At 44.7% G+C, this 72,089-nt stretch overlaps 1 protein-coding gene across 4 annotated transcripts; it reads right to left on the bottom strand.

Moving 5' to 3' along the window:
- Positions 1–9,472: 9,472 nt before the first annotated feature.
- Positions 9,473–52,715, bottom strand: GGACT (gamma-glutamylamine cyclotransferase). 4 transcript variants are annotated; one of them, XM_078778070.1, is made up of 3 exons: positions 52,673–52,715; positions 22,397–22,686; positions 9,473–13,014 (listed from the first exon to the last, which is right to left on the bottom strand). In XM_078778070.1, the coding sequence occupies exons 1-3, from the start codon at positions 52,695–52,697 to the stop codon at positions 12,820–12,822; spliced, it is 510 nt and encodes a 169-aa protein (XP_078634196.1). In that variant the 5' UTR covers positions 52,698–52,715; the 3' UTR covers positions 9,473–12,819. The 4 variants fall into 4 exon arrangements, with proteins under 4 accessions (XP_078634196.1, XP_067973173.2, XP_067973174.2 ...); XM_068117072.2 differs by lacking the exon at positions 52,673–52,715 and adding an exon at positions 52,182–52,626; XM_068117073.2 differs by lacking the exon at positions 52,673–52,715 and adding an exon at positions 51,123–51,182.
- Positions 52,716–72,089: the final 19,374 nt, after the last annotated feature.

Genomic DNA, 72,089 nt, shown 5'->3' on the forward strand with positions numbered 1-72,089 from the left:
CAATTTACCTGCACCCTCTACCTAACACTTACACTACCCGCCCCGGGTACTCGTGAAAGGGGTCCACTCTTCCCCCATCCACACCTTCGCACCATGCACACCACTCCGTACCACTCACTCCAACTCTCTCCACACACCTGTACCTGCACACCTGTGCTCTCACACCTGGTGCCACCTGCACCCTTCTCTCCCCAAGCGCATTCGCGCTGATCCACAACACTCACTACTCATACACTGTTCCACACACCTGTCCAGTTGCACACCTGTGCAATCACACCTGTTCAACTCTCAACCACACGGCATCATCTCAGCTAACTACTCCCTTCTGAAACTTGCGCTTCCCAGTCGTCCCTTTAAACTATTGCGCTCCCACGTCATTATCATCCACACTAATCTACCTGCGTCCCCACTACAGGTATCAGTCACTAACTAAACTTAACGTTACCTAATGTCAATCTCTTCTAGATCCCTACACACAATATCCTAACCCACCCGGGCTAGTTTTCACTGCCATACACCCCATAAGCTATTGCTCCTTTGCCCCCCACCTGTGAGGGATGGTGGATTTGCCATCCCACCACATCGGGGGTCTCTCACTACCAATTTTGCACATCAAATTTCAACAAATCAAAAATTTGGCCAATCACTGCCCATCATCTGCCAATCACTACTGCCAATCCTTTGCCAATCATCAAATTTTGTTTTTCTCTAATTTTGGGTCCAAAACACTAACCTCATCACCCAGTCTACTCACTAATACCTCTCGGTGCGCCAATCCCTGTCCAAAGCCCGGTTTCGTAAAGCCAAGCAATGGATGCTGGTTGTTTTGTGCCAGCGGCTGGATGCGTCCAGCACTCGGTGCAGGGAAGGAGGTTTACCCGGGCCGAGATCCCACGCACCATCTCGGCACGGAGCCATCCAATGTCCCGATCTCGACCTGCCGGCACGTCTCAACAAAACGTGGTCGCCATAACGACCCTTCCTATCGGGCTGCCAGCTCCGCCTAGTGGAGCCTGGACGCGGCCGTTCAAAGCGAGGCCCGGCACGCACCGAGGGCCTGCTTCGGCTAAAAGTCGCTCTAACCTCTAACCCGTGTAACGTCGATGCTTCACCTGGACGCTTACACCCCGCAGCCCGTTCCTTGCTCACACATCCAGCTGTGCCCATGCTCCTCGTACCTTTCCTTACACACCCAGGTACACCCATTCCACTCACAGCCTTGGTCACACACCTGACCACCGAACACCTTGGCACACATTCGTTGCTCGCACACCTCACCAAAACACCTCTTCGCGCCCCCTCCTCAGTCACCTCCTCTGTGACAATCACAGGTGTGCTCTCATTCGCACACCCAACCACGTGCCTCACCACCAACTCCAGCGTGCATTCCCACTCACGCTCTACCATTCCAGGTGTGCATCCTTCCATCCCAGGTGTACATCCTCGCTCACCTGTCACAACTAACTCACGCTCCATGTCACTCTCACCACTCTGACCTCCATTCTTGACAGCGCACTCACCCTTACTCTTGACAGCGCACTCTTTCCTCATGCACCTGTCCGTCACACACCTTTCTCGCGCACACTCTCCCGTTACACCCTCTGTAACACTCACCACAGGTGGACACTCTTCCTTACTTCTGACAGCGCACTCTTTCCCCATGCACCTGTCCGTCACACACCTTTCTCGCGCACACTCCTGCGCACACTCTCCCGTCACACCCTCTGCAACACTCACCACACCGCGCTTCCACGTGCTCCCTCGCACACACGCTACGACCGACTCACTCTCGCCAGCACACTCACTCCTTGGCACGCACTTTTTCCTCACACACCCCAGAGTCGGACTTTCTTGCACACCTCCTTTTTCGCACACCAGACCTGTCGCACACCTCACCAACGGCCTCTCACGAACACCCGGGTCTATCTCGACCCCCAAGCTTCTTAAATCCCCTGGCGCATCATACGCACGACCATATTGGTCACCACTTACACCGGGTCCTCTTTCTCTTCGCTTCTCCTCCATCACCTGCGAATCCCTCATCCGGTTAATGAGCACTTCATCACGATCCAAACACAGACTTTGGACCAATTCTTTTACCTCCTCTTTTATCTCTTTCTTATCCTCTCTCCGTCGCTTTTTAATTTCGCTCACCCCTTCTTCCACTTCTTCTAATTTTTGCTTCACCTCTTTTATTCCCCGGTACGTCTCCTCAAGCTCGTCCTCCAAGGCTACCTTGACCGTTTCCATGTGCGTCCTCACCTGCCGGTCCTTCGTCTCCATTACCTCTATCACCTCGTCCAACCTCGTTGTCAGTCCCTCACGTACCATCTGACATTCCCTCTTCGTCGCTATTAAGTCGTTTTTTATGTCGTTTTGTGTCGCTTTCAACCCTCCTAATACCGCAGTGTTCCTTTGAACCTGCTCCGTTAGTCCTTTTTGTCCCTCCGTCAGCTGTTCCACCTCCTGCGTCAGGACCTCTATGCCCCCTTGTAACTTTACAGTCCCCTTTCTCACCTCCTTTTCCATGTGCTCCTCACAGTGCCTCACCTCCTCGCGCACTCCTCCGACCTCCTCACCCACTCCTCTTCTGATCTCCTCTCCCATCACTTGCATCTCCTGCCCAGATGCCACCCTCATCTGCTCCATTTCCTCCCTGTGAGCATCCAGTTTGGTTTCTACCCCCATTCTGACCCCCTCTATCTGCTGCCCCATTTGGTTAACTTCCCTTTCCGCTTGGTCCCTCATGTCCCTCAATTTGCCTTCCATGGTGTTTTCTAACCCCTCTAACCCTTTTTGCATCCCTTCCATTTGATTCTCTTGAGCGGCCATTCTGTTTTCTACCCCCGTTAACCCAGTTTTCACTCCCTCTATCTGATTCTCCTGGGCAGCCATTCTATTTTCTACCCCCTCTAACCCAGTTCTCACCTCTTTTATCCCATTGTCTAACCCCTCAAAATTTTTGTCTAACTTCCCAATTTTCTTGTCTAACTCCTCAAAATTATTGTCTAACTTCCCAATTTTCTTGTCTAACTCCTCAAAATTATTGTCTAACTTCTCACCGGTACCCCTTGCTTCGTCCCTCATTACCCCCAATTGCTCACTCCGAGCCCTCGCTTCGTCCCTCATTACCCCCAATTGCTCACTCCGAGCCCTCGCTTCGTCCCTCATTACCCCCATTTGGTTTTCCAATCGCTCACTATTCTTTTCCATAAGGGCCGTCATTTGTATAAAAAAAAGTTCCAATCTTCCCAGCGGCGCTACTTCGGTCGCGGGCACGGTGACCAGCGAGGCGCCTTTTTGCGCGCCTGAAGCATCGTGCGCGAGAGCGCCATTTTGTGCACCTGCTACCCCCGCTGTTTCGCTCTCCTCATGTCCCTCATGTGTCTCAATTTGGTCCTGGACCGACCCTGCCTCACTCTCCCCTACCGGACCCCAGCCGTCTTGATCCGCCATAGCGCGACTTGCAAAATTCGAGTTTCGTAAAACAAATACAAATTTTGCCGTTATAATTTCGCGCGGGAAACGCGCTCCGAATCGATTCTACTTGTTACCAATTTGGGCCTAATAAATTTAGTCCCGGGTTCGAATTTCACTCCTCGACACCAATTGTTACCGTACTAACACAATTGGTGTCCAAAATTTGGGCTAAATAAATTTAGTCCCAGGTTCGAATCCAACTCCTGACAACCAATTGTTACAGACGTGGCTTGGATGTTATTCACCGAGCGGTTTTGGGATGACCACGTCTGCACAAGATTATGCTCGATATTATACCCGAACGTTGACTAGTCGCGCGATGCTGGCTCAATAAGAAAAAGAAGACACCCGGCTGGATTACAATAACACAATACGACACCAAGGTTTCGATTCTCAAGACCTCCGGAGGAGATTATATTCGTACGGAAAGGTCAGATTACAGGGGCTAGAAGTATAATCACAGAAAGACAGGCACTTAGACACACTCTTATATTAACCCCGGACAGACGACAGGTAAACGGGACAAGGCTGACTCACACGGGGGTTGATGGCAAGGAAAGGCAGATAGCGATGGCTCAAGGTGCACTCTTGGCTCAAAGCAGGGTACAGTACGGTCCGGTCCGGTCCAAAGATGCGGGGAGGTATCGTCGCGCTGGGGGTGGCGGTGGCTTCTCTCTCCAAGCTGAGGCGCATCTGACATCACATCCGGCGCGGGGCCGCGTATATCCGGCGGGGAGTGACACGCCCTCGGCTCGTTAGCTCCGCCCCAGATGGAATCGGCACGTTGCTTCTCATTGGGTGCGTGGGGGGGTTACTGGCTCCGCCCCTGACGAGGAGCTGACAGCCAGCCCCTTCGGGGTAACGCCGTGGAGCGCATGGTCATGGCGGGTAACCGAGCCGGTGTGAGGACGCACACTCCCCGCCCCTCTGTTGTTGTAGTCGTAGTAGTAGTTGTAATTGTTGTTGTAGTTGTTGTTATTGTTGTTGTTTGGGGAAGAAGATGGGAGGAGGTATGGGAAAGGTCCTAAACTCACTACTGATGCCATATAATCACATTCTGGTGCAACGAAGAGTCATAATTAATGGAAACGAGGCCTTAACTGACATAGATTAAGAATAACTAGGAAGATGTCCGAAAGTTGTCTACGTGTGGTGCGGTGGACCTGGGCACGACATTTAATGGGGGAATAAGGGGAAGGTCGGCTCTACTGATTGTTATTTACATGCAATGGGACTAGGGAATGGGGGATTGGGGAAAGTTGGGGAGTATTGGAGAAAATAGGGGAATATTTACAAGCGGATATGGAGGCCAAATTCCATATTCGCAACAATATATATATATATATATACATACATACATACATACATATATATATATATATATATATATATATATACATATATATATATATATATATATATATATATATATATATATATATATACATATATATACAGGGTGGTCCAGAAACCCTGGGCACATTTTGAAGAACGATACCTGCAACAAACAGCTAAGATTATTATTGTTCGTTGGTGCAAAACATGATTATTCGTAAATGGATGTGACCGCTTCAACACGCACAGGCATTACATGATACGCAACAGCGTGAGGTGCATCATGTGATATGCAACAGGGTGAGATGCATCACGTGATACGCAACAGGGTGAGGTGCATCACGTGATACGCAACAGGGTGAGGTGCATCACGTGATACGCAACAGGGTGAGGTGCATCACGTGATATGCAACAGGGTGAGGTGCATCACGTGATACGCAACAGCATGAGGTGCATCACGTGATACGCAACAGGGTGAGGTGCATCACGTGATACGCAACAGCGTGAGGTGCATCACGTGATACGCAACAGGGTGAGGTGCATCACGTGATACGCAACAGGGTGAGGTGCATCACGTGATACGCAACAGGGTGAGGTGCATCACGTGATACGCAACAGGTTGAGGTGCATCACGTGATACGCAACAGCGTGAGGTGCATCACGTGATACGCAACAGGGTGAGGTGCATCACATGATACGCAACAGGGTGAGGTGCATCACGTGATATGGATCGGGGTGAGCTTTGCTCACTGTGCTGCACGCGTTTGTCTTTGCATTAGTTCAGTTCATTGTGAATTAGACGCCCTAATATGCTGGAGGATATCGTGAGACAGAAATTTCATGCTGCACGCTTGTATTCTGTATCTGGAAATTCGGCTGAAGTTCACAGACAACTTGTCAAAAATGTGGCGCCGACGCAATTGACAGAAGAACCATCGGCAGAATAAACAAGCAGTTTGATGAAACCGGCAGCATTCTTACAAAACAGTCACCAGGTAGGCCTCGTACTGTTCGAACTGAGGAAAGCATTCAACAACATTAGATGTTTCCATTTCCAACAATGAGGCCATTCAACAACAACTAGACAGTAACACATAATTCTCAACTCGTCGTTAATCAAACGTCACCAACATAAGCCGATCATCAATTCCAAGAATACTAAAAGACCTTACTGCGAAACCATGCATACACAGATTAATTCACTCACTATCTGAGGATGATTTTGACAGGCATGTTGAGACATGTGAGACATCGCTTGGGTTAATGGATATGGACAATGATTTGCAGAACAGGATCTTGTGTTCAGATGAATCCAAGTTTACTTTGTCTGGTTCAGTGAATCGTCATAACAGCGTGATATGGGCAGTAGACAACCCATGATTTACTGTTGAGCACAACGTCCAGTGTCAAGCTAAAGTGTCCATCTGGGCATTTCTTCTGGAGGCGTTGTTGGACCAATATTTTTCGAAGAATATGTGAATGCTGCAAATTACCTTCTAATGTTGGAGCAGCATGTATTTCCACTCAATGATGGCCAAATGTGGTTCATGCATGATGGTGCGCCTGCTCATTATGCTGCCAGATGCACCTCACGCTCATTATGCTGCCAGTATGCCAGGCCCTTGATTTAAACTTTACAGACAAATTGATTGGCCGTCGTGGTCCGGTTGAATGGCCGCCGCGGTCTTGTGATTTAACAACACCCTGTGATTTCTTCCTTTGGGGTTTGGGCTGTGCATAGACAATGAAGGAAAGCAGTTTGAACATTTGAACTGATCTGTTTCATTTATATTAGACCGATTAAACTGTTTAATGAGTAATCATGTTTTGTTTTGCACCTAATAACAATAATAAACTTAGTTGTTTGTTGCAGGTATCGTTCTTCAAAATGTGCCCAGGGTTTCTGGACCACCCTATATATATATGTAAATATATATGAATGAATGATTGTTTTAAGGCCATTTTTCCCCGCTGGGGGGGGGGGGGGGTGGTTAGCCTTGCGGGCCCCATGACAATCATGGTTCCCTGTTTGAGGCAATGTTTTTATGGCCGGATGCCCTTCCTGACAACAACCCTAAGTCGCCTCTTATGATGCACAGAGATACGGTGTACCTGTTTTACATCGGGGTAAACACCAGGATCATTCATCCCAGATGTACCTATTCTAAATCGGGGTAAACACCGGGATCATTCATCCCAGCAAGCTGGTACTCAATTTTCTATATGATCATCCAAGGACGCAGCGATGTGCTGATCCAGTGTACACTCCCATATGTATATATATATTGTTGCGGTTTTGAGTCTGTAAAGTGAGCCTAATAAAGGTTCAAATTTGCCCCCCCATAGTTAGTCACACAAGCAACATGTAGCCTCGTGATAGTATAGTTATGTCTTAGTATTTGTGAGCTTAGTTCCTTTCCATTGTTAGTCTGCGTTGAGTAGGAGACAGGAGATAGGCCCTACTGCCACCGATCATTCTACGTCTATAGCTTCACTCCCTTTTGCATTAACGTTGGTTCATTATTGGGCGAGTTAACACGAGGCAGGCTAGGAGGACCGAGGTGGAGTCGAGGGCGGCACAGCAGAAGCGCTGATGGTAAGCACGAGCCGCCAATCAGAGCTCCGAGGTGGTGACAGCGGCGTTGCGTCACAGGGCGTGGCGAGAAGGTTCGAGAGTGTTCCAGAAGGTTCGGGGGCCGTAGCTATAAGACCAGACCTCGAGAGGACTTGCGGCAAACAGGACTCGAACAAAGGACTCGCGTTGCACAAGGGTTGGTGAGAGGACTTGAAGCAGAGAACTTGCACGACAATGCGCGCTAACCAGCTCGGAGTGTATGGAAAGAGGAGTTGGCCGCGTGTGAGAACTGTACATATACGCGGGCGCAGCCAGACGCGCTTGAACCGAATACAGCGCATTTGAGACGCGCGAGTGAGAACGGCTGAGTAACCGCCAGCCGCGCTAAAGTCCACCCTTTGCCGTTCCGCCCCAACATCTGCCTTGTTCGAGAGACGCGCTACGAGTCCCTGCCTTCGCCTGCCACCATCTGCGCGGGACGTGCCGGGGCCGTGGAGAGCCGGACGGAGGCCGTCTCTGGACGACCACGTGGACGCGTTGGGGAACATCTACCCATCTGCAATTCTCTGTGTGAGTGTGAGCCGGGCCCATTGTCTGGGATTTAGTTAAGACTGTTTAAGGCTACTCTGTGTCTCTGCGTCCCTGAACATTGTATATACGTGTGGGAAATAATTAAACCCTTTGTTCTTCCGTTCTTCCTGATTCGCCGGTTCTGTGGTTTCTTCGATTGGCTAAGCATGTTATGGGTAGAACCGCTCTAATCGGGTTCCAACATCTAAGTAACTGCGCGGACCACGTGTACGCAATCCGCTCGGCATACTCAAAGCACACGTGGTTCGTGCGAGGCTTGTTTCCTTGCTCCCAGGGCAGCGCGGGGAATTTGGTACGAGCGAGAAGTGGTCCCGAAACCCTACTCCGCGTTTTTCCGGAAGGGACGTAATAAGCCTCGGTTCCGCCAAGCCCAGAAAGACAAGGGGATTAATCCCCCCTTGGTAAGGGGATTAAGGGCGGCGTAGAGAACCGTAACAATATATATATATATATGTATATATATATACACGATCCGGAAGTAAACATGATGATGAACATTCGCTGGTTTGATAATATCACAATACAATCATGATTTTGAGTTTCTATTTGCGTGAAGCGTTTCATATCTGCCCTTTCTCACCGGCAAATTCGTCTGTATTCGTTATCAGATCGGTCAATATTAGTTTACATCACGAGTGTTTTTAACATTGTATTTTGTTATACTATGGCATAGTATTAATTTTTGATTGGAATGATGCTGTTTGCAATGAAAATATGGAGAGATTGAGTTTAAAGCAGAATAAGGAAATGATGTGGGGGTTTCTCCAAGTGACATTCGCGGATACCGCATTTGCAGTTTTGCCATTGACTGCGTGTATAAACATTCACCTGCATTACGTTTTTTTGTGCAAGTCCTTCACGAAGCGGCTGTCAATGCCTGACGTTCCAATGAAGGTGGCATTGGAATGTGGAATTTATTGCTTCATTTATTAGTTCAGTTCCATGATTGTTTTGTTTTCTTGGAAAACTCATTTGAAGTGTTGAATCCTATACAATTAGGAACATATGGGCTCATCACATTCATATAGCGGTATTGTCTGATGCATAGACACCTTGAATTATAATGAATCTGAGCTAACTTAGTGTAGGAAAACAATTGCTTTAAATTCCCATATATATTGCAGAGTTTAAGTAATGTTACAAATTGCATTAGTCATTGCAAAAAATTTTGAGCACATATGATGGAGAAATGTCTGGGCTATATTTGTGTAACAAATTTGGTTTAATTGTGTATATTGGTTGAGAAATTACATAGCTATTTGTAAATTCATTTTCAGGCCTGGTTCACAGCATAGGAACCAAGTTGCAAGACCCGAGCATGAGCGCCTACAGTCCTTAATTCAAGCTGTCTATGGTCGTACCAAAGACTTTAAAAATGGTACGTGCTGCTCACTGAATTGATGCTCAGCATTTAAAAGGATAGAACATGCACAACGGACACTGGGAAGGCATCACTGATGCTCTGTAAAAGTATCAAAATCAAAAAACAAGTTTCTTTGTGTGTGCTTCATTTAATGTTCATGACATAAAACAGCTTTTTCTATATGATCGAAAAATCAGGAGCGGTCTCTCCGGAAACGGGAAACGATCGATAAACGTCTTCTCGGAAATGCCACTTATTAAATCAGGAAAAGAAAACTTGGATTCTTCATTCAGATACAGGACAAGTGGAACGCACACACACAAACACACACACACACACATACACACACCATACACACACACATACCATACACACACATACCATACACACACACAAACACACACACACAAACACACATACACACACATACACACACACACACACACTGCATTCAGAAAGTATTCAGACCCCTTCACTTTTTTCACATTTTGTTATGTTGCAGCCTTTTGCTTAAATCGTTTAAATTCATTTTTTCCCTCATCAATCTACACTCATTACCCCATAATGACAAAGAGAAAACAGGATTTTAGAAAGTTTTGCAAATTTATTAAAAAGAAAAAACTGAAATATCACATTGACATAAGTATTCATACCCTTTGCTATGACACTTGAAATTTAGCTCAGGTGCCTCCCATTTCTCTTGATCATCTTTGAGATGTTTCTACACCTTGATTGGAGTCCACCTGTGGTAAATTCGATTGATTGGACATGATTTGGAAAGGCACACACCTGTCTATATAAGGTCTCACAGCTGACAATGCATATCAGAGCAAAAACCAAGCCATGAGGTCGAAGGAACTGCCTGCAGAGCTCAGAGACAGGATTGTGTCGAGGCACAGATTTGGGGAAGCCTACAAAAAATCTCTGCTGCATTGAAGGTTCCCAAGAGCACAGTGGCCTCCATAATTCTTAAATGGAAGAAGTTTGGAACAACCAGGATATTTTTTTTTTTTTTTTTTTTTTTTTTTAATACAAGATCGAGGCTCGTGAAAGAGCGAACATTAATCACACAGAAAGACAAACAGACACATAAAACAAATAACATCGGGAGCGGTAGACAAGATGGGGAGAGAGGGGGAAGGACACAAACACAACATTTGAGAGCAGGGACCGAGAGACATGGAGACATCGAGAGATCTGTGGGAGGGAGAGGGCTTTGGGGGGGAGGCATGTGAAGGAGGGGAGGCATGAGAAGGGGGGTGGGGGGTGGGAGAGGTATAAACATATGGGCACTGCCAGGATTTCCAGGAAAGAAGTTGGAATTTCAAACAAGGTGGATCTGGGGTGAATTAGTGGGGGTAGAAAAGATCAAGGTTATGGATGGGGGAAGATAAGAGATGGTGGTGAACAGCTGTTTTAAAGACCTGGAGGGAGGAGAGGGATTGAAGGGAGTGTGGGAGTTTGTTCCACAGGCGGGAGAAAAGAGGAATGAAAGAGTGAAGGTGAGCAGAGAGCCGAGATTTCGGCAGTTTAACCATCAGAGGGTTGCTGGCAGATCTTGTGCGACCTGTAGGAATATTTGGGGGACAGAGCACAGAGAGAGCTGGGGGAGCAAGGCCGGAGAGGAGTCGGTAGAAGACAGAAAGGCCACCTACCTGCCTGCGGTGAGTGAGTGAAAGGCCCTCAGAGATAGCTTCATCGCGGGAGATTCCAATGATTTTGAAAGCTTTGGATTCAACAGCGTGAAGCCGAGCCAGGTGTGAGGCAGGAGCACCAGCCCATTGGGGAGAACAGTTTTCCATTGAGCTGCGGATGAAAGCCTTGTATGTGGTGAGGAGCTCAGGTGTGCCGAGGAAGGACTTCGCACGACTCTTCCTAGAGCTGGTCGCCCGGCCAAACTGAGCAATCGGGGGAGAAGGGCCTTGGTAAGAGAGGTGACCAAGAACCTCATGGTCACTCTGGCTGAGCTCCAGAGATCCAGGGTGGAGATGGGAGAAACTTCCAGAAGGACAACCATCACTGCAACACCCCACCGATCTGGGCTATATGTCAGAGTGGACAGACGGAAGCCAAACAGTTCAATCTTGGTTTCATCAGACCACAGAATCTTGTTTCTCACAGTCTGAGGGTCCTTTTGGTGCTTTTTTGCAAACTCCAAGCGGCTTTCATGTGTCTTTCACTGAGGAGAGGCTTCCATCTGGCCACTCTGCCATAAAGCCCAGATCGGTGGAGTGTTGCAGTGATGGTTGTCCTTCTGGAAGTTTCTCCCATTTCTTTTTAGTTTTAGTTTTATTTCAGTTTTTTCTTTTTAATAAACTTGCAAACTTTCTAAAATCCTGTTTTCTCTTTGTCATTATGGGGTATTGAGTGTAGATCGATGAGGGAAAAAATGAATTTAAACGATTTCAGCATAAGGCTGCAACATAACAAAATGTGAAAAAGTGAAGGGGTCTGAATACTTTCTGAATGCACTGTATACACACATATACACACACACATACACACAAACACACACAAACACATACACACACATACCATACACACACACATACCATACACACACACATACCATACACACACACATACCATACACACACACATACCATACACACACACATACCATACACACACACATACCATACACACACACACACACACACACACACACACACACACACACACACACACATATACACATACACACAAACACACACAAACACATACACACACATACCATACACACACATACCATACACACACATACCATACACGCCATACACACACTCATACCATACACACACACATACCATACACACACACATACACACACACACACACACACACACAAACACACACAAACATACACACACATACCATACACACACACATACCATACACACACACATACCATACACACACACATACCATACACACACACATACCATACACACACACACACACACACACACACACACACACACATATATAGACACACACATACACACAAACACACACAAACACATACACACACATACCATACACACACACATACCATACACACACACACATACCATACACACACACATACCATACACATACCACACACACACACACACACACACACATACACACACAAACACATACACACACATACCATACACACACACATACCATACACACACACACATACCATACACACACACACATACCATACACACACACATACCATACACACACACATACCATACACACACGCACACACACACACACATACAAACACATACACACACATACCATACACACACACATACCATACACACACACATACCATACACACACACACACACACACACACACACACACACACACACACACACACACACACACACATATACGAATGTAATTGCGTATATAATTTGTAGATTGCCCCTAATCATGTGACATTTTGGAATTTACATGAGTCATGGGAATGGCATCACTTTCCATCGGATTGTCTCTCGTGATGTCGGATGTAGCGCAGCCCACTGGTGGTGGAATTGGAGTCGTACTTGTCAATGAAGGGCAGTGCCAGATCTTCCTCGGAAAACGTATCTGTCATGTAGCTATAGCATTTACTCAGGTAGTGTGCACCTTGGTGCGTCGCTTCAACCAGCACAGGGCCATCGTCCATCTGCAAAACAAATGCAAGGCCACGAGTGACCATTGGAAATAAAATCTGATAATGTAGGTGCTGGGTTTCATTGTTTGGGTTCGGGATAATGAAACTAACTCGGTGTTCAGATTGATTTAAACTAACTAGACATTGGGGTTGATTAAAACTAACTCGGTGTTTGTGTCGATTTAAACTAACTAGACATTGGGGTTGATTGAAACTAACTAGGTGTTTGTGTTGATTTAAACTAACTAGATATTGGGGTTGATTGAAACTAACTAGGTGTTTGTGTTGATTTAAACTAACTAGACATTGGGGTTGATTGAAAGTAACGAGGCGTTCATTATGATTGAAAGTAACGAAGCGTTCATGATGATTGAAAGTAACGAGGTATTCATGATGATTGAAACTAACTAGGCACTCATGTTGATTGAAACTAACTAGGCGTTCATATTGATTGAAACTAACAAGGCGTTCATATTGATTCAAACTAACGAGGCATTCATGTTGATTTAATCTAACGAGGCATTCATGTTGATTGAAAGTAACTAGGCGTTCATATTGATTGAAACTAACAAGGCGTTCATATTGATTCAAACTAACGAGGCATTCATGTTGATTTAAACTAACGAAGCGTTCATGTTGATTGAAACTAACGAGGCATTCATGTTGATTGAAACTAACGAGGCATTCATATTGATTGAAACGAACTCGGCGTTTGTGTTGATTGAAACTAACTAGGCGTTCATGTTGATTGAAACTAACGAGGCATTCATGTTGATTGAAACTAACTAGGCATTCATATTGATTGAAACGAACTCGGCGTTTGTGTTGATTGAAACTAACTATGCGTTCATGTTAATTGAAACTAACGAAGCGTTCATGTTGATTGAAACCAACTAAGCGTTCATGTTGATTGAAACTAACTATGCGTTCATGTTGATTGAAACTAACTATGCGTTCATGTTGATTGAAACTAACGATGCGTTCATGTTGATTGAAACCAACTAAGCGTTCATGTTGATTGAAACTAACTATGCGTTCATGTTGATTGAAACCAACTAAGCATTCATGTTGATTGAAACTAACTAGGCGTTCATGTTGATTGAAACTAACGATGCGTTCATGTTGATTGAAACCAACTAAGCGTTCATGTTGATTGAAACTAACTATGCGTTCATGTTGATTGAAACTAACTAGGCGTTCATGTTGATTGAAACTAACGAAGCATTCATGTTCATTGAAACTAACGAAGCGTTCATGTTGATTGAAACTAACGAAGCATTCATATTGATTGAAACTAACTAGGCGTTCATGTTGATTGAAACCAACTAAGCATTCATGTTGATTGAAACTAACTAAGCGTTCATGTTGATTGAAACTAACTACGCGTTTGTGTTGATTGAAACTAACTAGGCGTTCATGTTGATTGAAACGAACTAGGCGTTCATGTTGATTGAAACTAACGAGGCGTTCATGTTGATTGACACTAACTGAGCGTTCATGTTGATTGAAACTTACTAGGCGTTTGTGTTGATTGAAACTAACTAGGTGTTCATGTTGAATGAAACTAACTACGCGTTTGTGTTGATTGAAACTAACTACGCGTTTGTGTTGATTGAAACTAACGAAGCGTTCATGTTGATTGAAACTAACGAAGCATTCATATTGATTGAAACTAACTAGGCGTTCATGTTGATTGAAACCAACTAAGCATTCATGTTGATTGAAACTAACTAAGCGTTCATGTTGATTGAAACTAACTACGCGTTTGTGTTGATTGAAACTAACTAGGCGTTCATGTTGATTGAAACGAACTAGGCGTTCATGTTGATTGAAACTAACGAGGCGTTCATGTTGATTGACACAAACTGAGCGTTCATGTTGATTGAAACTAACTGGGCGTTTGTGTTGATTGAAACTAACTAGGTGTTCATGTTGAATGAAACTAACAAGGCATTCTTGTTGATTGAAATTAACTAGGCGTTCATGTTAATTGAAACTAACTATGCGTTCATGTTGATTGAAACCAACCAGGCATTCATGTTAATTGAAACTAACTAAGCATTCATGTTGATTGAAACTAACTCGGCGTTCATGTTGATTGAAACTAACTAGGCGTTTGTGTTGATTGAAACTAACTAGGCGTTCATGTTAATTGAAACGAACTAAGCATTCATATTGATTGAAACTAACTCGGCGTTTGTGTTGATTGAAACTAACTAGGCGTTCATGTTAATTGAAACGAACTAAGCATTCATATTGATTGAAACTAACTCGGCGTTTGTGTTGATTGAAACTAACGAGGCATTCATGTTGATTGAAACGAACTAGACGTTCCTGTTGATTGAAATTAACTAGGCGTTCATGTTAATTGAAACTAACTATGCGTTCATGTTGATTGAAACCAACGAGGCATTCATGTTAATTGAAACTAACTAAGCATTCATGTTGATTGAAACTAACTCGGCGTTCATGTTGATTGAAACTAACTAGGCGTTTGTGTTGATTGAAACCAACCAGGCATTCATGTTAATTGAAACGAACTAAGCATTCATATTGATTGAAACTAACTCGGCGTTTGTGTTGATTGAAACTAACGAGGCATTCATGTTGATTGAAACGAACTAGACGTTCCTGTTGATTGAAATTAACTAGGCGTTCATGTTAATTGAAACTAACTATGCGTTCATGTTGATTGAAACCAACGAGGCATTCATGTTAATTGAAACTAACTAAGCATTCATGTTGATTGAAACTAACTCGGCGTTCATGTTGATTGAAACTAACTAGGCGTTCATATTGATTGAAACTAACTATGCGTTCATGTTGATTGAAACCAACCAGGCATTCATGTTAATTGAAACTAACTAAGCATTCATGTTGATTGAAACTAACTCGGCGTTCATGTTGATTGAAACTAACTAGGCGTTCATGTTGATTGAAACTAACTAGGCGTTCATGTTGATTGAAATTAATTAGGCATTCATATTGATTGAAACTAACTCGGCGTTTGTGTTGATTGAAACTAACGAGGCATTCATGTTGATTGAAACGAACTAGGCGTTCATGTTGATTGAAATTAACTACGCGTTCATGTTAATTGAAACTAACTAGACGTTCATGTTGATTCAAACCAACCAGGCATTCATGTAAATTGAAACTAACTAAGCATTCATGTTGATTGAAACCAACCAGGCATTCATGTAAATTGAAACTAACTAGGCGTTCATGTTGATTGAAACTAACAAGGCGTTTGTGTTGATTGAAACTAACTAGGCGTTCATGTTGATTGAAACTAACTAGGCATTCATATTGATTGAAACGAACTCGGCGTTTGTGTCGATTGAAACTAACTAGGCGTTCATGTTGATTGAAACCAACCAGGCATTCATATTAATTGAAACTAACTATGCGTTCATGTTAATTGAAACCAACCAGGCATTTATGTTAATTTAAACTAATAAGGCGTTCATGTTGATTGAAACCAACCAGGCATTCATGTTAATTGGAACTAACAAGGTGTTTGGGTTATTTAAACTAACTAGACATTGGGGTTGATTGAAACTAACTCGGTGTTTGTGTTGATTGAAACTAACTAGGTGTTTGTGTTGATTTAAACTAACTAGACATTGGGGTTGATTGAAACTAACCAGGTGTTTGTGTTGATTGAAACTAACTAGACATTGGGGTTGATTGAAAGTAACGAGGCGTTCATGATGATTGAAAGTAACGAAGCGTTCATGATGATTGAAAGTAACGAGGTATTCATGATGATTGAAACTAACTAGGCACTCATGTTGATTGAAACTAACTAGGCGTTCATATTGATTGAAACGAACAAGGCGTTCATATTGATTGAAACGATCTCGGCGTTTGTGTTGATTGAAACTAACTAGGCATTCGTATTGATTGAAACGATCTCGGCGTTTGTGTTGATTGAAACTAACTCGGCGTTCATGTTGATTGAAACTAACCAGGCATTCATGTTAATTGAAACCTACTGTGCGTTCATGTTAATTGAAACTAACGAAGCGTTCATGTTGATTGAAACCAACTAAGCGTTCATGTTGATTGAAACTAACTATGCGTTCATGTTGATTGAAACCAACTAAGTATTCATGTTGATTGAAACTAACGATGCGTTCATGTTGATTGAAACCAACTAAGCGTTCATGTTGATTGAAACTAACTATGCGTTCATGTTGATTGAAACTAACTAGGCGTTCATGTTGATTGAAACTAACGAAGCATTCATGTTGATTGAAACGAACTAGGCGTTCATGTTGATTGAAACTAACTAGGCGTTCATGTTGATTGAAACTAACGAGGCATTCATGTTGATTGAAACGAACTAGGCGTTCCTGTTGATTGAAATTAACTAGGCGTTCATGTTAATTGAAACTAACTATGCGTTCATGTTGATTGAAACCAACCAGGCATTCATGTTAATTGAAACTAACTAAGCATTCATGTTGATTGAAACTAACTCGGCGTTCATGTTGATTGAAACTAACTAGGCGTTCATATTGATTGAAACTAACTCGGCGTTTGTGTTGATTGAAACTAACTAGGCGTTCATGTTGATTGAAATTAACTAGGCATTCATATTGATTGAAACTAACTCGGCGTTTGTGTTGATTGAAACTAACGAGGCATTCATGTTGATTGAAACGAACGAGGCGTTCATGTTGATTGAAACTAACTAGGCATTCATATTGATTGAAACTAACTCGGCGTTTGTGTTGATTGAAACTAACGAGGCATTCATGTTGATTGAAACGAACTAGGCGTTCATGTTGATTGAAATTAACTCGGCATTCATATTGATTGAAACTAACTCGGCGTGCATGTTGATTGAAACTAACTAGGCATTCATGTTGATTGAAACTAACTCGGCATTCATATTGATTGAAACTAACTCGGCGTTTGTGTTGATTGAAACTAACGAGGCGTTCATGTTGATTGAAACTAACTAGGCGTTCATGTTGATTGAAACCAACCAGGCATTCATGTTAATTGAAACTAACTAGGCGTTCATGTTGATTGAAACTAACTCGGCGTTCATATTGATTGAAACTAACTCGGCGTTTGTGTTGATTGAAACTAACGAGGTGTTCATGTTGAATGAAACTAACAAGGCATTCATATTGATTGAAACGAACTAGGCATTCATATTGATTGAAACTAACTAGGCATTCATATTGATTGAAACTAACTCGGCGTTTGTGTTGATTGAAACTAACTAGGCGTTCATGTTGATTGAAACTAACTCGGCGTTCATGTTGATTGAAATTAACTAGGCATTCATATTGATTGAAACTAACTCGGCGTTTGTGTTGATTGAAACTAACTAGGCGTTCATGTTGATTGAAACTAACTAGGCGTTCATGTTGATTGAAATTAACTAGGCGTTCATGTTGATTGAAACTAACTCGGCGTTCACTAACTCGGCGTTTGTGTTGATTGAAACTAACGAGGTGTTCATGTTGATTGAAACTAACAAGGCATTCATGTTGATTGAAACTAACTCGGCATTCATATTGATTGAAACGAACTAGGCATTCATATTGATTGAAACTAACTAGGCATTCATATTGATTGAAACTAACTCGGCGTTTGTGTTGATTGAAACTAACTAGGCGTTCATGTTGATTGAAACTAACTCGGCGTTCATGTTGATTGAAATTAACTAGGCATTCATATTGATTGAAACTAACTCGGCGTTTGTGTTGATTGAAACTAACTAGGCGTTCATGTTGATTGAAACTAACTAGGCGTTCATGTTGATTGAAATTAACTAGGCATTCATATTGATTGAAACTAACTCGGCGTTTGTGTTGATTGAAACTAACGAGGCATTCATGTTGATTGAAACGAACTAGGCGTTCATGTTGATTGAAATTAACTCGGCGTTCATGTTGATTGAAACTAACTCGGCGTTCATGTTGATTGAAACTAACTCGGCGTTCATATTGATTGAAACTAACTCGGCGTTTGTGTTGATTGAAACTAACGAGGCGTTCATGTTGATTGAAACCAACCAGGCGTTTATGTTGATTGAAACTAACTAGGCATTCATATTGATTGAAACTAACTAGGCGTTCATGTTGATTGAAACGAACTCGGGATTTGTGTTGATTGAAACTAACTAGGCATTCATATTGATTGAAACTAACTAGGCGTTCATGTTGATTGAAACGAACTCGGCGTTTGTGTTGATTGAAACGAACTCGGCGTTCATGTTGATTGAAACGAACTCGGCGTTTGTGTTGATTGAAACTAACGAGGCGTTCATGTTGATTGAAACCAACCAGGCGTTCATGTTGATTGAAACTAACGAGGCGTTCATGTTGATTGAAACTAACGAGGCATTCATATTGATTGAAACTAACTAGGCGTTCATGTTGATTGAAACGAACTCGGCGTTTGTGTTGATTGAAACTAACGAGGCGTTCATGTTGATTGAAACCAACCAGGCGTTCATGTTGATTGAAACTAACGAGGCGTTCATGTTGATTGAAACTAACGAGGCATTCATATTGATTGAAACTAAGTAGGCGTTCATGTTGATTGAAACGAACTCGGCATTTGTGTTGATTGAACCTAACGAGGCGTTCATGTTGATTGAAACCAACCAGGCATTCATGTAAATTGAAACTAACTCGGCGTTCATGTTGATTGAAACCAACCAGGCATTCATGTAAATTGAAACTAACTAAGGATTCATGTTGATTGAAACCAACCAGGCATTCATGTAAATTGAAACTAACTAGGCGTTCATGTTGATTGAAACCAACTAAGCATTCATGTTGATTGAAACTAACTAGGTGTTCATGTTGATTGAAACTAACTACGTGTTTGTGTTGATTGAAACTAACTATGCGTTCATGTTGATTGAAACTAACGGGGCGTTCATGTTGATTGAAACTAACGAGGCGATCATGTTGATTGAAACTAACGGGGCGTTCATGTTGATTGAAACCAACTAAGCATTCATGTTGATTGAAACTAATGAGGCATTCATGTTGATTGAAACAAACTACGCGTTCATGTTGATTGAAACCAACCAGGCATTCATGTTAATTGGAACTAACTAGGTGTTCATGTTGATTGAAACTAACGAGGCGTTCATGTTGATTGAAACTAACGAGGCGTTCATGTTGATTGAAACTAACTAGGCATTCATATTGATTGAAACTAACTAGGCGTTCATGTTGATTGAAACGAACTCGGCATTTGTGTTGATTGAACCTAATGAGGCGTTCATGTTGATTGAAACTAACTCGGCGTTCATGTTGATTGAAACCAACCAGGCATTCATGTCAATTGAAACTAACTCGGCGTTCATGTTGATTGGAACCAACCAGGCATTCATGTAAATTGAAACTAACTAAGCATTCATGTTGATTGAAACCAACTAAGCATTCATGTTGATTGAAACTAACTAGGTGTTCATGTTGATTGAAACCAACCAGGCATTCATGTCAATTGAAACTAACTGTGCGTTCATGTTGATTGAAACTAACTACGCGTTCATGTTGATTGAAACCAACCAGGCATTCATGTTAATTGAAACTAACTATGCGTTCATGTTGATTGAAACCAACCAGGCATTCATGTTAATTGAAACTAACTGTGCGTTCATGTTGATTGAAACCAACTAAGCATTCATGTTGATTGAAACTAACTAGGTGTTCATGTTGATTGAAACCAACCAGGCATTCATGTCAATTGAAACTAACTCGGCGTTCATGTTGATTGAAACCAACCAGGCATTCATGTAAATTGAAACTAACTAAGCATTCATGTTGATTGAAACCAACCAGGCATTCATGTAAATTGAAACTAACTAGGCGTTCATGTTGATTGAAACCAACTAAGCATTCATGTTGATTGAAACTAACTACGTGTTTGTGTTGATTGAAACTAACTAGGCGTTCATGTTAATTGAAACCAACGGGGCGTTCATGTTGATTGAAACCAACCAGGCATTCATGTTAATTGAAACTAACCAGGCGTTTGTGTTGATTGAAACTAACTAAGCGTTCATGTTGATTGAAACTAACTAGGCGTTTGTGTTGATTGAAAATAACTAGGCGTTCATGTTGATTGAAACCAACCAGGCATTCATGTTACTTGAAACCAACCAGGCATTCATGTTAATTGTAACTAACTAGGCGTTCATGTTGATTGAAACTAACTACGCGTTCATGTTGATTGAAACCAACCAGGCATTCATGTTAATTGAAACTAACTATGCGTTCATGTTGATTGAAACCAACCAGGCATTCATGTTAATTGAAACTAACTGTGCGTTCATGTTGATTGAAACCAACTAAGTATTCATGTTGATTGAAACTAACGAGGCGTTCATGTTGATTGAAACTAAATCCGCGTTTGTGTTGATTGAAACTAACTCGGCGTTCATGTTGATTGAAACTAACTACGCATTTGTGTTGATTGAAACTAACTCAGCGTTCATGTTGATTGAAACTAACTAAGCGTTCATGTTGATTGAAACCAACTAAGCGTTCATGTTGATTGAAACTAACTAGGCGTTCCTGATGATTGAAACTAACAAGGCGTTTTTTGGAGCTGCGGGGCATTATCATCAGCCATGATCCAACCACTGCTGATTTCACATCAATCACGGCTAACAGAAAGATCATGGCTAACTCTAATAACTGAAGGCCAATCAGAGGACTAGCAAGACCAAGACGTGAACCAAGCCACAGCGTGCCCAAGAAAGTCCAATGCACGGATGGTGTTGGGAGCAAGTGCTGCAAGCCCCTTGGGGGTATCTTTCTATCACGACCCCAAGTCTCAGTATGCCACTTGATCTCGAAGTTGCCCCTTCCCAAGCCTCACTCCGACTCCCACAATCTGTCTCTCATGAGCTCCTTCTGGTCTTCAGGGTGACCTATGTTTATCGGCTTGGTCAAGTAGAACTCTCCGACTAGACAACACGAGTTCGGCATCATTGCCAAAAATGGCTCGTTTCCTAATGGAATCTCATAAACAGACTTGCGAATTAAATGGGGGATAGAAAAAAAAAAGTGGATAATAATTTATGAACTACGTATGCAAAAATAAAGAAATAAATAAACTGAAAATCTTTAGAAATCCAGTATTTGCATGAAACCAGCCTTAAACATTCCCATTTTATGTGATGGCGTTAAGGGTGGGAAAGAAAACCATGTTCGATTGAAACACAAACCAGGTTGAGGGGAAAATTGGAAATTGTCCAAATGGCAGAAGCCATGGAACGTCAGAAAAAATCTTACCAAAGTTCAATGACCTTCAGAATATCCTAGTGATAGTCCTAATGGGCCCCAGACCATGACATACCACATGCTTATCCATTTACACACAATTCTCCGACATCCCGGAAACTGACCTCAACAGTGATCGACCGTCGCTGATAATGCGTCGGTACGCCTTCAAAGTGATCGAGGGTTGTCAGCATGGCGTGGTCGACACGATAGACCTCTCCGAAGATTTGGTGTCCTCTTCCGGGACTGTTTAGCAAGTAAGGAATGTTGTATTTTCCTCGGATAACAAGCGGGAATTGTAAGACAGTGCGGGCGTTTCCCACAAACTCTGCTTTGCCGATTTCTTTCTCCAGTACATTATGGTTTGGCTGCGACGTCTTCAAGGTTCCATAAACAAAAACGAGATCCATGGTATCTACAAAGGAACACACAGCGAAACGATTGAACAGCAAAGAAGTGTTTTTATCATGGTGTACAATCGTATTCCACATGTAGGGATGGTACGTGAGAAAATGGCCGCCCATTCAAATGAGTACAAAATTGTACGCTTTACAACTAGCATAGAGTTTTCTCAGACCTTCTATTCTTGAAGGTTTTCTTCACTCACAAAGATGAAAAATACACAAGATTACATCATTAAAGTACCATATCAAGAGATATCAAAAAACGCCGAATTATTCATCCACAGAATTGTTGATAAATGTCATCGTGCCCAGCACAATAACGGCTGAAGCAATTACAATGACTCCAATGGAAGGAAGTGACATTCTCTCGTGGGAATTGCACCCGTACCATAACAAGAACGTTTTATCGGATTTCAAAAATAATAAACCACAAAAGAACACCGAAGCGACGACGTCATGTAGAACAACGCACGGCCTGGTTTTACACTCTCATGGAATATGGCCACCGTAGCTGTGCGAAAATAGTACAGTGTTTCATTCCAGATTGTAATCACCAATTGGAGAGTCATATCTGCAGCTTTTATCATTTTCCGAAGGAACCAAGTGTTAAGCAACGACGGATGGAACAAATATGGTGATTTGTCGTTTTTAGCGACATATGGTAAGGGATGAGGCAGACCGCTGGGGGTTTCCCTCAGCTACCCCTCTCCTGTTCCTTCCCGTTCCTGCTGTTGTTCCCCGAGACAAAGGCCCTCACCCCTCATTTTTGCCCCCCGCCCCTCATTTTTGTCCCCCATCCGCAAGCAGTTGAGGCTATGGGGATAAGCCAAGTGGACAAATGATTGGTTATGGTTTTACTTGCTTTACCTGAGATATCTTTACCTGAGATATTATTTGCTTTACCTGATTCTTGTTTATTGATTTTTGGTTTTCTTGTTTTTAATTCACTGGATTCTGATTTCTTCTCTCTGGTTTCTTGTTCTTTGATTTCTTAGTTTGATCCTTCGTTATTTTTGTATTGCAGCGGATTTCATGCCTCCGCTGACGAAGTCGCCAGAGGCAATATGTTTTCATGTTGTCCGTCCGTCCGTGATAGGTTCTCATTACTGTGATAACCTGATAACAGCTGAAGGGATCTTAGTCAAACTTGGTGCAGGTATGGACAATGAGGTAAAGATGAACTGATTAGATGTTGGGGTCACGAGGTCAAAGGCCAACGGTCAGAGGTCATATTAGGTAAAAATCCTGTTATCGCGATAACTTGTGAATCAGTGATGACATTCTGGCCAAAGTTGGTACAAGTATGTATAATGATGTAAAGATGAACTGATTTGATTTTGAGGTCAAGAAGTCAAAGGTCAAAGTTTGTAATAAGTTTATAACTTGAGAACGGTTAAAAGGATCTAATTCAAACTTGATACAGGTATGTATCATGATGAAAAGATGAACTGATGAGATTTTGCAGTCAAGATGTCAAAGGTTAGAGGTCATGTGAGGTAAAAATGTGAATAACTTGAGAATAGCTGAATGGATTTAAATCAAACTTGGTACAAGTATTATAATGATGTAATAATGTGGGAGGAAGTATTTCGGTCGACGTCGTGACGTCAAAGTGTCGTTCTAGTTTAACCCTTTTTATAATTACAAAAAAGGCCATGGCAATAAACCTCCAATATGCCCCCCATCCACAGAGCACGTGTGGTCGTCCAATGGTTTGATGAGCATGGCACTGATGTTATCCATATTTTATGGCCTTCTCAGTCACTAATCGGAACCCAATTGAGCATTTTTGGGATATTCTGAAACGACGCCTGATACAGCGTTTTCCACGTCCTTCAAACAGCTGTGAGTTGATTGACTTTCTTGAGGAAGAATGGTACCGCATCCCTCCTTTTTTTTTTTCTTTTTTCTTTTTTTTGTTTGTATACAAGATCGAGGCTCGTGAAAGAGCTAACATTAATCATACAAAAAGTCAAAAGACAGATAAAACACAAAATAAGGGGAGCAGAACACAAGATGGGGAGAGAGGGGGAAGGACACAAACCCAACATTTGAGAGCAAGACACCGAGAGAAATGTGGAAGGGAGAGGGCTTGGGGGGAGATGGTAGAGGTTTCAAACATATCAACACTGCAAGGACTTCCAGGATAGAAGTTGGAATTTCAAAAAAAAAAAGTGTATCTGGGGTGAAAATTAGCGGGGGTAGAAAAGATCAAGGTTTTGGATGGGGGAAGATAAGAGATGGTGGTGGACAGCTGTTTTAAATACCTGGAGGGAGGAGTGGGATTGAAGGGAGTGGGTGAGTTTGTTCCAGAGGTGGGAGAAAAGGGGAATGAAGGAGTGAAGGTGAGCAGAGAGCCTAGATTTTGGCAGTTTAACCATCAGAGGGTTGCAGGCAGATCTTGTGCGACCTCTAGGAATATTAGGGGCACAGAGCACAAACAGAGCTGGCGGAACAAGGCCAGAGAGGAGTCGGTAGAAGACAGAAAGACCACCAACCTGCCTGCGGTGAGTGAGTGAAAGACCCTCGGAGTTAGCTTCATCGCAGGAGATTCCAATGATTCTGACTCCTGCAGAATTCCAGACGCTGGTGGACCCTAAGCCATGGTACCTAATGGTCGCACATGGTGGTTCAACCCCTATTAAGTGATTTTAGATTGGTGTTTCCATTTTTTGTCCACTACCTGTGCCTGTAAATGTGGGGAGTCATCATTACTTTTATCAGGAAAAATAATTATACTTCAAATGCGTTTATCCATGAACTAATAAATAAAGTACTGAATCTAATTTACTATGAAATAATCCATGTGATATTATTAATCTGTATCATGAATGCTGAACGCTTCCCAGCACGACTTTCCAAAGAACACATAGAGGGAATATATGGGGCAACATGATGCGCATCCGCTTGTACAGGGTGCGATATGATAACGAACCCGAACCACAACTCTAACATTTCTCTTTCATGCTCACTTTGAAAAACTACCCCAGGTTCTCCTGGAAAATATAAAAGGGTTTCCACACGATCAGATTTTAAAAGATTCTCTCCTCTTTGCAAATATTTTGGTTTGTCACAAAAGTAAGTCATGAGTGAGGTAATCGACACGACCATCATATTTAGCAATGCTTCAACACGCAAAGCCTGTTTGATCGAAGTGAGTGTGCTTCTGGTTTCTTTTGTTTCAGTACACTCGAGCGTTGTCATGCCAACGTGACGGCACTTCAGAGCGGTACCAAGCAAATTGTGTGGTGTATGTATGTACAGTGCATTCAGAAAGTATTCAGACCCCTTCACTTTTTTCACATTTTGTTATGTTGCAGCCTTATGCTGAAATCGTTTAAATTCATTTTTCCCTCATCAATCTCCACTCAATACCCCACAAGGACAAAGAGAAAACAGGATTTTAGAAAGTTTTGCTAAATTCTTAAAAAGAAAAAACTGAAATATCACATTGACATAAGTATTCAGACCCTTTGCTATGACACTTCAAATTTAGCTCAGGTGCCTCCCATTTACCTTGATCATCTTTGAGATGTTTCTACACCTTGATTGGAGTCTACCTGTGGTAAATTCAATTGATTCGACATGATTTGGAAAGGCACACACCTGTCTATATAAGGTCTCACAGCTGACAATGCATGTCAGAGCAAAACCAAGCCATGAGGTCGAAGGAACTACCTGCAGAGCTCAGAGACAGGATTGTGTCGAGGCACAGATCTGGGGAAGCCTACAAAAAAAATGTCTGCTGCATTGAAGGTTCCCAAGAGCACAGTGGCCTCCATAATCCTTAAATGGAAGAGGTTTGGAACAACCAGGACTCTTCCTAGATCTGGCCGCCCGGCCAAACTGAGCAATCGGGGGAGAAGGGCCTTGGTAAGAGAGGTGACCAAGAACCCGATGGTCACTCTGGCTGAGCTCCAGAGATCCTGTGTGGAGATGGGAGAAACTTCCAGAAGGACAACCATCACTGCAACACTCCACCGATCTGGGCTTTGTGGCATATTGGCTAGACGGAAGCCTCTCCTCAGTGAAAGACACATGAAAGCCCACAGAATCTTGTTTCTCACAGTCTGAGAGTCCTTTAGGTGCTTTTTTTGCAAACTCCAAGCGACTCATTGGTTGCCAGCCACTCAATGTTTGTGCCCGATAAGCGTTGATTTCCTGCAGTCGGGAAATCTCTTGCGATGTTCTGTCACAACTTGAAGCAGATACTGGGTTTGCTGTTCATCCCTTGTCAGGAGACGATTGTACTCTTCAATGAGAGCAACTGCATACACCAGAGTTAGTCCTTGAGCCAACCGGCCATATTTTGAAGTGAATGCTCCGGCGGGGGGAGTAATTCTCATTATGATTTTCCATTAGACCAATGTCTCAAGTGTCAGAAAAGGTGTGATGGACATCTGAGAACGGTAGCTTAGTGCCCGGATGGACGCCATCTTTGAAACCACCCAGCTCGAAAATGCCCATTTGGTGGGGTACATTGTTGCACGTGTATCTGGACTTCTATACTAGCTATCGATGTGCGGTTGACGACTAAATATACGTCCGATGTGTACCGTCTAAATAAAAAATAATATGAAGCATTTTGTTTTAGATTAATTATTATAAAAATCAATTATCGAAAAAAAATCATATATTTTTCAATATTTTATTATTAGACTTGTACTTTTTTAGTGAAACAACACTGGTATGATTTACCAAATTATGCATTGTGCTACACCGTTTATCTGTCTATAAAAATAACTCAAAAACTAAAACATATCATCCACCACGAGTTTACACAAAAAATATATGAAAAGGCATGCACTTTCCACAAACCGAAACTATGTCAGTTGGAATTTCCCGCCGATAATCAACCCACAGAACCCGGTGCCGAAAGTGACGTCAGTCTATTCTATATCTATATTCTATATTCTATATCTCAGTCTGAGATTTGTTGCGGTGACCTGATTAATTTCTGAGGGGGGGAGGGGAGGTGGGTGGCTTAAGAACTAAAAGTGAACATGTTAGATGGCGCCACATACAACTCTATTATAGAGTTGTATTGTGGCGCCATCTAACATGTTCACTGACTTGGATGAGTATGTCTATGTAAGCTGGCGAGCTTTTCGGATATCGGAGTAATCTAACGTCAGTCTTTTTGTTCTTTCAGCTGAGATGGCCGGTGTCGAGGCGAAACGGGCGAAGATTGAACCTGAGTCTGGAACGTGCATCCTGTGCAGCAAGAAGTCGCCACTCTCTGAACTAAGCAAGGCAGCGGGCAACAGTTCTTGGAAGACATTGTGTGAGGCAGCCGCAGTTAGAAACTTTTATCCAATTCTAAAACTAGTCCAAGAAGGCGCAGTTGAACTTCCTAATATTCCAATATTATACCATAGGGCTTGTAGATCAGACTTCACTCACAAAAACCACCTAGCTACTTTGACCAATGCAGCTAGAAGTTCTTCAGTTGATACTGGCGATGCGGTGCGACGGCGATCATCACGGGAAGAGACAGGATCAACTTCAACGGTCTACGATGATAAATGCATTTTTTGCCAGCGTGCTTCAAAATTCATAAAAGGCAGTCGTACCCGTGAAACAGTTGTCTTGGCTGTTGAACTTCGAGCAGATAAGACAATAAGAGATGCTGCGACAGCTCGCAATGATGAGAGAGTTTTGGCATTGACTACACGAGATATGGTTGCAGCTGAGGCTCACTACCACTTCTCCTGCTATAGAAACTACACACGGCCCCAAAAACCTCAAGTAGAAACTGACATTGAAGATAATATCGAGAAAAAAGAAATGATACGATGTATATTCAATTTCATTCACACTGACTTGTTCTTGAACCCGAGGATTGTTCCAATAGTTGATGTTGCAACAGATATCCTGTCTTCAGATACATTTTCAGTTGATGTTCGTGACTCCATCAAGAAGAATCTGCAGCGCACATTACAAAGAGAGTTTGGAGAATCGCTCATCTTCTTCAATGTGAAACACCGTGTATACTTGATGCCCGATAATCTGACAAAGCGAGAGATTGCTGCAGAGTGCGTAAACCTGAAAGCAGAAGTGAAAGCATTTGAACGAACGGACGGTGAAAGTAACATTGTGCGTGCAGCTACTTCACTGCGACACCAGATCAAAGATGCTCATTACAATGAACGTTGGCCGCCTCAGCCAGCAGAACTCACTTCAGATTACGTGAAGATACCAGATTCTCTTCGTGTATTTCTGCATACTTTGATTTGCGGGAGTGGGGGTAGCTCTGCGCGTGCCGACACACTGGTATGGTCGATGGCTCAAGATATCATCAATGCTGTACACCGGGGTACCATCAGAACATCGAAGCATGTCCTACTTCCGTGGGTCATGAAAACGCTCACCGGTAATACAGAGGTCATCAGAATATTGAATCGACTCGGGCACGGATGTTCGCACACAGTTCTGGAAGAAATCGAGACAGCGCTATGCATAGACAAATTAGCAAGTGTGGAGAAAGATACAGTACCACTTCCGTCACATGTGCACCCTTCGGTCCCGACTGTATTAGCATTCGATAACATCGACAGGCAAGAGGAATCGCTGAGTGGTGGCGGAACATCGCATCACGTCAACGGTATCATCGTCCAACCGAAGTCGCAGTCGTGTTTGCCGCCCCAACCTCCATCGGCAGTATCCAAAGCAGATAAGAAGCGATCTATCCCGTCATCCAGCGATTTAGTTCCAATATACAGCGGTGGGAAACGAGAGGGCCCACCTGCAATCAAGCCTGCAGATCTTTCTGACACTCTTGCAGGCGCAACATCCCTTGCGCAGCGCCGAAATCACATATGGATTATGACTCGCATGCTGGAACCATGCGACCAGACAATCAGTTCGTGGACTGGTTTCAACATCATGACTAGAGATCGTGTTCAGGTGACGGAAGATGTAGTTGGCTACCTGCCGACTATAAACGCGCCTGCCACAGATATGGCAACAGTGCAAGAAATCCTCAGAGAAGCTCTGAACATCATGTCATCACTTCAGCTTGAGCGTATACCGGTGGTGCTAGACCAGGCACTATTTGCTAAGGCGACCGAAATAGCATGGAAAGATGGATCGATATGGAAGAATCGTGCTCATGATGGGGAACTTCCATACCATCTGTAACTTCATGTCGAGCATTGGGAAAATGTTTGGAGATGCAGGCCTTCGGGATGTAGCTGTTGAGTCAGGAGTAATCGCTGAAGGTTCCATCAACAGGGTTCTGGAAGGCAAGCAATACAACCGTGCTGTGCGACTCCACAAGTTGATGTATGAGGCACTAATGCGCATCATTTGGAAGGGCTTCCAGGTGTGGATAGAAAGCAATCATCCTGACAAGGAACCCCAGATTCGAAGCACTGACCTCAAAATTCGCAGCATCAAGGAGGATGTTTGCCACGAGACTCTCGCTGCTGCTCTCGATGATGATTCATGTGTACAGAGCTTTGACATGTTCGCGAAATACCTACATTTTCTGCGAACCAAACATGGAGACCTGGCTCGCTTCTGGATGATGTATATTGATATGGTAGAGACCCTGCTGGGGTTGATTCGTGCGGATAGAGAAGGCGACTGGATGCTTCACTTGGCTTGTGTCAGAAGAGTGATCCCTTGGTGTTTCGCAATGAACAAGGTGAACTATGCTAGATATCTACCAGTGTACTATGCACAGATGACGCAACTCCACGAAACATGCCCCGAGTTGTACAGGCATTTCAATTTCTGGCGGAGTCGTGGAAACATGAAACAAATCGCGAAAAGCTAGGCAACAGAACACTGTATGTCACCTGTGGTGAAAAATGTCTGGTACTGACCCGCGATAGGTGGAAGTTGGTGCAAGCACTCGAATGTAGCCACGAGGAAGCAGACACGCGTATGTTTCTCCACGCAAAGCACGCCGCTACCCACTACAAGACGATCATCTTAGTGGCAGATGACACCGACGTTCTGATCATCAGTCTTCATCTCAGCAGAACCATCGATAGTCAGCTCTTCATCAGACGAGGAACAAAGGTTCGAGTCAGAATGATCGACGTTGGAAAGTTGGCTGCGGTATTGGGGTCTGGAGTTTGCAGTGCATTGCCAGGGCTTCATGCATGGAGCGGGTGTGACACTGTGAGTGCTCTGGCTAGCCAAGGAAAGATAAAGGCTTTGAAGCTTGTGCAAGCGAATGAGCTGTATCTTCAAGCATTCACAGATCTGGGATCTTCGTGGAATGTACCAACAGACGTCTTCAATAGCATTCAGGCCTTCACGTGTCAGCTGTACGCCAAGAACACGAAGATCGTCGGTGTTAATTCGCTCCGTTATCACATGTTCTGTGCAAAGAAGGGCCAGATCGAATCTGGACAATTGCCGCCTTGTGAAGACTCCTTGATGCAGCATACGCTTAGGGCCAACTATCAGGCGGCTATCTGGCGACGCAGCCTTGAAAACCTACCAGACGTCCCAACACCATCAGCAGGACATGGTTGGGAACTCGATGATGGCGGTTCGCTCACAATCCGATGGATGGCGGGTCTACCAGCTCCAGATGTCGTCTTGAATCTCATCTCATGCACATGCAGAAGGACGTGTCGACCGTCAGATTGCTCCTGCATACTGAATGGGTTGAAGTGCACTGTTGTGTGTAAGCTGCAGGGATGCTCCAACATGGTGCAGGATGATGCTATCGTGGCTCAGGATGCCAATGACTCTGATGGCGACTCTGATGATTAACTTTGTGTGCACTGTATATTGTATAGCATATGTTGTTCTCTATTATAATGCAGGCCAAATTGCCTGAAAATCTTTATAGACAGATAAACGGTTTAGCAAAATGTATAATTTGGAAGATCATACCGGTGTTATTTGACTAAAACATGACATGTTCAATGATACCTACGCTTGCTTATTAGGAATATACATCGTATGGTGTTAAAATCAGCTCCATACGTCTTTCCAAACTCTAGTAATGAATAATTAATATAATTGGCGGCCATTTTGAAATCCAAGATGGCCACCAAAGTGCAGATTTCCTATGTAACAATTTCCGCCTGCTTATTAGATATCGTATGGTGTTAAAATCCTCTCCGTACGACATTCCTAACTTGCGTTATCGTCAGAATAGATAATGCCAGCGGCGGCCTAAGTCATTTTATGCCTCTTTACATTTATTTGTTGTAAACTCGTGGTGGATGATATGTTTTAGTTTTTGAGTTATTTTTATAGACAGATAAACGGTGTAGCACAATGCATAATTTGGAAAATCATACCAGTGTTGTTTCACTAAAAAAAGTACAAGTCTAATAATAAAATATTGAAAAATATATGATTTTTTTTCGATAATTGATTTTTATAATAATTAATCTAAAACAAAATGCTTCATATTATTTTTTATTTAGACGGTACACATCGGACGTATATTTAGTCGTCAACCGCACATCGATAGCTAGTATAGAAGTCCAGATACACGTACAACAATGTACCCCACCAAATGGGCATTTTCGAGCTGGGTGGTTTCAAAGATGGCGTCCATCCGGGCACTAAGCTACCGTTCTCAGATGTCCATCACACCTTTTCTGACACTTGAGACATTGGTCTAATGGAAAATCATAATGAGAATTACTCCCCCCGCCGGAGCATTACTTTTGGTCTGGCTCAAGGACTAAGTACAGCTGTACTGTATTCAATTAACTTAAAAACAACTTCAAAATGTGCGGTACATAGCAAGGTCATAGGTCAACTGTAATGGTCAAAATCACAAGTATAGCAGTGGAGAATAAATAATCAACTCCAAACATTTATGCGAGCCAAATATGTGCAATTACAAACTCTGTCTGCAACCCCTAAATTTAGTCCAAATGGCTTAAAATTTCACCACAAGAGTTTTTTCATACATAGAAGAAAAAATGTAAGTGTTAGGAGCATAACTTTTATTGTACACCGCTCCTTTCCTATGCCATCTCCAGGCATTGCAAATCGTCATTGCCGGGCACCGAAGGGGGCTCGGCAGTGACGCACGCTGAAAGAGAGTACTCAGTTTTCACTCTGGTTGTTTGTTTGTTTTCTTGGTTGCTTTCTTGTTTTCTTGTTTGTTTGTCCGGATGATATCTCAGCCATCCTTTGAGCTAGGAAGCTGAAATTTCGGCACAGTAGTGAGCAAGTCCTTTCTCAAAAACAGTATTTTTTTTTGATTAATCAATAAATTGAGGAGTTATTTAATTATTAGCGATTAATTAAGTACTTATTTAATTAATCAAATTTCCTTTCTCTTCTGACCATTAACTCAGGCACCTTTTGAGTTAGGAAGCTGATATTTGGACATGCCAATGACCAGGTGATTTGGCTGCAAAGGATATTTTTGATTTATTAATTAATCAATTAATCGATTAATTATTTAATTATTCGATTAATGACAAAAAAAATTTTTTTTTTTAACTTACAGATTCTGATGAAATAGTGGTAGTTTATGTGTTCTCTGACCAAATTGATTAATAATTTAATTTTTTTATGATTATTATTTATTTATTTTCATTATTAATCATTTATTTATTTTCTTTCTCATTTGGCCAATATCTCAGGCACCTTTTGAGCTGGGAAGCTAATATTTGGACATGAGTGACCAAGTGATGTGACTATCAAGGATATTTTTGATTTATTGATTAATCATTTCATCTATTAAGTATATATTGATTAATCGATTAATTATTTATTGAGTAATCAATTAATTATTTAATTTTTTATAAATGACTTATTTAATTAAATTTCTAAAAGATACATCTTCGGATGAAGCACTAGTGGTTTAGTTATGCGATTAGCCAATTGATTATGAAAATATTTTGTGATAATCTTTTATTGATTTTAATTATACAATTAATCAATCAATTAGTGCACACCTCTCCCTCCCAATGCAGCCTCAATGAGCTGCACTGCGGTATTGCCGGGTGCCGGAGGCGCCCCGGCAATGCCGCGCTGCAGCATATTTAATTATTTGGCATGGGGCGGTGTACTTTGAATGTATTTGTACTTGTTTTCTTGCTTTCTTGTTTGTTTTCTTGCTTTCTTGTTTGTTTGTCCGGGCGATATCTCAGCCATCCTTTGAGCTAGGAAGCTGAAATTTCGGCACAGTAGTGAGCAAGTCCTTTGTCAAAAACGGTATTTTTGTTTTTTGAATCATCAAGTAATTGAGAAGTTATTTAATTATTAGCGATTAATTCAGTACTTATTTAATTAATCAAATTTCCTTTCTCTTCTGACCATTAACTCAGGCACCTTTTGAGTTAGGAAGCTGATATTTGGACATGCCAATGACCAGGTGATTTGGCTGCAAAGGCTATTTTTGATTTATTAATTAATCAATTAATTAATTAATCGATTAATTATTTAATTATTCGATTAATGACTAAAATTTGTTTTTTTAATGTCACAGATTCTGATGAAATGGTGGTGGTTTATGTGTTCTGTGACCGAATTGATTAATAATTTAATTTTTTAATGATTATAATTTATTTATTTTCATTATTAATCATTTATTTATTTTCTTTCTCATTTGGCCAATATCTCAGGCACCTTTTGAGCTGGGAAGCTAATATTTGGACATGACAGTGACCAAGTGATGTGGCTATCAAGGATATTTTTTATTTATTGATTAATCATTTAATCGATGAATTATTTATTGATTAATCGATGAATTATTGATTTTTTTATAAATGACTTATTTAATTACATTTCTAAAAGATACATCTTCGGATGAAGCACGAGTGGTTTAGTTATGCTATTGGCCAATTGATTAAGAAAATATTTTGTGATAATCTTTTATTGATTTTAATTATACAATTAATCAATCAATTAGTGTACACCTCTCCCTCCCAATGCAGCCTCTATGAGCTGCTTACTGCGGTATTGCCGGGCGCCTGAGGCGCCCCGGCAATGCCGCGCTGTAGGATATTTAATTATTTGGCATGGGGGTGGTGTACTTTTAATGTATCTGTACTTGTTTGTTTTCTTGTTTGTTTGTCCGGACGATATCTCAGCCATCCTTTGAGCTAGGAAGCTGAAATTTCGGCACAATAGTGAGCAAGTGCTTTGTCAAAAACAGTATTTTTTGTTTTTTGATTAATCAATAAATTGAGGAGTTATTTAATTATTAGCGATTAATTAAGTACTTATTTAATTAATTAATTTTCCTTTCTCTTCTGACCATTAACTCAGGCACCTTTTAAGTTAGGAAGCTGATATTTGGACATGCCAATGACCAGGTGATTTGGCTGCAAAGGCTATTTTTGATTTATTAATTAATCAATTAATCAATTAATCGATTAATTATTTAATTATTCGATTAATGACGAAAAAAAAATTTTTTTTAAGTTAAAGATTCTGATGAAATGGTGGTGGTTTATGTGTTCTCTGACCGAATTGATTAATAATTTAATTTTTTTATGATTATTATTTATTTATTTTCATTATTAATCATTTATTTATTTTCTTTCTCATTTGGCCAATATCTCAGGCACCTTTTGAGCTCGGAAGCTAATATTTGGACATGAGTGACCAGGTGATTTGGCTATCAAGGATATTTTTGATTTATTGATTAATGAATTAATCGATTAATTATTTAATTATTCGATTAATTCCAAAAAAAAAAAAATCAGTTACAGATTCTGATGAAATGGTGGTGGTTTATATGTTCTGTGACCGAATTGATTAATAATTTAATTTTTTAATGATGATTATTATTATTTTTTCATTATTAATCATTTATTTATTTTCTTTCTCATTTGGCCAATATCTCAGGCACCTTTTGAGCTGGGAAGCTAATATTTGGACATGACAGTGACCAAGTGATGTGGCTATCAAGGATATTTTTGATTTATTGATTAATCATTTCATCGATTAATTATTTATTGATTAATCGATTAATTATTTATTGATTAATCAATTATTTATTTAATTTTTTATTAATGACCTATTTCATTAAATTTCTAAAAGATACATTTTCGGATGGTTTAGTTATGCTATTAGCCAATTGATTATGAAAATATTTTGTGATAATCTTTTATTGATTTTAATTATACAATTAATCAATCAATTAGTGTATACCTCTCCCTCCCAATAAAGCTTCAATGAGCTGCACTGCGGTATTGCCGGGCGCCAGGGGCGCCCCGGCAATGCCGCGCTGTCGGATATTTAATTATTTGGCATGGGGGCGGTGTACTTTGAATGTATGTGTACTTGTTGTGCACCGCTCCTTTCCTATGCCATCTCCAGGCATTGCAAATCGTCATTGCCGGGCACCGAAGGGGGCTCATCAGTGACGCACGCTGAAAGAGAGTACTCAGTTTTCACTCTGGTTGTTTGTTTGTTTGTTTGTTTTCTTGCTTTCTTGGTTGTCCGGGCGATATCTCAGCCATCCTTCAAGCTAAGAAGCTGAAATTTCGGCACAATAGTGAGCAAGTCCTTTGTCAAAAACAGTATTTTTTTTTTTTTGATTAATCAATAAATTGAGGAGTTATTTCATTACGAGCGATTAATGAAGTACTTATTTAATTAATCAAATTTCCTTTCTCTTCTGGCCATTAACTCAGGCACCTTTTGAGATAGGAAGCTGATATTTGGACATGCCAATGACCAGGTGATTTGGCTGCAAAGGCTATTTTTGATTTATTAATTAATCAATTAATCAGTTAATCGATTAATTATTTAATTATTCGATTAATGGCTAATTTTTAATTTTTTTTTAGTTACAGATTCTGATGAAATGGTGGTGGTTTATGTGTTCTCTGACCGAATTGATTAATAATTTAATTTTTAAAAGATTATTATTTATTTATTTTCATTATTAATCATTTATTTACTTTCTTTCTCATTTGGCCAATATCTCAGGCACCTTTTGAGATCGGAAGCTAATATTTGGATATGAGTGACCAAGTGATGTGGCTATCAAGGATATTTTTGATTCATTGATTAATCAATTAATCAATTAATCGATTAATTATTTAATTATTCGATTAATTACTGATTTTTTTTTCTTTTTTCAGTTACAGATTCTGATGAAATGGTGGTGGTTTATGTGTTCTCTGACCGAATTGATTAATAATTTAATTTTTTCATGATTATTATTTATTTATTTTCATTATTAATCATTTATTTATTTTCTTTCTCATTTGGCCAATATCTCAGGCACCTTTTGAGCTGGGCAGCTAATATTTGGACATGACAGTGACCAAGTGATGTGGCTATCAACAATATTTTTGATTTATTGATTAATCATTTAATCGATTAATTATTTATTGAGTAATCAATTAATTATTTAATTTTTTATAAATGAGTTATTTCATTAAATTTCTAAAAGATACATCTTCGGATGAAGCACGAGTGGTTTAGTTATGCTATTGGCCAATTGATTAAGAAAATATTTTGTGATAATCTTTTATTGATTTTAATTATACAATTAATCAATCAATTAGTGTACACCTCTCCCTCCCAATGCAGCCTCCATGAGCTGCACTGCGGTATTGTCGGGCGCCGGAGGCGCTCCGGCAATGCCGCGCTGTAGGATATTTAATTATTTGGCATGGGGGCAGTGTACTTTGAATGTATCTGTACTTGTTTTCTTGTTTGTTTTCTTTCTTGTTTGTTTGTTCGAACGATATCTCAGCCATCCTTTGAGCTAGGAAGCTGAAATTTCGGCACAGTAGTGAGCAAGTCCTTTGTCAAAAACAGTATTTTTTGTTTTTTGAATAATCAGTTAATTGAGGAGTTATTTAATTATTAGCGATTAATTAAGTACTTATTTAATTAATCAAATTTCCTTTCTCTTCTGGCCATTAACTCAGGCACCTTTTGAGTTAGGAAGCTGATATTTGGACATGCCAATGACCAGGTGATTTGGCTGCAAAGGCTATTTTTGATTTATTAATTAATCAATTAATCAATTAATCGATTATTTATTTAATTATTCGATTAATGACTAAAAATTTTTTTTTTTCAAGTTACAGATTCTGATGAAATGGGGGTGGTTTATGTGTTCTCTGACCGAATTGATTAATAATTTAATTTTTCATGATTATTATTTATTTATTTTCATTATTAATCAATTATTTATTTTCTTTCTCATTTGGCCAATATCTCAGGCACCTTTTGAGCTCGTAAGCTAATATTTGGACATGAGTGACCAAGTGATGTGGCTATCAAGGATATTTTTGATTTATTGATTAATCAATTAATCAATTAATCGATTAATTATTTAATTATTCGATTAATTACTAAAAGAAATTTAAAAAAATCAGTCACACATTCTGATGAAATGGTGGTGGTTTATGTGTCCTGTGACCGAATTGATTAATAATTTAATTTTTTGATGATTGTTATTATTTATTTATTTTCATTATTAATCATTTATTTATTTTCTTTCTCATTTCGCCAATATCTCAGGCACCTTTTGAGCTGGGAAGCTAATATTTGGACATGACAGTGACCAAGTGATGTGGCTATCAAGGATATTTTTTATTTATTGATGAATCATTTAATCGATTAATTATTTATTGATTAATCAATCAATTATTTAATTTTTTATTAATGAGTTATTTAATTAAATTTCTAAAAGATACATCTTCGGATGAAGCACGAGTGGTTTAGTTATGCTATTGGCCAATTGATTAAGAAAATATTTTGTGATAATCTTTTATTGATTTTAATTATACAATTAATCAATCAATTAGTGTACACCTCTCCCTCCCAATGCAGCCTCCATGAGCTGCACTGCGGTATTGTCGGGCGCCGGAGGCGCTCCGGCAATGCCGCGCTGTAGGATATTTAATTATTTGGCATGGGGGCAGTGTACTTTGAATGTATCTGTACTTGTTTTCTTGTTTGTTTTCTTTCTTGTTTGTTTGTTCGAACGATATCTCAGCCATCCTTTGAGCTAGGAAGCTGAAATTTCGGCACAGTAGTGAGCAAGTCCTTTGTCAAAAACAGTATTTTTTGTTTTTTGAATAATCAGTTAATTGAGGAGTTATTTAATTATTAGCGATTAATTAAGTACTTATTTAATTAATCAAATTTCCTTTCTCTTCTGGCCATTAACTCAGGCACCTTTTGAGTTAGGAAGCTGATATTTGGACATGCCAATGACCAGGTGATTTGGCTGCAAAGGCTATTTTTGATTTATTAATTAATCAATTAATCAATTAATCGATTATTTATTTAATTATTCGATTAATGACTAAAAATTTTTTTTTTTCAAGTTACAGATTCTGATGAAATGGGGGTGGTTTATGTGTTCTCTGACCGAATTGATTAATAATTTAATTTTTCATGATTATTATTTATTTATTTTCATTATTAATCAATTATTTATTTTCTTTCTCATTTGGCCAATATCTCAGGCACCTTTTGAGCTCGTAAGCTAATATTTGGACATGAGTGACCAAGTGATGTGGCTATCAAGGATATTTTTGATTTATTGATTAATCAATTAATCAATTAATCGATTAATTATTTAATTATTCGATTAATTACTAAAAGAAATTTAAAAAAATCAGTCACACATTCTGATGAAATGGTGGTGGTTTATGTGTCCTGTGACCGAATTGATTAATAATTTAATTTTTTGATGATTGTTATTATTTATTTATTTTCATTATTAATCATTTATTTATTTTCTTTCTCATTTCGCCAATATCTCAGGCACCTTTTGAGCTGGGAAGCTAATATTTGGACATGACAGTGACCAAGTGATGTGGCTATCAAGGATATTTTTTATTTATTGATGAATCATTTAATCGATTAATTATTTATTGATTAATCAATCAATTATTTAATTTTTTATTAATGAGTTATTTAATTAAATTTCTAAAAGATACATCTTCGGATGAAGCACGAGTGGTTTAGTTATGCTCTTAGCCAATTGATTAAGAAAATAATTTGTGATAATCTTTTATTGATTTTAATTATACTATTAATCAATGAATTAGCGTCCACCTCTCCCTCCCAAAGCAGCCTCTATGAGCTGCTTTGGTGCGGTATTGCTGCGGTATTGAGCTGCGGTATTGCCGGGCGCCAGAGGCGCCCCGGCAATGCTGCGCTGTAGGATATTTAATTATTTGGCAAGGGGGCGGTGTACTTTGAATGTATCTGTACTTGTTAATTAATCAATTAAGCGATTAATTATTTAATTCTTCGATTAATGACAATTTTTTTTTTTTTTAAGTTATAGATTCTGATGAAATGGTGGTGGTTTATGTGTTCCCTGACCGAATTGATTAATAATTTAATTTTTTGATGATTATTATTTAATTATTTCCATTATTAATCATTTATTTATTTTCTTTCTCATTTGGCCAATATCTCAGGCACCTTTTGAGCTCAGAAGCTAATATTTGGACATGAGTGACCAAGTGATGTGGCTTTCAAGGATATTTTTGATTTATTGATTAATCATTTAATCACTTAATTATTTATTGATTAATTGATTAATTATTTATTGATTAATCAATTACTTATTTAATTTTTTATTAATGACTTATTTAATTAAATTTCTAAAAGATAGGTCTTCGGATGAAGCACTAGTGGTTTACTTATGCTATTAGCCAATTGATTAAGAAAATATCTTGTGATAATCTTTTCTTGATTTTAATTATACAATTAATTGATCAATTAGCGTACACCTCTCCCTCCCAATGCAGCCTCTATGAGCTGCACTGCGGTATTGCCGGGCGCCGGAGGCGCCCCGGCAATGCCGCGCTGTAGGATATTTAATTATTTGGCAAGGGGGCGGTGTACTTTGAATGTATCTGTACTTGTAACTTTCATTTTTAGGAACCACCCTGATAACCAATCCACCCGACATAACCATCCCACCTGATATAACCATATCACCCGGCCCAACCAATCCACCCGGCATAACCATATAATCCAACATAACCAACCCATCTGACATAACCAACCCACCTGACATAACCATATCACCTGGCCCAACCAATCCACCCGACATAACCATATAATCCAACATAACCAACCCACCCTAATAACCAACCCACCTGACATAACCATATCACCCTGCATAACCATAGAGCCTGGCATAATCAACCCACCCGACATAACCATATCACCCTGCATAACCATAGAGCCTGGCATAACCAACCCACCCGACATAACCATATCACCCTGCATAACCATATCGCCTGGCATAACCAACCCACCCGACATAACCATATCACCCCTGCATAACCATAGAGCCTGGCATAACCAACCCACCCGACATAACCATATCACCCTGCATAACCATATCGCCTGGCATAACCAACCCACCCGACATAACCATATCACCCGCATCATCAACCTCTGGCACAACCAAAGCACCCGCCCGACCTGCATAATCAACAGCACCTCCACCCACGGCTCAACCACAGGGCTCTGCATAAATCAATCCAGCTACCCTAACCCTTGCCAAGAGACTGTTCGGCAGCATCAATGCTTTGCCACAAGTATGGAACATTCATCTATCGATGATAACAAAAGAATAGCTATTCAAGTTGTGAAAAATTACATTTAAAAACCACAAACCTTCAAAACCCACAAAAACCGTACACACAAATCATGACACATGAACCAGTGTGCATATGTTTGTGAGGAAGTGTAGAAATGGCGAAGCTCAAATGTGACAGCACTTGATCGCATTTATTGACATTTCACCACCAGGGAGTATTTACATTGTTGTGCTCGTATTTTATTTACTAATCAATGCGACATCACGTATGTTATACATGATGCAATGTCAGATCGAATTGATTTAGCGAGGACCGTTTGGCATAAATCAATATATTTATTAAAAAGTTCAAAATCTTTTACCTATGACGTCAGTATATTCAAGACGAAACGTAGTTGGCTCCAAACGAGCAGCGAGCGCACCGTTAGTGATGATAATCAAGAGCGAGCAGGAGGCACGCCATATCGAAAAACAACAGGTTGGCTGCCATCAAAACGGCCAGGCTAATTGCGAGGAAGTGTATCTGTGAGCTGCATCATTTATTCCTCCCATATGGCGTCTCGCGGGCACGCTTCGCGCACGACGACATTAGCGCGTTTTCCCAGTCGGGAAAGCAAGAGCATTACGTGAAAATTAGCAGCTCCGAGCGCACAAACCCCCATAAAAACAATATCGTTGGAAGGCGGATTAAGCGCGACCTGCCGTGCTGCCATCTGGCCGTTGGAGGCGACGAATGGAAACGCAGGCGGGGGGCACGGGATGGCATGGCGCACGCCTGTCACTGCGAACGGTGCGTGCACGATCCGGCTCCTCAAAGCGTCTTGGTCCATTATAATTGCTCCGTGTCATAAAGAATTGCCTTGACAAAGCCTGATGTTTGGAAGCGACGTCATGGCAAGGGCAAGGACACAGATCATGAAGGTTACACCATTGCATCCATCGCTCACTTTTCTGTATGTATATATATATATATATATGCTGTGTAGTGTGTGTGTGTGTGTGTGTGTGTGTGTGTGTGTGTGTGTGTGTGTGTGTGTGTGTGTGTGTGTGTGTGTGTGTGTGTACATACCCCACTAGTACATATACATACCCCACTAGTACATATACATATTATATATATATATATATATATATATATATATATATATATGTACGAGTAGGGCATGCTTACACATTGTAAGCAAAACCGTGCTTACAATAACAAAACTCATAATAATTGGAAGCTTTATGATTATAGGCAAGCATCACCAACCGGCTGCAAGATATCAATTTAGGTTATTTATTTATTTATTTATTTATTGTAAGGACACAAATATGGTTTTTACGTAAATTTTCATTTAGATTTTTATTTCACGGTTTACATTTATAGAAATTACAATTTTCAGACGACGGTAAATTGATATCTAGCAGGTCAGTGATGCTTGCCTATAATCATAAAACTTCCATTTATTATGTACCTATATATGAGGTTTGTTATTGCTTACACTACACAATGTGTAAGCATATTACCCCACTAGTATGTGTGTGTATATATGTATAATACGTGTGTGTGTGTGTGTGTGTGTGTGTGTGTGTGTGTGTGTGTGTGTGTGTGTGTGTGTGTGTGTGTATATATACATGTGTGTATATATATATATATATCGTTATGTTGGTGGGGTAGTGACATATATAGAGTTAGGTATATCTGCATAGGTATCATGCTCCGGTTGTCGTGGTAGGGAACCCCACATGTAATAAGTTCTGTTCAGGTGGTTTGTTCGTGTAAGTGTATCTTTGTGATCATACAAGGATGATCGTGGTGTTAGATAGAGTAGGGATTATGTTAATTCCCCTGTGTGTCAAACCTGTGATCATTCCATTGTCCCGTATGGCAAAGCACCTAGACACTAGTTAGGAATCCATCCCCATTAGCGCATACACTAATAACAAATTCCCCCCCCCCCCCCCCCCCCCCCACAAGGAAACTGACGGAAGAACAGACAGGAAGCGCCCACGCATTACCCTGACTTGAAGACAAACGTTGCTCAGGCAGGCTAAGGCCACACCCACCTTGCGATGGATTGGTCAAAAGGGTTTGATGGGCAGATCACACGACTGGTAGGGAGGGCCAGTGACGCCAGACAACGAGCGACAAAACCACTCGTGAGCTGGCATTTTACTCTTCTCGTTCTGGATCCTATAGCGAGTGGTTGCATTTTGGCTCTGTCAGCATCGACGTCCCCTTTTGTTCTCTCGGTTATTGGACTGCTCGCTTGCGCTTCGACCTTCTACCTGCCCTGGACTTCCCTTACGATCCCACTGGATTGTCTTGCCTTCGGACTTTGGTGGAGAGACGGTTGAGTGAGCACGAAGAGTTGGGTTCTCAATGCGAGCGACGGGCGTATCAGCGCAGCTTGCCACTGCAGCGTGGAGAAGCAAGGGCTAGGCTTGCTGCTCTGCAGCATACGTGAGCCTAGCAGCGCACGAACGAGGGTGTTAGAGGCCTTATCGAGGCCTAGTGAACGGGGGTGTGTCGGGGCCTTGTTCCCGCCAACCGGAGCCGCATCGGACGACTGCGCTCGGAGCCTGACGATCCCTGACACTGCAGCCAGACAGAGCTAAGCCAGCACAAGCACACACCCGCGCGTTTCTTTTATTATTCCCCATTTGTCCGTGTTCTAAGTTTGTGTGTAGGAGCGCTCATTCTGGGGTTTAGTAACCGTCGCGTTCATTGTTCTCGGGGTCCAGCAATAAAGCCGTGTTTATTTTGGTACATAAAATCGTGTTCGTTACGTTTATTCATTTGCAGGATTGAAAACTGCGTGCGGGACCGACAGGTAAAAGCTCCCGCTTCTTCTTCCTCTCCCCTCCCCCGCTTGCTTGCACAGTGAAATCCGCCATTGATTAACACCTCGTAAGCTCAACTGGTTATCCGTGGGTGCTCCGTCTTAATAGAGCATCCACAGGACAATATATATACATATATGACTGGAAAAAAAATCAAATGAGTTATGGTCTTAGCTTCAGGACGATCTTCATTCGTGACAAGCTTTCGGCCACATAAGCCTTCTTCTTGGTCTTCCTCAACGACATTGAGTGTGCAGTACTGCTTGGGCACGTGGTCCGTACTATTCCTACTACAATCTAGCTATTGTAAACTCACTGTACACTGACCCAAAACTTTGGGTACAATGCAAATACAGTACACCTTTATGAAAAAGGAAATCTTATTCAACCTATAACGGCACTCGGTAGAGTGCATACCTCCACCACGCTGAACGGGTTACGATTTGAATCCACCGATATTCCAGGTATGGATTCGGACCTGAACCAAAATCGAATCAGCTTGTTCTTGTCACCTATCCAACTCATCCACCAAGTTTTGTCCGAATCCGTCCACAACATTTTGAGATATTGTGCTCACAGACAGAGAGACAAATAGGGGCAAAAGCATAACCTCCATCCACCTAAGGTGGTGGAGGTAACTGGAGAGTTCATAGAACACCTTACTCCAAACAGATATGAGAAAAAATGGAGATGGAAAAAGTCTTTTAAATTCGTGCCTATTGTGTTGCAGAGCACGATCTTTATTTCATACGAGCCACCATTTTGTATGAATCTCTGTATTCCCAACGCTGAGAGCGCGAGCGGCAAATTTGACCCATCCATACTCAAGATACCTACAAGTCCTGCCAATGTCCCCATACACCTCTATCTTCCAGGTATACCTATCTAACTCCAATTTAAACATATCTGCTGTTTTTGCTGCCACTACCCTTCCACATAGACTATTCCATGCATCAACTACTCTCTGAGTGAAAGACCCCCTACCTGCTCATAATTTATATTCCATTTCCTCATTTTCAGAGAATCCCAGAAAACTTGACCTCACACCCCTTTGTTTTCAGCCACTTACCCAATATCCTAGATCTATTTTTCAAAACTTCAGAGTAAACCATCCCCACATCATTTACTCCTAGGTGTACCACAACCAACATCTTCCTCACGTGACCCGATATTACATCATTTAACCTTCCTTCAATGTCCCTAAATCCTGCTCATTCAAAACTGCACAAAACTCCATGTTTACATTAGTTCCTGAACAATGAAGAATCTACAGATTTCACAATCTCATCGCCCACAAAAAACTCCGTGGCCTCATTCCTACCAAATCTCTGTTGTTGCACCTTCATACCTGCCTGCCCCCGAAACCCCCTCATACGGTCTGACGAATTACCCAAATGTACCCAAATGTAAGTGAATTTACCCAAATGAAAGCACAATGTACCCAAATGTAAGTCGTACTACATAAAGGACTAAAATCTGATCTGTTCAGGCGTTTTGGAGAAAATTGGATTTTAGTGGTTTTCACTCAAAACAATATGGCGGCCGAACCACGTGACCTGTGACGTCATAATTACCATTAAAATATTCTGCAGACCGAGTCCCTCCTATGGTAAAAATATGCTCTCAATTGGTCTAATTATTGCAGAGAAAATGGTTTTTAATGGAAAACAGAAAACAAAATTCCCAAAAAAACTTCCTGGATCCGGAATAATTTCCTGAGCTTCACCAAAAACTAATCAATTCTTCCTTATCCCAAGGGCAATCATCCCACCAACTTTCATCCAAATCCGTTCAGAACTTTTCCAGATATCTTGTTCACAAACACACGAACGCACACACACACACACACACACACACACACACACACACACACACATGGACACGATCGAATGCATTACTCCCTGGCGGGAGTAATAACCTTCCTTTACGTGGTACGACTTACATTTGGGTACATTGTGCTTTCATTTGGGTAAATTCACTTACATTTGGGTACATTTGGGTAATTCGGCGGACCCCCTCATAAGGTATTCAAAAGTTGTACAAATGGAGAAGGAGCGCCAAAGACACCACTTGCCTGGGGCATAATTTGATCTCGGGCCAGCTTTCTGAGCTTTGTCTAGTCTGTAGACAGATAGACAGACACACAGACAGACAGAAACACAGACAGAAACAAATATACAGACAGATAGACAAGCAGAAGACACACAGACAGAACCAATTGCTTAACCAGATTTTTGGCTTCATTTCATCGTAAAAATACGACAGACCCTGTTTGGAAACTTTGCTTGAGGCAGAATGACCAGGGCTGTGTTCAGCTACCAAGCAGCTTGCTAGCGCTTGCCAAACCAGACGTTCCTTTTAAATGATTATTTCCACAGTAAACATGTAATTAAGGTTATATGAATGGAAATGTTCACCTTAAAAGAAATAGTTCGTTTTATAACATCCATGACGAATAAAAATGCGAAAAAATGACCAATACATACGAGCCCGCTAACTCTACTACCATGGCCATCAAGACGCGCATAAGTCACACCAGCCCACCTGCACCTACGCTCACACATTCATGCAAAACAAAATACATGACATTGTGGCGGACACGATGGCTCGCTGGCGCGGTGACATCATTCCGCGCACCAAGAGGGTGTCGGCCACACCCGAGGGGTAGGCGTGGCCTCGGGATATACACGGGGTGCGCAGCCCCGAGCACGTCAGTGCTAGAGTTGAGCTTTGGAATAAAGACTCTTTTTGGTTACCCGTGTTGTTGCTTATCTTCTTGGCAAACAAGTCGTGCGCATAGCACCGCACTTCACTGGTGACCTCGACGCTGGTTCAGCCGCCGCTGACCAACAGAATGCGCCATGTCAAACAACGCGGTCGCGGTGAAGCTCCCTGAGTTTTGGGAAGCTCAGGCCGAGGTATGGTTCGTGCAGGCCGAGGCACAGTACCAACTTCGAGGCGTAACGGCGGATGAGACGCGTTATTACCACGTCATCGCCGCCCTCGGGCCCGGCACAGCCGCCCGAGTCGTGTCCGTCCTGCGGAACCCACCGGCCGACCACAGGTACGAGGCGCTCAAGCGTCTCCTCATCGCCACGTTCGGCCTCACGGAGTGCAAACGGGCCGACCGTCTCCTGGACCTTCCCGAACTCGGCGACACACGACCATCGGTCCGGATGGACTACATGCTGTCGCTGCTGGGTGACAAAGCCCCGGATTTTTTATTCCGGGCGCTCTTTCTACGCCAGCTACCGGCACAGGTACGCCTCGCGTTGGCCGGTTCCAAAATAAAGGAACCCCGCGCTCTGGCCATCCAGGCCGACAAGTTTTTCGCGGCTTGTGACACGCGGGCGAGAGTCGGTGCGGCCGTCGCGGATCCCGAGGCTGATGCTGCTGCACACCTCGTGGATCCCGAGGCTGATGCCGATGCACACCTCGTGGCCGCCGCCATGCCCCGCCCACCACCACCGCGAAAGCCGCGGCCTCCGCCTCCGCCGCAAACCTGGTGCCGTTTCCACGCCAGGTTTGGCCACAAGGCTAGGAATTGTTGCCCGCCGTGCTCGTTTGGCAAGTCGGGAAACGCCCGGGCCTGCGCTCGGTAGCGGCTTTGAGCGTCGACCTTTCCGGCAGCCTCCTTTTTGTCACGGACACCTTGTCCGGGCGTCGCTTCCTCTGCGACACAGGCGCACAGGTGAGCATTATCCACGCCTCCACGTCCGACAAGCGAACCGCGGGCTAGGGCCCGCGTTGCTTGCAGCCAACGGTACACCCATATGCACATTCGGGAAGCGCTGCCTCTCCCTGCAGTTCGGAGGGCAACGCTTTCAATGGACGTTCGTAACCGCCAGCGTGCCCATGGCATTGCTCGGTGCGGACTTCCTATGTGCAAATGGGTTGTTGGTGGACGTGAAGCACAGACGCCTCGTCCAGGCCAAAACGTTCAGGTCGCTTGCTTGCGCGCTGAGCAGTTCGTTGGGCAGCTCCCTGAGCGGCTCACCGAGCGGCTCGCCAAGTGGCTTGCTGAGCGGTTCGGTCCCGGCGAGGTTGGTCTGTACGCTTCCGGCAGCGGACGAGTTCACCCGCCTCCTCGCCAGCTTCCCGGCCCTCACGCGGCCCACCTTCTCGGCGGTGGCCGTCAAGCACGGGGTGGAACATCACATCCCCACCGTCAGGCCACCGGTCTACGCCCGGGCACGCCGCCTCGAGCCGACGAAGCTCGCGGTGGCGAAGGCGGAGTTCGCTACGCTGGAGCGGCTGGGCATCGTACGGCGCTCCAAGAGCGCTTGGGCGTCGCCACTGCACATCGTGCCGTAGCCCGGTGGGGGATGGCGGCCGTGTGGAGACTACCGCCGCCTCAATGATGGCACCACCCCCGACCGCTACCCGGTCCCTCACATTCAGGACTTTTCCGCCCGGTTGGCGAAAATGTCCTTCTTTTCTAAGGTGGACCTCATCCGCGGATACCACCAGGTCCCCATCAGGCCGGAGGACATACCGAAGATGGCCGTCATTACACCATTTGGCCTCTTCGAGTTTCTTCGGATGCCCTTGAAGAATGCGGCTCAGGCGTTCCAACGGTTGATGGACAGCGTCTTGCGCGACTTGGATTGCGTTTACGTCTACCTGGACGACATCCTCGTCGCAAGCGCGTCCCGCGAAGAGCACCTCCGCCACCTCCGCACGCTCTTCGAACGCCTGGGCCAGCATGGCCTGATCGTAAACCCCGCCAAGTGCCAGTTCGGTGTCGCCGAAATCGACTTTTTGGGGCACCGCGTCACCAGGCACGGGGCCACCCCCTTACCGGCAAAGGTGGAGGTGGTCAAGGGGTTTCCGCACCCCCGCACGATCAGGGGGCTCCAGGAGTTCCTGGGCATGGTGAACTTTTACCACCGTTTCCTGCCCCGAGTCGCCCAGCTCCTGCGCCCCCTGCACGAGGCCCTCCGGGGGAAGCCAGGCAAAGGTGACGTTGTTTGGACCGAGCAGATGGACGCGGCGTTCGCGGGCGTGAAGCTCACCTTGGCTAACGCCACCATGCTCACGCACCCGGCGCTCAATGCACCGATCGCCCTCACCACCGACGCGTCGGACTACGCGGTGGGGGCGGTGCACGAGCAATGGGTGCGTGGTGCTTGGCAACCGCTGGCGTTTTTCAGCCGGCAGCTTCGCCCGCACGAACGCCGGTACAGCACCTTCGACCACGAGTTGCTCGGGCTCCACCTGGCGGTCCGGCACTTCCGCCATCTGCTCGAGGGCCGTTCGTTCACGGCCTTCGTCGACCACAAGCCCCTGGTCTTCGCGATGGCCAAGGTCGCCGAGCCATGGTCGGCCCGGCAGCAGCGTCACCTCTCGGCCGTGTCCGAGTACACGACGGACATCGGGCACGTCGTGGGAAAGGACAACCCGGTGGCGGATTGCCTTTCCCGGTCCGTCGCCCACGCAGTCCACCTCCGGATCGACTATGCCCGGATGGCGGCGGACCAGACCGCCGACCCCGACGTCCAGGCCTTGCGGACCGCCGTCACGGGCCTCCGCATCACCCAGGTGCCGTTCGACGGCGCGGGCACGGCCCTCTTGTGCGACGTCTCCCTCGGGCGGCCTCGCCCCATCGTGCCCGCGGGCTGGCAGCGCCGGGTTTTTGACGCCATCCACGGCCTGTCCCACCCGGGCACGAAGGCCTCCCAGAGGCTGGTCGCTGACAAGTTCGTCTGACATGGCCTCCGGAAGGCCGTCCGCGATTGGACCAGGACGTGCCTCACGTGCCAGTGCACAAAGGTGCACCGCCACACCCAGGCCCCGTTGGCCCCGTTCACGGTGCCCGAACGTCGGTTCGACCACGTTCACGTGGACTTGGTGGGACTTCTGCCCCCCTCGCGGGGTTTCACCCACGTCCTCACCATGGTGGACCGCACCACCCGGTGGCCGGAGGTCGTGCCTTTGGCGGCGACGACGGCGGCGGACGTCGCGCAGGCGTTCATCGCCACCTGGGTTGCCCGGTTTGGCGCCCCCTCGGACATCTCATCCGACCGTGGCCCCCAGTTCACCTCGGAGCTCTGGGGGGCAGTCGCGCGGGGGCTCGGCGTCCAGCTGCACCGCACCACGGCCTACCACCCCCAGGCCAACGGCCTGTGCGAGCGCTTCCACCGCTCCTTGAAGGCCGCGCTCCGGGCCATCCTCCACGACGATGGCTGGGTCGACAGGCTCCCCTGGGGGTCCTGCTGGGCCTCCGGATGGCGCCGAAGGACGACCTGCGCGCATCTGCGGCGGAGTTGGTCTTCGGACAACCGCTGCGGGTGCCGGGCGAGTTCCTCCCTGACTCCATGGCACCATGGTCCGCGGCACAGCAGCGCTCCGCACTGCAGGAGACCGCCCGGAGGTTCGCCCCGGTGCCGACGGCGCACCACGGGTGCCCGCCAACGCACGTCGCCCCGGAGCTTCGCACGGCGGAGTACGTGTTCGTCCGCCACGACGCCCACCGGACACCGCTGCGGCCCCCGTACGACGGGCCCTTCCGCGTGCTGGAGACCGGGGCGAAACACTTCACCCTCGACATCGGTGGTACTCCTGACTGCGTTTCCGTGGACCGCCTCAAGCTGGCCCACCTCGACGTGGACCACCCCCCGCCAGTGGCTCGGCCCCCGCGTCGGGGCCGCCCCCCGGAGGGCGGACCTCTGGCACCGCCCAGCCCCGCCGGCACGCCCCCCCCCCCCCGGTCCTGCACCAATCCCAGGTGCCGCCGGAGGCATCCCAGATGACATCCCGGCATCCCAGACGCCGCCAGCCGCCAGAAGGCGCTTCGGCCGGGTCATCCGTTTGCCCCGCAAACTGACCCTTCAGGTGCGCGGGAATTCTGGGGGGGCGCGTGTGGCGGACACGATGGCTCGCTGGCGCGGTGACATCATTCCGCGCACCAAGAGGGTGTCGGCCACACCCGAGGGCTAGGCGTGGCCTCGGGATATACACGGGGCGCGCAGCCCCGAGCACGTCAGTGCTATAGTTGAGCTTTGGAATAAAGACTCTTTTTGGTTACCCGCGTTGTTGCTTATCTTCTTGGCCAACAAGTCGTGCGCATAGCACCGCACTTCAACATACAATATAACATACAAGTCAATATGGACACAACAATTGGTAGACTCATACCTGCAGTCTTCGACTAAGTTCGCTACAAAAGGTTACTCGAGAAGCCCTTGTTAGTTGTTATATAACACAAGAAAAGGGCGGTTCCTTCCTCCCACCCCTTCCACTCCCTCATCCCACTCCTCTTCCTGCCTCCTCTCTCCTACAATCTCCCACCCCTCTCTCCCACCTCCTCCAACCCCTTCCCCTCCCTCCACTCACTCCTCCCTCCTCCCGCCTCCCACCTTTTTACACCTCCGGCACCGCCCACCTCCTCCTGAAGAATTAAAAAAAAAAAACTTTTTTGTGAAGGCCGAAATCACTTTCCTACACGCACTAAGAAATGGGATCGGGGATCATGTAATATTACTTTTCACACAGCTACAAAGGTTTGGACACGACAGCGTGATTTCAAAAAAACTAAATAATTATTTTAAACTTTCAAAACAATTTTCTTTCACCTAAAACACTCCCCGGCACTCCCTGATGAACCCCTAAAAGTTTGACGAAGACCTGTTTAGCCATCTCTCAAAAAAATGGCGACACATATACATTATACATACACATACACACATATACACATATACACACATACAATATACACATAAACATACACACACAAACACACACACACACACGCATACACATAAACATACACACACACATACACACATACATTATACACACACATACACACACACACACACACACACAAACGGCTCTATTATAGTGTAGATTTAAGGAATCGACTGTTTGAATGGATCAAATGTGTTAACGTATCATACTTAGTGTTATCAATGAATGAATGAGAAATGAATGAAGAAATTAATTTGAATCGATGAAAATTATTCAAAACAATTCGTTCATTCGGTGTATGAAAGAGAACCGCAGTGTGCCTTCATAGGCCCCAGGGTTATCCACTTACCAGTGGAATACCAATTGCCTTCAGAGGCCAAATCTCCATAGGCCCCAGAGTTATCAAAGTATCCGAGGCAAACAAAATGGTTAGGCCTGGTCAGAAGGACCGGTATGTGCTTCCATGAGAATATGTCCGACCGTACGAAGGATTCGGAAGTGACTCACCTTGCGTGGAATCCATAGCAGTCAAAAGATATTGATGCGTTGGAAAATATACAGATGAGAACTACAAGTTTGGAGCTTCCCCTGAAAAGCCTCACAAATGAGGAAGACGAAGGAAACCGAATCTCCCAACTGCACTTGCATGCGGACACGTGATCGAGACCTCTGGAATGCTCAATAAACATGACAATAAAGTCGCCACTTATCTAGATTGGAAAGTCCCATAAGCAGAGAACATCCTTTCAAACTAGGAAAGCTGAGAGCCAATAAGAATGAATGTACTGAACTTCTTGCTGAGGATTATGAACCTGTTGAACAGGTAACCAGGAGCTGTGATCGAAGCAGGTCATGTGATGAGATAGGAACGAAGCCTGGATCTGGGTTAACGACAATGAAGTTAGACGGAGGAGGAGAAGGTGAGAGTGTATAAGGAAGAGGAAGAGGAGGCCATTCATACCTGTACTACACAGACACAACATTAAATCAGAAAGCACCTGAAAATGCAAAGCCCGTCCGCATTCCTGATCTCTTTTCTAACTCGATTGGGTGCTGTGCACTATTTGTACAATCTAGACTCTCGAGCGAAGCCGCCGATGCGAAGCAGCGGCCATCTTGGGGCCATCAAAAAGCTATAAATAAAACGCAACAGCAGTATATCACGATCTACCGGTACGGTAATTACGTCATTTGTTCACCTGAAGTGATTTATTAATTTGGCCTTAGGAATGCTTTACCTTGAGTGTACCTATGCTTATTTTCATTTTTACCTGTACATTAACCGATTTCGTTCGTCCCCCAGCCCTCTTATGCAATACCGTGAAATGGGGGAATAGGGACAGCAAGGTGAATACGGACAGCAAGGTGAATACGGACAGCAAGGTGAATACGGACAACAAGGTGAACAGGGACACAAACTGAAAAAAAGTTCGGAAACTTTTTTCGCTGAAAATTGATAACCAAACTGATTTGTTGATATTTGGGTTGAAAGTGTTCTCTTGTTTTTTTAAAAAGTAACTTATAGTCCCTATTAACCCCATATATGGGTTAAATAGGAATAAATAGGATTTTTATGGCTGTCCCTATTAACCCCATATATGGGTTAAATAGGAATAAATAGGATTTTTATGGCTGCCCCTATTAATCCCATATATGGGTTAAATAGGAATAAATAGGATTTTTATGGCTGTCCCTATTCACCCCGTTTTACGGGTGAATAGGGACGGTCACTAATACAATAAAATAATAATCAAGAAACAATCCTGAGTTTCCAACTTATTGCTAAATTGATAGCTCAAGTGGATGCACATAATATGCACCCATAATATTGTTGCGGATATGGGATTTGGCCTCCATCCATATCCGCTTGTAAATATTCCCCTATTTCCCCAATACTCCCCAACTATCCCCAATCCCCCATTTCCTAGTCCCATTGTCTGTAAACAACACTCTGTAGCCCCGACCTTCCCCTTTTTCCCCCATTAAATGTCGTGCCCAGGTCCACCGCATCTCACGTAGACAACTTTCGGACATCTTGCTAGTTATTCTTAGTCTATGTCAGTTAAGGACTCGTTTCCATTAATTCTGACTCTTCGTTGCACCAAAATGTGATTGTATGGCACCATTAGTAAGTTTAGGACCTCCCAATACCTCCCCGCATCTCTTCCTCATGGAATAACAACACCAACAACAACAACAGCGGCGCGGGGAGTGCGCGTCCTCACTCCGGCTTGGTTAGCCGCCATTGACCATGTGCTCCGACGGGGTTACCACACAGGGGCTCACTGTCAGCTCCTCGTCAAGGGCGGAGCCCGGTAACCCCCCGCACCCAATAAGAAGCGGCGGACCGATTCCATCTGGGGCGGAGCTAACGAGCCGAGGGCGTGTCACTCCCCGCTGGACATGCGCAGGGAAGACGGAGGTGACGTCAGATGCGCCTCAGCTTGGACAAAGAAGGACGCCACCTCCGAGCGCTGAGAGATACCTCCCGCCTCTCTGGACCGGACCGGGTCGATTCTGCCCCTGAGCCAAGGTGCACCTTGAGCCATCGATTCTGCCCTTCCTTGCCATCAATCCCTGTGTGAGTCAGTCTTGTCCCGTTTGTCTGTGGTCTGTCGGGAATAAGATAAGACCGTGTATAAGTGCCCACCTTTCTGTGCTGTACCTCTTGTGCCGTGTAATCTAAACGTTCTGCATATCCCATATTATATCCTCCTCCGGAGGTCTTGAGAACTGTACCCCTGGTGTCGTGTCATTTAACCCAGCCGTGTGTCCTTTCCTTCATTGATCTAGCGTAGCGTGATTCGGCCAACGTTCGAGTATAATCGGGTAACTTGTGCGAACATGGCGGCCATTCCGCTCGGCCCAGCATAACATCTTAATAAGAAGTGTCTGTAACAATTGGTTGTCAGGAGTTGGATTCGGACCTGGGACTAAATTTGTTAGGCCCAAATTTTGGAACACCAATTGTACTATTAGAGTAACAATTGGTGTCGGGAAGTGGGATCAGTCCCGGAGCGCGTTTCACGCGCTCGAAATTATAACGGCGAAATTTGATTGTGTTTTACAAAAACAAAAAAAAAACCCGAATTTTGAAAGTCGCGCTATGGCGGATCAAGACGGCTGGGTTCCGGTAGAGGAGAGTGGGGTAGAATCGACCCAGGACCCCAGGGAAGAAGTGGGGAAAATGGTGGAGGAGAGTAAAGAAGGTGTGGTTGAGGAGGTATCAGGTGCACAAAATGGCGCTCTCGCGCACGTGGTTACAGCGGCACCAAATTTTGCCGCGCCCTTTGTACCAACGGTGGAAGACATGCAATTAATTATAGCTGAAATGGAGGCCCTTTTGGACAGGAACAGGGAGCGATGGTTAAACCAAATGGAAGCAATAACGAACGGATTGGGAAACCAAATGGAAGCAATAACGAACGGATTGGGAAACCAAATTGAAGCAATAACCAACAGAATGGATGACCGCATGCAAAAACGTGGGGAGACCATGGATCGCATGGTGGGCGAAAGGGTCCCAGGGGTGCACGAGGAGGTAAAGCGGGTCGAAAAGCGCTGGGGAGCGAAGCGGAGGAAAGCACGGGTACAATGACGGGGGTAGAAATCGCGACACGGGGTTTGGAAAAGCCGGCGACCGATGAGGTAGAGGGTGTTTTATTAAAGCCAGCGGTCGTCGAGGTTAATAAAGAAAAAGCAGTGCTGGGAATTAAAATTGAAGAGATGACGGAGGTAGCCCGGGAATTGCAGGGAGAAATGGAATATGTGCAAAGTCCCTGCTCACATCACGATGCTGTGCTTAACCCGAATGGAAGTTTGCAGGTTTTGGTGCAGGGAGGAAGAAGAACCCCGAAGGTGAGACGTGCCGTATATTGTGCGGGTAGATTTTGTAAAAGGATGTTTAGCGACAAAAAGAATTTTCACGCGCTTGGGATCGAGGAAGCATCCGGGCGTTGGTAAAGGGACCCGTGTGAGTGGAAATGGCACGCGTGGGAGGAAAAAGTGTGCGTCGGCGAATGGGTGTGTTTTTGTGAGGGTGAAAGGGGTAGTGTATGCTTGTAAGCATGCAAGTGAAGCATCGACGGTAACCGGTTTAGCGGTTAGGGCGACGGATAGCCGATGCGAGCACTCGGTGCGAGGGGTGCTTTGTTGGGTGTGAGGCCCGGCGCGGGTCGATGCTGCGTCGCTTCTCTTCGAAGCGTCGTTGCCGATTCGGGCTTGGCCCCGCCCCGCACGGTCGAGTCCGGGCTTTGTCGGGCGAGGCGACCGGTCCGGTTCAAGGGTGAGTGGGAGGAGGCGGAACGGTGCCCCCTCGTGGGGACGGGGTTCCGACCGGGGGAGATTGAGCCATCGGGCCCGGGACCGCAAGGTGCCGCGCCGAGATGGTGCGTGGAGCCTCGGTCCAACCAAACCACCTCCCTTGAACCGAAAGCCGGACGGATTCAACCTGCAGGCAACCAAACCACCCGAATTCATTGCTCGGCTTTACGAACCGAGTTTAATGATGTCACGACGCACCGAGGCTAGGATATAGTGGACTGTGATGATGGTGATAGTGATAGTGATAGTGATTTGATACGAAATTTATAATAGTCATTAGTGGGTAGAATTGGCAGCAAATGGAAAATTTTTGAATTGGTTGGAATTTGGACGAGCAAAATTTATAGTGAGAGACCCCCGATGTGGTGGGATGGCAAATCCACCATCCTTCCCATGGTGGGGGCAAATGCGCTATAGTTTATGGGGTGTATGGCAGTGAAAACAAGCCCGGGTGGGTTAGGTTATATTGTAGGGATCTAGCGAAGATGACATTAGGTAACGTTAAGGTTAGATAGTGACTGATACCTGTAGTGGGGACGCAGGTAGTTTAGTGTGGATGATAATGACGAGGGAGCGCAATAGTTTAAAGGGACGACTGGGAAGCGCAAGTTTCAGAGGGGAGTAGTTAGATGAGATGATGCTGTGTGAGGATGGAACAGGTGTGATTGCACAGGTGTGCAACTGAACAGGTGTGTGGAGCAGTGTGGAGCAGTGTGTAGCAGTGTATGAGTAGTGAGTGTTGTGGGTCAGCGCGAATGCGCTTGGGGAGAGAAGGGTGCAGGTGGCACCAGGTGTGAGAGCACAGGTGTGCAAGTAAAGGTGGTGTGGAGAGAGTTGGAGTAAGTGGTACGGAGTGGTGTGCATGGTGCGAAGGTGTGGATGGGGGAAGAGTGGACCCCTTTCACGAGTACCCAGGGCGGGTAGTGTAAGTGTTAGGTAGAGGGTATAGGTAAATTGTGGTTGGATATTGGCATTTGTGGTGCGGTTGCAGAATGGTATTGTGGATGGGTGCATTAGTGTTGTGGAAATGGCTGGGCGTGTAGCCTGTTAGTGTGTGTAGTTGGTTGGGCACTCCACCACTGTGAGGATGTCGGCCAGGTGAGGCCGCAGGTGGGCTCTGGGAGCCGTTAGTGTCAGTGGGGCCCGAGGATCCGGAGGACGGACCCGGGTAGCCCAGTGCCAGAGAGGGCACCGAGTGGGGAGAGCGCCAGAGGGCCTTCCCCAGGTAGTTAGGTTAGGGTAAGGAGCAGGTAAGCTCGGAGGCAACTGCAGTGGTGGAGGTGTGCAGGTGGGTAGACCTGCTGGGAGAGCTACACGTCACAGCCCAGAAATTGTGCGAAGGCACCGGGAGATGAATCGGGGGAGTGAGACCCCAAATTGAGAGGCACCACAGTTTGGTCAATGGGAATTGGTTTTTAGAACCCATAGAGTAAGTTGGCCAATGGATTGGCAGGGAAAGACCCCGGGTAGTGTAAAGTGTGTTAATGTCATTTAGAGGATAGTTAGGATTGAAGTCTCCTCGCACCATCTACATGCACTCACCTGAGATGACGTACCTCCACACTATGCCATGTTTTGTTATTTTATTGTGCAGATGTTTGGAATGTGAGACGCATCATGACGTGGGTGTGACATTGTGTTTTGTTGTTCCATCTCTTCCTCCTTATGAGGATTGATGATGAATTTGGTGATGGCAAATTTTGGATAGAGGGATTGTGGAGACGAATTTGGTATAGGGGAAATATGGGGAAGACGTGACAGTAGTGACGAATTTGTAAATGTGTAGATTTTTGTACATATGGGGTAAGGGCAAGGGTAGGGTAGGTGACAGGGGGGTGACGTACGGTAGGGACGAGCTTTCTCACTTCGCCCTCCATACGCATTTCGCCTTGCATTGCCTTATTGATGTGTACCCTTGTGACCTTACCCCTCGCTCATTGTCTTTCCCCTTTTGTCTCCCACATGACCTGTGCGCCATTGGGTGCCGAGGGGAGCGTGCGTGAGTCGGCCATTGTGCACCCGGCACTCTCAGAACCAGCTGTCTGCATCGATGCACCACATTATGGACCACATGCCTGTGGCCGAGCACCACTGATGGACCCCATGGGTTGGGGCATGGCCCCTCTGCTGGAACCGGCCATGAGGGCCCGAAATCTTGCTGGCGGACCTTGGCCACAGGGCACCGATGCCCCACAGGTGAACCACACGTTGTCGGCCCTGTGGGCCATAAATAAAGAAAATAAAAAGGACACATGGGGCACACTTTATTGCAAATAGGCCGCCAGTAAGAAAATGAAAGAAAGACAACAACTGGAAGACAATAATAATAACCAGCAGAGGGAGCCGAAGAGCAAGAGACACCTGCAGGGTTAGGGGTTGTTGTTTTTATTTTCATGAACAATGGTGACTGCACCGATTGGTGCTTGAGGGTGCTTTGGTGCGTTTTTGGGTGCTTTAATGGTGCATTGATGCAGAGCAGACTGTCTCCCCCCCCAGAAAGAACAATCACAGGTCCTGGGTTAGTCTTGTAAATAAAGTAGCGTCAATTGTAAATAATGCTCCCTACCGGCTGTATGTTTAGTTTGAGGATTCTTTCCGCGATTCGGTTATCCTGTGGGTGTGTTTCTGTGAGGAGAAGGGTGCAACATCGCAGGGGGACATATTTACTCATTTGTGAACATCTGTAAAACTGTCGCACTCAGGGTTGAGTTAATAGTAGAGGGAACTACATCTGAGTGCCACACTAACGTAGGTAAAGATTTATCGGGTCGGGACGCCCCGAGGTAGAGAAGGGTGCAATGTTGCGGATATGGGATTTGGCCTCCATCCATATCCGCTTGTAAATATTCCCCTATTTCCCCAATACTCCCCAACTATCCCCAATCCCCCATTCCCTAGTCCCATTGTCTGTAAACAACACTCTGTAGCCCCGACCTTCCCCTTTTTCCCCCATTAAATGTCGTGCCCAGGTCCACCGCATCTCACGTAGACAACTTTCGGACATCTTGCTAGTTATTCTTAGTCTATGTCAGTTAAGGACTCGTTTCCATTAATTCTGACTCTTCGTTGCACCAGAATGTGATTGTATGGCACCATTAGTAAGTTTAGGACCTCCCAATACCTCCCCGCATCTCTTCCTCATGGAATAACAACACCAACAACAACAACAGCGGCGCGGGGAGTGCGCGTCCTCACTCCGGCTTGGTTAGCCGCCATTGACCATGTGCTCCGACGGGGTTACCACACAGGGGCTCACTGTCAGCTCCTCGTCAAGGGCGGAGCCCGGTAACCCCCCGCACCCAATAAGAAGTGGCGGACCGATTCCATCTGGGGCGGAGCTAACGAGCCGAGGGCGTGTCACTCCCCGCTGGACATGCGCAGGGAAGACGGAGGTGACGTCAGATGCGCCTCAGCTTGGACAAAGAAGGACGCCACCTCCGAGCGCTGAGAGATACCTCCCGCCTCTCTGGACCGGACCGGGTCGATTCTGCCCCTGAGCCAAGGTGCACCTTGAGCCATCGATTCTGCCCTTCCTTGCCATCAATCCCTGTGTGAGTCAGTCTTGTCCCGTTTGTCTGTGGTCTGTCGGGATTTAAGATAAGACCGTGTATAAGTGCCCACCTTTCTGTGCTGTACCTCTTGTGCCGTGTAATCTAAACGTTCTGCATATCCTATATTATATCCTCCTCCGGAGGTCTTGAGAACTGTACCCCTGGTGTCGTGTCATTTAACCCAGCCGTGTGTCCTTTCCTTCATTGATCTAGCGTAGCGCGATTCGGCCAACGTTCGAGTATAATCGGGTAACTTGTGCGAACACGGCGGCCATTCCACTCGGCCCAGCATAACATCTTGATAAGTCGTGTCCGTAACAATATAAACCACGGTGCCAATGACAAAAAATATGGGATAAAAAGTTTCTCCAAACTCCCTATTTATTGATTATTATTTTTTTGTATTACTGACTGTCCCTATTCACCTGATTTTCATTTTTGGCCTCGGGTTGGTGTACCCTGAGTAGCCCCATGTCCTGACGGACGAGCGCCCAGTCCAAGCCGCCGGGCCCCAGAGCGCACGACGACGACCCCCACGGATGCCACACCAGACCGACTGAGCACCCGCCCACCGCACCCACCACCGCAGACCCCCGATACGAGCGATCGAGTCTCAAGGGCCACCTCTGACCTCTCACCGAGACGATGTTCGGGTTCAGCTGAATTAACAAATTTGAAGTACAAAATGCATGCATAGGAGGAGGCAGCCCAAAAAGGACAACCTTAGTGTAGGCCGGCCCCAAATAAATCATAGATTCAATTGTACTTCATCATTTATCTATCTATAATTCCAGTAATCTCTGTGTGTTTGTTTGTTTGTACGTTTGTACGTTTGTTTGTTTGTCTGTGACCGCTGTTTCTCGACAACCACGGGTCCGATATACTTGCAACTTGCCAGGTATATTGCTGGGGACCCGAGGATGTGCCTTTTCAAGGTTTGAAATTAATCGGACAAGTACTTACCGAGCTATGGCGATTTAGCCGTTCGCCGTTCGCTTTGGCGTTGCGAATGGACCAAACCATTGCATGTAAATAGAGGGGGGGGGGGGGGGTTCTGTGGTCGTTGCGAATGGACCAAACCATTCATGTAAATAGAGGGGGGGGGGTTCTGTGGTCGTTACTGCCACGTGGTTTCAAAGTTTTTTTTTGTTGTTGTTGTTTGCACGCATGTTTTTTTGCACCCACGTACGGGCACGCCCTAGGATGTTTACACACACACACCCCTACACAAATTTTTTTTTTTTTTTTTTTTTGGCAAGGAACGGGCACCCACGTACGGGCACGTCCTAGCTTATATATAGTACGGGCATGCCCTAGTATAAATAAAATTAAGCAAATTACACTAAATCTAAAAACTAATCTAAAAACTGAAGATTTAACTTAACAAGAACTAGAGCTTCCAGGGAAGCAGAACTCAACTGAACTGACTGGACAAATTTAAAGTAGGTCAGTTGTCTGTACTTGATTTGACTTAAATTATCAAAATCCATAAATATATGTGGACGTTAAAGTCTTAACGTCGTTTCGGAGCTGAAAACAATATGGCGGCCTATGGCGGCCATTTTGTGACGGATCGGGTTGGAATGCAGTAGCAACCTACCTTGTGTGGTAAGGGTTAAACATTCTAAGTTTGATCAAAATCTGTTAATATTTGTGGACGCTAGAGTGTTAACGTCGTTTTCATGACCAAAAACAAAATGGTCGCCTAAGTCCGCCATTTATCAACAGATCGGGCTGAAATGTAATACCAACCTGTTCCTTGGGGTAAGGATGCTGCACGTCAAGTTTGATCAGAATCGGTTGATAATTGTGGACGCTGGAGTGTTAACGTCGAAAAGTTAACGGACGACAGACGACGACGACGACAGACGACGGACGCCGGAGGGTTCAGTATGTGATGAACTCAACTGGACGACCGTCCAGTTGAGTTAAAAACATAATCAGCTTCTTGCTTTTGATTGGTGAACCAATTATGTGACCCAATATGCAAATTCTTTAAATTTCAGGTCAAACGGATGAAAATTGATGATTTTATGTGATGCTGACCTTTGACCTTTCGACCAAATTATAAATTTGCCTTCTCCGTATTCTCATAATAAAACTTTGGTGAAACTTTGATGGCAAATGGTAAAAAGTTACGGCCCGAACACACACACACACACACACACACACACACACACACACACACACACACACACACACACACACACACACACACCTCGTTCTTTCATTTCTGTTCCTCACAATTCTGTCTCTCTCTTATTCACACATAAACACACACACACATAAAACACACACACACACACACTCACTCACATACTCAAAAACACACACATATATACACACACACACACACACACACACACACATATATATATATATATACAAACACATACACACACACACACACACGCACACACACACCCCCACACACACACATAGACACACATATATACACATAAACACACAAATATACACACACACATAAACATATACACATATACACACACACTCGCAGCTCGCACACACACATATACACAAGCACATATATATATATATATATATACACAGACACACACATACACATACACACAAACGCATATATACACACACACACATACACACACATGTACCTACTCACACACACACACACACACACACACACACACACACATACCTACACACATATATATATATACACACACACACACACACACACACATATATATATATATATGTCAGTTTGTTGACTTAGGACTTGAGACTGAGACGAGGAACAACTGATATATTTATTGGATTCGTCAAACACAGACTGTGGGGAACAGATTGTCGTGTAAGAAGCTCACAAAGACCAACTCTACAACAGAATGCTCCAAACGAGTTCGATTAAGGCTTCATTATATATAGGGGTGGGTCTAGCTTTCAGGATAAGAGACACAAAGGATGGATTCATCTGCCTCACCCATGGTCCTTTCCTGTTATTCAGTTAATTAAAAGTTCAGGAAAAGTACAGGGAGATAAGGAAGGAACAACCATAAATATGTCCACATAAAGAATTGGCAAGGCTGTAGGAGTCAGCTTGCAACCAAGGCCAGGGGAACAGGTGGATTTTGACAGAGAGAAGGATTGTCATCACAAGGCATAAGTCATACTAAATGAATATAATTCCTTAAAAGGATATAACAAGCTTATAAAAGTATATTTGTTTGTTACAAAACATATAATTGGTTATATTTGTTAATTACTCAGAACAACAGATAGGACAAAAGGTGGAGGAGGATCTCAAGTCCCCACATATATACAGACTTGGCAATTAATATGGAATATTTTTTTTTTCTTGACTTGGGTTTAATTTCTGAACTCGGTATATCAATCTGGTGAGTTTCTTTTACGCTTCGGTGATTTCTTTGTTAAAAGAACCATGTCACTGATTGTCTGTCGCAGCAAGAAGTCAATAACAGGATTATATCACAGGTGGCGTGACAAAATGTACAGACAGGTACATTTGACGATTGGCTTCACAATCGGGTATATAAGGGTTGTTGCGTTCTGTATTAGTGGAAAACAACTGCTGCACGTCTACAAAAGTTATTGCCGCTTCCCCTGGAGATGGTCCGTCAACTCGACCATGCTGTTTGTCATTTAGTGGTGGCTTTACGAAATTCCGGCATGAAACAGCGTGCTATTGCTTGGCAGTATGGCATCACTCAAGGTCAGGTGTCAAAGATCCTGAAACGAAATGCTCAGAGGGGTGTCCCCACCGGTTAGTCCGCAATGGCCGTACCAAGTCAGCTAATCGGCTTAGGGCTGAGTGGCAGCAACTGACAAATGTGCCTGTATCCAGAAGGCTGGTCGACCAATGACTGGTTCAAGCAGGCTATCGTGCCAGGCGTCCCCTGAGAAAGCCACGTCTGACCAGACAACACCGCCAGCGCCGATTGCGGTGGGCCAGAGAGCACCGTCAATGGCAGCCAGGACACTGGAATCACGTGATCTTCAGTGACGAGTCTAGATTTCTGGTCTATCGTCAAGATAGCCGCATCCGAGTGTGCAGACAAGTGCATGAAGCCTACAACGAAGATTGTATAGTGCCAAGAGTCCAAGCTGGAGGTGGTGGGGTGACCCTTTGGGCTGCTTTTCATGCAGGGGGCAAAACTGACCTGGTTGTTCTGAATGGAAACCTGAACCAGTTCAAGCACAGGGGCATTCTGGAAGAAACATTGCTTCCATTTGTTTGTGCAGCCTTTCGAGGAAACTTTGTCTTCCAAGATGACAATGCACGGCCTCACGATGCTCGCATGATCCAACACTTTCTTGCTGACCGTGGTGTAGAGCATGTGGAGTGGCCGGCCATGTCCCCGGATATGAATCCGATAGAGAACTTGTGGGCAGAATTAACGTGTCAAATCGACAACTTGGACCAGCAGCCGACCTCTGTGCGTGAATTGCAGCAGGCTATTGTAGCTGCATGGCAAGCGATTCCTGTCCAAACCTTGGCAAATCACGTGAACAGCATGCCTCAATGTGTACGTGCTCTCCTGAATGCTCGTGGGGGTTACACGAAGTACTGAACTGTAATTTTACTGTCCGTAATCCCAGTCGTAATTTAACTTTTGTTTTTGTTAAAAAAAATTTTGGCTAATGTGCAAAATAAAGAGATACTTCTGGAAAACGCACAGAAGTTTAACACAGTACTGTCCGTGAATTGAGTTCGATATCAGTTTACATCACTTTCAAGGATCCATTTATTTGCTTCGAAATGTCAAATGTGGTTTTTGTTTCTTTTTAAGGTCACATTAACACAATCTAGAATAATTTCAACATAATTCCAATGAACTATTGGTTCTAAGTCATCTTGAAAAGTAAGTTCACCCCCACAAAAAATATATTCCATATTAAATGCCAAGTCTGTGTGTATATATATATATATATATATATATATATATATGTATATATATATATATATATATATTGTTGCGGATATGAGGACTGTATATTTTTTTTTGATTGTGTGAATTATTATTATTGTTTATTCTGCGCCCCCTGCCTCCGGAGCTGTGTAAAGGTGAAAGGGCATCCCATAATTAGTCCACAAGCATACACGTCAGCCAATAATAGAATACCCCTGTTCGATAGTTATATCTTATTCTGTGTTTTAGGGTAAGGCTGTGTCTCCCATTAATTGAAGTACTCCATTGCACCAGTGAAAGAGAATAGATCCCCTTTCATTCCCATCCCCAAAATCTCCATTTCCTTTCACAACCCCTTTCGTCATTGCCAAGCCTCGATTGCCAATTACATCCCCTCCAAAACCACCATTGAACATGTGCTCGGGTCGGGGAAGAGGGGCGTGCCCGCCCGTCGTCATCAAGGGCGGAGCCAGAGGGTCGCGTGACCAACCAGGGCCGAGGTGAGCACACCGATGGGCGTGTCCTGAAGGCCGGCGGCTTGATCGCCGGAGGCGCTATAAAGGCGCGCGCGCAAGAAGCATGGGGTTGTCGGTGGTGAGGAGTGAGTGGACCAAGAGAGAGAAAGAGTGGTTGGACCAAGAAAGAGAAAGAGTGGTTGGACCAAGAGAGAAAGAGTGGTTGGGCAGGGAGACGTGCAAGAGTGTTGTTGAGTTGAGGGTTTGGACCAGACGAGTCAGACGAGTCCTGGCAAAGCAAGCGGCGGCCACAGCAGCAACAACACCCAACAGCCGCTTGGGGCCTGGACGGCGGTTTTGAGCAGGGCCGCGAAGGAACGGCGGCTGCTAAATGCGCCGATCGTGCTGCAGGACTCCCTTTGACCTTCCTCTCCCTCCAGCCATCCACCTCCTGCCTTTCCACCCTTCTTGTGTACGTGAGTTTGTTCTGTGTGTCTTGTCCCTGGGTATTTAATTAAGTCTGTATAAGCTAGTATTTGCACTGTGTCACCTGCGTCTTATGTGTTGTAAATAAACGTGACTGCTTTCTTTTTGCTTGTGTGTATAATAAATCCAATTACTCTTCTGTCCGTCTTCTCGTCTTATTCCTTTTCCTCTTTGCATTTCGTCGTTTTAGTCTTTTCCAGATTGGGCAGCTGCGGTGCGATACGGCCAAAGTTCTGGGTGAATCGGGTGAGTCGGGGAACAACTGTTCGGTCGCGGAGCCTTCGCTCGGCAAACAACATCCTAAACCGCGATCAGTAACAAATTGGTGTCAGGAAGTGAGATTGGACCCGAAGCGCGCTTAACGCGCTCAAAATTACAAAGTACCGAAATTGCTTTTGTTTTACAAAACCCGAATTTTGAAATCGCGCCATGGCTGGTCAAGGCGACGGGATGCCGGTGGGAGAGATAGACGGGGTAGAATCGACCCAGGACGGGGAAATGTATGTGGATGAAAGAGAGGAGGAGAACATTGGCAATGTGGTTGAGGGGGTATCAGGCGCACAGAATGGCGCTCTCGCGCACGAGGTTTCAGGCGCGCAAAAAGGCGCCTCGCACGAGCACGCGGTAGCCGAGCCCGCTGTATCAGCGGGCTTTAACATGCAGCCGTTTGACATGCAGCAGTTCATGGCACGGTTTAGCGAATACATGGCAGAGTCGAAGTGCGACAACGAAAAAATAGCCAGGGAAATGGAGAAAATGGAAAACAGAATGGGGGAGCGATTGGGAAACCAAATTGAAGCAATAACCAACAGAATGGGTGACCGCATGCAAAAATGTGGGGAGACCATGGATCGCATGGTGGGCGAGAGGGTCCCAGGGGTGCACGAGGAGGTAACGCGGGTCGAGAAGCGCTGGTTGAGCGAAGCGGAGGAAAGCGCGGGTACAATGACGGGGGTAGAAATCGCGACACGTGGTTTGGAAAAGCCGGCGACCGATGAGGTAGAGGGAATTTTATTAAAGCCAACGGTCGTCGAGGGGAACAAAGACAAAGCAGTGCTGGGAATTAAAATTGAAGAGATGACGGAGGTAGCCCGGGAATTGCAGGGAGAAATGGAAAATGTGCAAAGTCCCTGCTCACATCACGATGCTGTGCTTAACCCGAATGGAAGTTTGCAGGTTTTGGTGCAGGGAGGAAGAAGAACCCCGAAGGTGAGACGTGCTGTGTATTGTGCGGGTAGATTGTGTAAGAGGATGTTTAGCGACAAAAGAATTTTCGCGCGCTTGGGATCGAGGAAGCATCCGGGCATTGGTGAAGGGTCCCGTGTGAGTGGAAATGACACGAGTGTGGGAAAAAAGTGTGCGTCGGCGAGTGGGTGTGTTATAAAGTGTGGGAGTGAAACCGAGTGCGAGCGAGAATGCACGTCGGGGTGTACTGAGTGTGACACGGAGAGTGAGTTGGTGATGGCGCAGGTGCGAGAGGGCACATCGGAGCGTGAGTGTGAAACCGAGTACGAGCGAGAATGCACGTCGGGGTGTACGGAGTGTGACACGGAGAGTAAGGTGGTGGTGGAACGCATGGGAGGAAGCACACCTGAGTTGGTGGTAGCGCGAGTGTGGGAGAGCCCATCTGAGCACGTTAGTGGGTGGATGCCAGAGTGCACGCCCATGGTGAGTGTTACGGAGGACGTAACGGAGGAGAGGTGTGGACCGAGGTGTGCGCAAGAGTGTGCGTGAGAGGTGTGGTGTGTAACAGGGAGAGCGTTGGTGGAATGTACAGACGGCGTTGGAACGCCGGGTTTTGTGAGGGTGAAAGGGGTAGCGTATGCATGTGAGCATGCCGGTGAAGCATCGACGGGAACCGGGTTAGCGGTTAGAGCGACGGATAGCCGATGCGAGCACTCGGTGCGAGGAGCCCTTTGTTGGATGCGAGGCCCGGCGCGGATCGATGCTGCGTCGTTTCCCATCGAAGCGTCGTTGCCGAATCGGGCTTGGCCCCGCCCCGCACGGTCGAGTCCGGGCCTTGGCGGGCGAGGCGACCGGTCCGGTTCAAGGGCGAGTGGGAGGAAGCGGAACGGTGCCCCCTCGTGGGGACGGGGTTCCGACCGGGGGAGATTGAGCCATCGGGCCCGGGACCGCAAGGTGCCGCGCCGAGATGGTGCGTGGAACCTCGGCCCAACCAAACCACCTCCCTTGAACCGAAAGCCGGACGGATTCATCCTGCAGGCGACCAAACCACCCGAATTCATTGCTCGGCTTTGCGAAGCCGAGTTTAATGATGTCATGACGCACCGAGGCTAGGATATAGCGGACTGTGATGATGGTGATAGTGATAGTGATAGTGATTTGATACGAAATTTAGAAAAGTGAATAGAATTGGCAGTAAATGGAAAATTTTTGAATTGGTTGGAATTTGGACGAGCGAAATTGATAGTAGGACCTCCCCGATGTGGTGGGATGGCAAATCCACCATCCCTCACAGCGGGGGGGGGGGGGGGGGCAAAGGAGCACTAGCTTATGGGGTTGATGGCAGTGAAAACTAGCCCGGGTGGGTTAGGATATTGTGTGTAGGGATCTAGCGAAGATGACATTAGGTAACGTTAAGATTAGTTAGTGACAATGATACCTGTAGTGGGGACGCAGGTAGTTTAGTGTGGATGATAATGACGTGGGAGCGCAATAGTTTAAAGGGGCGACTGGGAAGCGCAAGTTTCAGAGGGGAGTAGTTAGATGAGATGATGCCGTGTGTTTGAGGATTGAACAGGTGTGATTGCACAGGTGTGCAACTGAACAGGTGGATGGAGCAGTGTATGAGTGAGTGATGGTGATGTGTATTGTGATGACCAAATGGTCCAGGAAGAAAGGAGGGTGCAGGTGGCACCAGGTGTGAGGGCACAGGTGTGCAACAACAGGTATGGAGAATGGTAGTGTGGAATAAATGGAGTATTGGAATGGATGGTCGTGGAGTGAGTATGGTGGAAATTGTGGAGTGGAGTGGATGGTGCGAAGGTGTGAATGGGGGAAGAGTGGACCCCCATCACGGATACCCGGGGCGGGTAGAGTAAGTGTTAGGTAGAGGGTACAGGTAAATTGTGGTTGGATATTGGCATCTGTGGTGCGAGTGGAAGAATGATGTTTGGATGGGTGCATTAGTGTTGTGGAAATGGCTGGGCGTGTAGCCTGTTAGTGTGTGTAGTTGGTTTGGGCACTCCACCACTGTGAGGATGTCGGCCAGGTGAGGCCACAGGTGGGCTCTGGGAGCCGGTAGTAGTTGTTATGGATGGGGCCCGAGGATCCGGAGGACGGACCCGGGTAGCCCAGTGCCAGAGGGCACCGAGTGGGGTGACAGAGCCAGGAGGGGTCTTCCCCAGTTAGTTAGGTTAGGGTGAGGAGCTAGGTAAGCTCGGGTGGCAACTACAGTGGTGGAGGTGTGCAGGTGGGTAGACCTGCTGGGAGAGCTACACGTCACAGCCCAGAAATTGTGCAAGGGCACCGGGAGATGAATCGGGGGAGTGAGACCCCAAATTGAGAAGCACCACAGTTTGGCCAATGGGAATTGGTTTTTAGAACCCATAGTGTAAGTTGGCCAATGGATTGGCAGGGAGAGACCCCGGGTAGTGTAAAGTGTGTTAAAATCATTTAGAGGATAGTTAGGATGAAGGATCTCCTCGCACCATCTGCATCCACTCACCTGAGGTGACAGGTACTCCACACCATGCCATGTTTTATTATTTTTCATTAATGCAAATGTTTTGGATTGTGAGACGCATCATGACGTGGGTGTGACATTGTGCTTTGATGTTCCATCTCTTCCTCCTTATGAGGATTGATGATGAATTTGGTGATGGCAAATTTTGAAGTAGAGGGATTGTGGAGACGAATTTGGTATAGGAGAAATATGGGGAAGACGTGACAGTAGTGACGAATTTGTAAATGGGTAGATTTTGTAAATATGGGGTAAGGGCAAGGGTAGTGTAGGTGACAGGGGGGTGACGTACGGTAGGGACGAGCTTTCTCACTTCGCCCTCCGTACGCATTTCGCCTTGCATTGCCTTATTGATGTGTACCCTCGTGACCTTACCCCTCGCTCAATTGTCTCTTTTGTCTCCCACATGACCTGTGCGCCATGAGGCGCCGAGGGGAGCGTGCGTGAGTCGGCCATTGTGCGCCCGGAATTCCCAGAACCAGCTGTCTGCATCGATGCACCACATTATGGACCACATGTCTGTGGCCGAGCACCACTTATGGACCCCATGGGTTGGGACATGGCCCCTCTGCTGGAACCGGCCATGAGGGCCCGAAATCTTGCTGGCGGACCTTGGCCACAGGGCACCGATGCCCCACAGGTGAACCACACGTAGTCGGCCCTGTGGGCCATAAATAAAATAAATAAAAATGGACACATTGGGCACACTTTATTGCAAATAGGCCGCCAGTAAGAAAATGAAAGAATGACAACATCTGGAAGAACAAATAATAATAACCAGCAGAGGGAGCCGAAGAGCAAGAGATCACCTGCAGGGTTAGGGGTTGTTGATTTATTTTTTATTCTTGAACAATGGTGACTGCACCGATTGGTGCTTGGGTGTGTATTGGTGCGTTTTTGGGTGCTTTCATGGTGCATTGATGCAGAGCAGACTGTCTCCCCCCCCAGAAAGAACAATCACAGGTCCTGGGTTAGTTTTGTAAATAAAAATAGCGTCATTGTAAATAATGCTCCCCACCGTCAGTGTATAGTTTGAAGACAATTCCGCAATTCGGTTAACTGTGGGCGTAAGTCTGTTAGGCAGGGTGCAATGGAGCAGCGGGACACATTTAATTATGTTTTAAAACTGTCGCACTCAGGGTCAGGTTAAAAGTAGAGGGAACTACACCTACGTGTCACACTAAATAAAAGTCGTAGGCCCGGGACGTGCCTAAGAGGAGGAGGGTGCAGTGTTGCGGATATGAGGACTGTATATATTTTTTTGATTGTGTGAATTATTATTATTGTTTATTCTGCGCCCCCTGCCTCCGGAGCTGTGTAAAGGTGAAAGGGCATCCCATAATTAGTCCACAAGCATACACGTCAGCCAATAATAGAATACCCCTGTTCGATAGTTATATCTTATTCTGTGTTTTAGGGTAAGGCTGTGTCTCCCATTAATTGAAGTACTCCATTGCACCAGTGAAAGAGAATAGATCCCCTTTCATTCCCATTCCCAAAATCTCCATTTCCTTTCACAACCCCTTTCGTCATTGCCAAGCCTCGATTGCCAATTACATCCCCTCCAAAACCACCATTGAACATGTGCTCGGGTTGGGGAAGAGGGGCGTGCCCGCCCGTCGTCATCAAGGGCGGAGCCAGAGGGTCGCGTGACCAACCAGGGCCGAGGTGAGCACACCGATGGGCGTGTCCTGAAGGCCGGCGGCTTGATCGCCGGAGGCGCTATAAAGGCGCGCGCGCAAGAAGCGTGGGGTTGTCGGTGGTGAGGAGTGAGTGGACCAAGAGAGAGAAAGAGTGGTTGGACCAAGAAAGAGAAAGAGTGGTTGGACCAAGAGAGAAAGAGTGGTTGGACAGGGAGACGTGCAAGAGTGTTGTTGAGTTGAGGGTTTGGACCAGACGAGTCAGACGAGTCCTGGCAAAGCAAGCGGCGGCCACAGCAGCAACAACACCCAACAGCCGCTTGGGGCCTGGACGGCGGTTTTGAGCAGGGCCGCGAAGGAACGGCGGCTGCTAAACACGCCGATCGTGCTGCAGGACCCCCTTTGACCTTCCTCTCCCTCCAGCCATCCACCTCCTGCCTTTCCACCCTTCTTGTGTACATGAGTTTGTTCTGTGTGTCTTGTCCCTGGGTATTTAATTAAGTCTGTATAGGCTAGTATTTGCACTGTGTCACCTGCGTCTTATGTGTTGTAAATAAACGTGACTACTTTCTTTTTGCTTGTGTGTATAATAAATCCAATTACTCTTCTGTCCGTCTTCTCGTCTTATTCCTTTTCCTCTTTGCATTTCGTCGTTTTAGTCTTTTCCAGATTGGGCAGCTGCGGTGCGATACGGCCAAAGTTCTGGGTGAATCGGGTGAGTCGGGGAACAACTGTTCGGTCGCGGAGCCTTCGCTCGGCAAACAACATCCTAAACCGCGATCAGTAACAATATATATATATATATATATATATATATATATATATATATATATATATATATATATATATATACATATATATACATATACATATATATATACATATATATACATATACACATATACACAAACATATACACACACACATATACACACACACACACACACACACACACATACACCCACAGATACACACACGCACACATATATATACACCCACAGATATACATACATACACATTATGCACACATACACACACACACATATATACACACAATATATACACACATACTCACACACATACACACACATATATACACAAAAAACACACACACATATACACACACACGCACAGTCGCACACACATATACATATACACATATACACACATACTCGCACATGCACACATATACACACACACATGCACACACATACACATGACCTCGTTTTGTTTATTGATCAGGACTTTGTTTATCGACAAGATTTTGTTTACCGATCAGGATTTTGTTTATTGATCAGGATTTTGTTTATCGATCAGGATTTTGTTTACCGATCAGGATTTTGTTTG

Source organism: Myxine glutinosa, chromosome 5 (genome assembly GCF_964187855.1).
Source record: "Myxine glutinosa chromosome 5, kmMyxGlut1.1, whole genome shotgun sequence".
NCBI classification, from domain to species: Eukaryota; Metazoa; Chordata; class Myxini; order Myxiniformes; family Myxinidae; genus Myxine; species Myxine glutinosa.

Excerpts from the sequence above, each read along its gene's own strand:
- GGACT (XM_078778070.1), bottom strand. The coding sequence starts at position 52,697 with ATGCGGACGGGCTTTGCATTTTCAG. Across the intron at positions 22,687-52,672 it reads GACGGGCTTTGCATTTTCAG|ATACCATGGATCTCGTTTTT; the intron begins GTGCTTTCTGAT and ends GTTCCTTTGTAG. Across the intron at positions 13,015-22,396 it reads GACGGTCGATCACTGTTGAG|ATGGACGATGGCCCTGTGCT; the intron begins GTCAGTTTCCGG and ends TTTGTTTTGCAG.